This window comes from Polypterus senegalus, chromosome 1 (assembly GCF_016835505.1).
Source record: "Polypterus senegalus isolate Bchr_013 chromosome 1, ASM1683550v1, whole genome shotgun sequence".
In the NCBI taxonomy this organism is placed as follows: domain Eukaryota; kingdom Metazoa; phylum Chordata; class Cladistia; order Polypteriformes; family Polypteridae; genus Polypterus; species Polypterus senegalus.
Window position 1 is genome coordinate 84,829,913 of NC_053154.1, and position 68,999 is coordinate 84,898,911.

General features: G+C 38.2%; 1 protein-coding gene across 1 annotated transcript; it reads left to right on the forward strand.

The window, feature by feature from the left end:
* The first annotated feature begins 11,774 nt into the window (after positions 1 to 11,774).
* On the forward strand, positions 11,775 to 60,460 carry LOC120525128 (butyrophilin-like protein 8). The gene is made up of 8 exons (XM_039747214.1): positions 11,775 to 11,994; positions 18,452 to 18,796; positions 30,858 to 31,208; positions 32,178 to 32,279; positions 35,970 to 36,065; positions 42,273 to 42,380; positions 46,101 to 46,175; positions 60,225 to 60,460. Exons 1-8 carry the CDS (start codon positions 11,937 to 11,939, stop codon positions 60,458 to 60,460), a joined length of 1,371 nt encoding a protein of 456 aa, XP_039603148.1. The 5' UTR covers positions 11,775 to 11,936.
* Positions 60,461 to 68,999: the final 8,539 nt, after the last annotated feature.

Below are 68,999 nucleotides of genomic sequence, written 5' to 3' on the forward strand. Positions count from 1 at the left end.
CTCCATAATTCATAAATGGAAGACGTTTGGGACGACCAGAACCCTTCCTAGAGCTGGCCTCCTTGGTGAGAGAGGTAAAGAAGAACCCAAAGATCACTTTGGCTGAGCTCCAGAGATGCAGTCAGGAGATGGGAGAAAGTTGTAGAAAGTCAACCATCACTGCAGCCCTCCACCAGTCAGGGCTTTATGGCAGAGTGGCCTGTCGGAAGCCTCTCCTCAGTGCAAGACACATGACAGCCCGCATGGAGTTTGCTAAAAGACACCTGAAGATTCTCTGGTCTGATGAAACCAAGAACTTTTTTGCCTTAATTCTAAGCGGTATGTGTGGAGACAACCAGGCACTGCTCATCACTTGTCCAATACAGTCCCCACAGTGAAGCATGGTGGTGGCAGCATCATGCTGTGGGGGTGTTTTTCAGCTGCAGGGACTGGACGACTGGTTGCAGTCGAGGGAAAGATGAATGCAGTCAAGTACATGGATATCCTGGACAAAAACCTTCTCCAGAGTGCTAAGGACCTCATACTGGGCCGAAGGTTTACCTTCCAACAAGACAATGACCTTCAGCACACAGCTAAAATAATGAAGGAGTGGCTTCACAACAACTCTGTGACTGTTCTTGAATGGCCCAACCAGAGCCCTGACTTAAACCCAATTGAACATCTCTGGAGAGACCTAAAAATGGCTGTCCACCAACGTTTACCATCCAACCTGACAGAACTGGAGAGGATCTGCAAAGAGGAATGGCAGAGGACCCCCAAATCCAGGTGTGAAAAACTTGTTGCATCTTTCCCAAGAAGACTCGTGGCTGTATTAGCTCAAAAGGGTGCTTCTACTAAATACTGAACAAAGGGTCTGAATACTTAGGACCATGTGATATTTCAGTTGTTCTTTTTTAATAAATCTGCAACAATTTCAAAAATTTTTTTTTGTCTGTCAATATGGGGTGCTGTGTGTACATTAATGAGGAAAAAAATTAATTTAAATGATTTTAGCAAATGGCTGCAATATAACAAAGAGTGAAAAATTGAAGGGGGTCTGAATAATTTCCATACCCACTGTATATATGTATGTATATATATATGTAAACTCAAACCGATTGTAACAGCAGCAATCCAAGCTGTGAGAAAACACTAAAAAGGAGGCTTGTCAGACGTTGTGGTACATTTTCTGATGCAGCTAGATGAAAACAACTTTGTGACGCTGCAGCCAAATACACAAAACAATTACTTTGACAATCATGTTACGTTATTTTTAAAATATTTCCTTTTCTTTTTCATAACTTCTTTAACACACGACTTAAGCTGCTGCCGGTATTTTACTATATATATATATATATATATATATATATATATATATATATATATATATATGACAGCAACACTCATAACAGTGACAAAACAATTACATTGACAATCATGTTATGTTATTTTTAAAATGTTTCCTTTTCTTTTTCATAACTTCTTTAACACATTACTTCTCTGCTGCGAAGTGCGGGTATGAATATATGAATATAACTGAATATATATATATTCATTTTTCTTCCTCGATCGATTCTGGCACCCCCAGCAACAGCTGCTCGCACCCCAAAGGATATATCTATACTAATAAAAGGCAAAGCCCTCACTGACTCACTGACTCACTGACTCACTCACTGACTCATTTATCACTAATTCTCCAACTTCCCGTGTAGGTAGAAGGCTGAAATTTGGTAGGCTCATTCCTTACAGCTTCCTTACAAAAGTTGGGCAGGTTTCATTTCGAAATTCTACGTGTAATGGTCATAACTGGAAGGTATTTTTCTCCATTTACTGTAATGAAGTTGAGCTCGAAAGCCGTGGGGGGCGGAGTTTCATGTGACATCATCACGGCTCCCACGTAATCACGTGAACTGACTGTCAACGCAGTACGTAGAAAACCAGGAAGACCTCCAAAAAGCGCTGAAGAAAACATGCATCATATAATTAAGAAGGCAGCGAAACAATAAGAAGCAAGTGAGTGACATATACTACCATATTCATGAGTGCTGCTACTTTGGAAAGAAAGCACGGTGTAAACCTAAACTTTAAATTAAGTTCATAGACAGGCTTCCGCTGGCATTTCTCATGCCCACGGGTAATGCGGGATACAAGTTTATTGAGAGGACGCAGGATATAAACGAGAGTTTTGATCACTTTGTAACTAAGTTAAAATTGCAGGTGAGGGGGTGTGCTTATGCAAATTCCAAGAGACTGTGTTTGTGGAGGATTGACAGTTAAGGCAGGTGGGGGAGTCACGTCATCATCTCCCTTCCCATTCACCTCATTTGGTGAAGGACTGTGCTTATGCAGACGAAGATGAGATGGTCAGGGTGGTGTTTGGCACAAACTCAGCGAAACTGCGAGAGAAACTTTTAAGTGCCGGGTCTTAGCAGACATTACATAGAGCCATGCGCACTTCACGATTCATTTTAACCTCGCATCTCCTTGGTTTGGGACGTATGAAAAAATATGCGGTTAACGCAGAATCATGTTACGTTATTTTTAAAATCTTTCCTTTTCTTAGCACAAGCACAGCGGAGAAGCTTCGATGCATGTACTCCATAACAAAAAATAACGCATTTAATCACACTTTCAATTCCAAGCAAAGGGGAACTTTTGTCAATGCATGATTTCCTGGTACATCGATTACATTGATGCACACATCACAGCTACAAAAATGTTAGAGTCGGAATGAAGCGCGTTTCTACGACTGATCGGAGGAAAATTTCATTACAAAAAACTACCTGACGGAAGCCTTGATAAAAGCATGGTTTTGTGCACACTGAAAAGCAAGCAAAATTAGATGCATTACAGAAAGCGGACTTTGTGGCTCTTACTGGGGATCATTGGACTTCCGTGACCGTTAGTAATTCTAATTACATCTAATTACAAAATGTTCAATGATCACACTGTTTTAGCCTAATGTACAAAATAGGTTACTCAGAGTTTAAAGATTAAGTTAGTCAAATTACCTTTTATGTTTCTGACTTATTTTTTTAAGAAGAAAAACTGCACTTTATGGTGAAATTTTGGTTATTATTATTTAAAGACAATACTATTCTGAAAATGTACTTAAATTACTTAAACTACCACTTTATTTTTAAGTCTGCCCAATTTTAGCCAGGGATGATATTTTTGTTTCTATTTTGAATTCAAATGCAGTTTAAAAGCATTTTTTTTTCAGAAATTAAAACAGCTTGAGTTTACAATATTCATGTCCATGTCTATTATTTGATTCTGTCACCCACTAAAGCCCTTTTAAATTTAAAAAAAAAAAACATTTCCGATTTGGGGCAAATTTACGTGTGCGATTACATACGATTAATCAAGATTAATTATTACACAGCCTCCAATTAATTGGATTAATTTTTTTAATCGAGTCCCACCCCTAATATATATATGTAGATATATATGTAGATTTGTATATATATGTGTATATACAGTATATATGTAGATATGTATATGTATATATATATATATGTGTGTGTGTGTGTGTATATATGTTTATATATATATATATATATGCCAGCAACACTCATGACAGTGACAAAAAAATTACATTGTCAATCATGTTACGTTATTATTAAAATGTTTCCTTTTCCTTTTACTTCTCTGCTGCCACACACAGGTATTTTGCTATATATATATATATATATAGATACATAGATACGACAACAACACTCATATCAATGACAAAACAATTACATTAACAATCATCTTACGTTATTTTTAAAATATTTCCTTTTCTTTTTCATAACTTTAACACACTACTTCTCAGCTGCGAAGTGCGGGTATTCTGCTAGTAGATATATATATATGTGTATGTATATGTATGTGTGTATATATATATATATATATATATATATATGGATGTATGTATATATATATATATATATATATATATGGATGTATGTGTATATATTGTGGAGGACTGCCGGCTTCATACTCCGGTCCTCTCCCTCAGGCCGCCAGGGGGAGCTCTCCCGACAGCAGGATCGTGCCCCGACTTCCAGCAGGGCATCATGGACCTTGGAGTGTTTTTACACAGCCCTGCTGGATACCTTGGGGGCCACCGGGAGTCGCTGTAGGGAGGTTCGTGGGCTCATCTGTGCCCTATAACCCGGGAGTATGTCACGGTCACGTGACAGGAAGGAAAGACGTGCTCCCAGGTTGAAGTAAAGGACTGATTGCCCTGACCTGGAAGGAATAAGGAACTGTGAACTGATGGGACAGGAACACCTCTGGGTCAGGGGCTATAAAAGGACTATGGCTCAGTCCATATATATATATATATATGTGTGTGTGTATATGTATGTGTGTAGATATGTGTATACAGTAATCCCTCCTCGTTTGCGGGGGTTGCGTTCCAGAGCCCCCAGCGATAGATGAAAATCCGTGAAGTAGAAACCATATGTTTGTATAGTTATTTTTATATATTTTTTATAAACTCTCCCATACTGTTAACATTATTAAAGCCCTCTAGACTTGAAATAACACCCTTTAGTCAAAAGTTTAAACTGTGCTCCATGACAAGACAGAGATGACAGTTCTTTCTCACAATTAACAGAATGCCAATATATCTTCTCTTCAGGAGCAGCGAATTTCAGAGAGAGAGAGAGAGAGAGCGCTCGCAAAGAAAAGCAAACAATCAAAAAATCAATACTGTGCTTTTAAGTGTGCAGCGGCATTTTTTAGAGGAGCGTCAGTATCTTTTAAGCATACAGCTTCTGTGCAAACAGCACCTCTGCTCACAGCCCCTCCGTCAGGCGCAGAGAATGTCAGAGAGGGTGAGAGAGAGGCAGAGACAAGCAAACAATCAAGCACCGCGCGGGATGCATATCTTATAGCATTGAGGAGTTTTAGTTAATATGTAATACATGCTCTGATTGGGTAGCTTCTAAGCCATCTGCCAATAGCGTCCCTTGTATGAAATCAACTGGGCAAACAAACTGAGGAAGCATGTACCATAAATTAAAAGACCCATTGTCTGCAGAAATCCGCGAATCAGCGAAAAATCTGTGATATATATTTAGATGTGCTTACATTTAAAATCCGCGATAGAGTGAAGCCGCGAAAGTCGAAGCGCGATATAGCGAGGGATTACTGTATAGCATCAAGTCAATGAAACTTGTGGGCAATTGCTCTGGTAGGTTAAGTAGCAGAGGGGGTTGTTAATCAGTTTCAGCTGCCTTGGTGCACTAGAGGGGCGACAATTAGACGACCCCCAAAACAGGAATGAATGGTTTAACAGGTGGAGGCCACTGACATTTTTCCCTCCTCATCTTTTCTGTTTTTTCACTAGTTTTGCATTTGGCTACGGTCAGGATCACTACTGGTAGCATGAGGTGATACCTGGACCCTACAGAGGTTGCACAGTTAGTGCAACTTCTCCAGGATGGCACATCAATATGTGCCATTGCAAAATGGTTTGATCTGTCTCCCAGCACAGTCTCAAGGGCATGGAGGAGATTCCAGGAGATAGGCAGTTACTCTAGGAGAGCTGCACAGGGCCATATAAAGTCCTTAACCCATCAGCAGGACCTGTATCTGCTCCTTTGGGCAAGGAGGAACAGGATAAGCACTGCCAGAGCATTACAAAATGACCTCCAGGAGGCAGGCCGCTAGTGTGAATGTCTCTAACCAAACAATCAGAAACAGACTTCATGAGGGTGGCCTGAAGGCCGACGTCCTCTAGTAGGCCCTGTGCTCACTGCCTGGCACTGTGGAGCTCAATTAGCATTTGCCATAGAATACCAGAATTGGCAAGTCCAACACTGGTGCCCTGTGATTTTCACAAATGAGAACAAGTTCACCCTGAGCACATGTAACAGATGTGAAAGGGTCTGGAGAAGCTGTGGAGAATGTTATGCTGCCTGTAACATTGTTCAGTATGACAGGTTTGGTGGGTCAGTAATGGCTAGACAATGGCACCTTGACTGCCATTAGGTATCAGGATGAAATCCTTGGGCCCATTGTCAAACCCTATGCTGGTGCAGTTTATATATATATATATAAACACAGACTCACACTTAATGTCAAGACCTTAGAATAACAAGGTTCTAGCTATGAGTTATGGTTTTAGAATACTGAGCTTGAAAAGATTTGACTCTCAATTTATCAGGAGTATATAATCCTTTTCCTTTAATTTTGCTCCTATACAGTGCATCCGGAAAGTATTCAGAGCACATGTACATAAGTATTCACAGCCTTTGCCATGAAACTCAAAATTGAGCTCAGGTGCATCCTGTTTCCCCTGATCATCCTTGAGATGTTTCTGCAGCTTAACTGGAGTCCACCTGTGGTCAATTCAGTTGATTGGACATGATTTGGAAAGGCACACACCTGTCTATATAAGGTCCCACAGTTGACAGTTCATGTCAGAGCACAAACCAAGCATGAAGTCAAAGGAATTGTTTGTAGACCTCTAAGACAGGATTGTCTCGAGGTACAAATCTGGGGAAGGTTACAGAAAAATTTCTGCTGCTTTGAAGGTCCCAATGAGCACAGTGGCCTCCATCATCCATAAGTGGAAGAAGTTCGAAACCACCAGGACTCTTCCTAGAGCTGGCCAGCCATCTAAACTGAGCGATTGAGGCAGAAGGGCCTTAGTCAGGGAGGTGACCAAGACTCCATTGGTCACTCTGTCAGAGCTCCAGAGGTCCTCTGTGGAGAGAGGAGAACCTTCCAGAAGGACAACCATTTCCGCAGCAATCCACCAATCAGGCCTGTATGGTAGAGTGGCCAGACGGAAGCCACTCCTTAGTAAAAGGCACATGGCAGCCCGCCTGGAGTTTGACCATGAGAAACAAAATTCTCTGCTCTGATGAGACAAAGATTGAACACTTTGGTGTGAAATCCAGGCGTCATGTTTGGAGGAAACCAGGCACCGCTCATCACCAGGCCAATACCATCCTTACAGTGAAGCATGGTGGTGGCAGCATCAAGCTGTGGGGATGTTTTTCAGCGGCAGGAACTGGGAGACTAGTCAGGATAAAGGGAAAGATGACTGCAGCAATGTACAGAGACATCCTGGATGAAAACCTGCTCCAGAGCGCTCTTGACCTCAGACTAGAGCGACGGTTCATCTTTCAGCAGGACAACGACCCTAAGCACACAGCCAAGATATGAAAGGAGTGGCTTCAGGACAACTCTGTGAATGTCCTTGAGTGGCCCACCCAGAGCCCAGACTTGAATCTGATTGAACATCTCTGGAGAGATCTTAAAATGGCTGTGCACCACGCTTCCCATCCAACCTGATGGAGCTTGAGAGGTGCTGCAAAGAGGAATGGGCGAAACTGGCCAAGGATAGGTGTGCCAAGCTTGTGGCATCATATTCAAAAAGACTTGAGGCTGTAATTGCTGCCAAAGGTGCATCGACAAAGTATTGAGCAAAGGCTGTGAATACTTATGTTCATGTGATTTCTCAGTGTTTTTATTTTTAATAAATTTGCAAAAACCTCAAGTAAACTTTTTTCACGTTGTCATTATGGGGTGTTGTGTGTAGAATTCTGAGGAACAAAATGAATTTAATCCATTTTGGAATAAGGCTGTAACATAACAAAATGTGGAAAAAGTGATGCACTGTGAATACTTTCCGGATGCACTGTATATAAAAGCTGCAGTTTCAGTTAAAAAAATGCAAGTTTTATTGAAAATGTGACTCCTAAATAAAGATAAGCAAGAACCTTATTGTTTCTTGACTGCTTTTAAGTAAACAGCAAAGTGTTGATCAGGATGCTCAGTTTCCAAGCTGTTTATCTTGTGGGATTACCGTCGAGTCAAGCAACATGAGTGCCATTTGTAGACCACGTTGTTACAAGTGAAGGCTGTAGTCAAATCTATCAATTCTAGTTGTGTTAATATGTGAATTGATTGGGCCAGCACAAATTAAAACACTCTGTATTGTCAGTACCAAAAACAAAATTTTATAATTATTCAGTACAACCATTTCAAGAAATATTTACAATTAACAATAATGATGGGTCAGTTGAACTGAAAGTAAAAGTAATCGTCTTTGTGCATTCTAATAAACACACTGATCAGGGAATATACTAAAGCATGCCCACTTCTATATATTATATATAAAATAAATAAAAGAACAATATAATGGGGATAGACATGTTTGCTTGTAATGTACAAAAAAAGGAATAAAACTGTACAATGCAGTTATAAAAATTAAAGAAAAAATGCAGATGGCATGAATTGGCTAAAAACAGATACAATTTGAAATATACAGAACTTAAACAATCTTTAACATTAACAAAGTGTCCTTTATTATTTACATTAATAGTTAAATATACACAACTCTATTATGCACAGTCAGTTTAACACTCAGAAATAAAAAAGGCAAAAGACAAATGAAGAAATGGACATGTTTATTAAAGGAGGGGTTGAGATGGAATCCCAAGTTGAAATGCCTTAGTGATGTGTCTGTCCTTGTGCTTTCAGCTGTTACAATAAAAGTACAGAATGTCAAACTCATCTCTCTCACTTTGGAAGGAAAAAAAAAAGATTTACTTTCACCAATACTAAAAGTGTATTAATGCATATTTTATATTTAACTTTAAACATATATTTAGTTTATATTCTTGTCTAAATTCACTACAAGTACAATTTTACTTCTGTTTAACAGAACAATGGTGCTAAAAAGAAAAAGAAAGGACTCCCTTCCCACCAACACCCCATGGCATACCACTCACTGTCTACTGGTCCATCAATGAACAGATCTTCTGCTTCTGGTAGAGAAATCCTCTCAACTGTTTCTAGAGCTTTAATAAGAGCCGATCACAAACACAGAAAAAGAGAGGATGTTATTCATAGGGACAGTTTCTATACTCATTGGAGATTCACTGAACCCAAATGAGCCTCTGGCATCAGCACATCCTGAGACATGTGAGCTTTGTCGATCTTTTCAAAAGTGCCAACAGCTCTTGACAGCATTTCATTTAGGTAATTGTAGAGGCCATCTATCAGCTCCTCATCTTCTACTGTATATACTGTAGGTCATTACCCAGTGACCTTTAGGATCTTCATCGTTTTTAACCATTTGAATGACACCTTTTCAGATACAACAGCCAGTTGGACAAGAGTTTGCTGCTATAAAGTCATCATAGCTCCTTGCTACTAGATAGATCATTACAATAACAAAGTTTTACTTGTTATCTGAATTAAGTTACCAGCAAGTGATCATCTGCTCCATGGTCCTTTATGATGAACTCCAACAGTTCTTCATGTTGAGTCCTCCTGGAAGACCTGCTGATCTCTGCAGCCTCAAAAACCTGAGCCACTTGTTCTGGAGTCAGCTGCCCCACTGCGGCCACACAGCCAGCCTGTTCTCCTACACTTGGGACACACACACAAATAATTACATCAAATTGTCACATGAAGTATTTGTCTTGTGCAAGCTATCTGGTTTTGGTCTGAACACTCCTGTTTTGTCAGAAAAGTGGACAAAAGTTTGAAATTTGCACAGTTTTCTTCGTAATTTGAATAACTTTGTTTTGTATGTTATCATTATACCGTGAACCTTTCCGTTTGTATTAATAATCAATTTTCCATTATTTTGCATATTGCTTTTTATTGGTCGTTGTCAACGAAATTCACTCTGCCCACTGTATCCTCTGACAGCCCTCGTTTGCATAACCTTTGCGGCGCTCTCTCGCGTTCAATATTGATTTCTTTTCTTTCTCTCCATCTTTGTCTCACCCTATGTTCGAAAGCAGGACATCCGCAATACTGCTGTCTAAACGAGACATGACAATGACAATTGTCACGACGTGACTTTTATGTGCTCTGTCTAATAAAAACCCGTCCTCGTCAATAAAGTAGATGTAAGAGCAGGTTTAAGCAATATTTAATGATTAACGAGCATGTGGGGGGCACTGATATATGGAGGAATATTTCGGACAAAATTAAATAAATAAATAAAGGCGCAAATAAATAAAAGTACTGTGAAATGTGAGCACAAATAAATAAATGTGTCATGAAATGAGAGCCTAAATAAATAAGTTTGCTATGAAATGAGAGCATAAATAAATAAATGTGTAACGAAATGTTTTTTTGTTGCTTATTTATTTATTTATTTAATTTTGTCCGTAACATTCCTGCAAACCATCATGAAATACGACGAAATAAAACTGTCACTTTCACTCGTCAAAGTTGTGAGGGTGGGCTCTAACACGCCCTAGTTACTGATTCGTGAATCGATAGCACAAGAATTAATTAGAAAAATGCTTACTACTGCCGATGAAATGGATTCTGCCGAAGATATTACGTATTACAGAGAGAGATCCGAAGATTTATCGGAAGAAACTACAATGTTGGCAACCCTTTTAGACTCCGATATAGATGAAACTATTTTTGAAATTATCGAAGAACAGGTGGAAGGGACTCGACCACACTCCAGTTCAGGTGACGCAGTTTCCTGCTCTGGACGTCCATCTTTTGACATTTCAGATGAATCAATAGAACACTTTACAGCTCTGATCAGTGGCAAAATTGTTTGAAAAAGTAGCTGCGAATATGCGCCTGACTTTGTACACGTAAAACAAGGGTCAAATACTCAGTTCAAAATATTAGTTGGCGCTGCTTTGGGCATTCCATGTCAAAGTACCTAAACTAATACAGCCGTATATCAAACTGGCTCATTCCCTTGTGATCGTCTTCTCCGATACACAATATACATCTGGAATCTGTCTGTTCTATTGTCTCAGCTGGAATGTCAAAGGATGGACGTCCAGAGCAGGGAACTGCGTCTCCCGAACTGGAGTGCATTCGGGTCTGTTCCACCTGTTCTTCGGCAATTTCAAAAATAGTTTAATCTATACCGGAGTCTAAAAGGGCCGCCAACATTGTAATTTCTTCCGATAAATCTTCAATTCTCTCTCTGAAATACGTAATATCTTAGGCAGAATCCATTTCATCGTCAGTAGTAAGCATTTTTCTAATTAATTCTTGTGCTATCGATTCACCAATCAGTAATTAAAGGACGTGTTAGAGCCCACTCTCTCAACTTTGACGAGTGAAAGTGACAGTTTTATTTCAAGTCGTATTTCATGATGGTTTGGAGGAATGTTACGGACAAAATTAAATAAATAAATAAATAAATAAAAAGCAACAAAAAACATATTTCGTGACACATGTATTTATTTATGCTCTCATTTCATGACCTGTTTATTTATTTAGGCTCTCATATCATGACACATTTATTTATTTATGCTCACATTTCACAGTACTTTTATTTATTTGCGCATTTATTTATTTATTTATTTAATTTTGTCCGAAATATTCCTCAATAACTGCTATGGATATAAACTGTTACTTTAGTTACGATAGGTTTTGGTAAATACATGTAAATTGAAGGCCGATCTCAAGACTTAGTTTATGAAGTTATTTGCGTTACAGTGATTTCGGCAACCCCCCATCAAATTGTTGCCAATAACTTAAACCTTGGGTAGGAAAGTGTGACAATAAAATCTGATACATTTACAGCTTGTCACTGTTGAAAAAGCGTTTAAATCATGGCTCCTATATGCCATTTTAAAGTTGTCATTACGTATATTAATTCTACTAAGACTTCAAATAGTTTTTCCTTTAACCATAACCCTCGTTTGTCTTTTAACTTCTGGACTCACACATTTTCTATTTCAGTCTGTGAAGGCAGTAAATTCTAATAAGCAGCGTGACTTGGCCAGCCTGTCTTTTGCTTTCTTTGCTTTTGACACACCTACAGAACTTAAACGTGATTGGGCAGATAAATACGGTAGAAGAAATCGAAAGTAAAAGTGTACAGGGTGCATTCTGTTTATCTTCGTGACTCGTTTTGCATGGGGCCTAAAAAGAAAAAAATATGTAATTTGTTGGTGTAGTGTTTCCCGATATATAAATTCATTTTTTAACGTCTTGATATTTCAGTCGAAATGACAATTATTATTGTCCACTCTCTTCTAATGCTGCAGGCACTTTCGGTTACACAAGGTAAGTCTTTTTACATTGTTGTTTTAGAGTTTTGATCTAGTTGGTTTGGATTCATTTAAAACGGCCAGCATTTATACCAGGAGATTAAAAAAATATTTGCTGTCGTGTAACTGAGAAATGCTTAACTTAGTATTTCCTCCTTTAAGAAGTATGTAGCGATGTTTTTGGATAAGAAATTAAATATTATTAAATAATCCAAAAGGATATGATAGTTCCTATATTCAATGCAATAGAAAACGTTTTCAGATTATTCAGACCTTTGAGAGGGCAGATATTGTGGCAAACAGGATGTATAGAGGACCTGAAAACCACACTTGAGTAAAGATATCTTACCAGAAAATGACTTTGGTAAAAGTTAAAGTCTCTTATTAGTACTGTATATTACTTGAGTGAAAGTCTTAATGTATTTCATACTGTACTTAAGTATCAAAAGTATTTTTCTGATATTAAATGATACTTTCGTATTGAAAGTGAAAGTAAATATTGTTAATAAAAAGGCAAGCGAATTTTGAAGAATTAAATTTATTCTTCTGAGCAATTTAAAATGGAGCCTGTTTTACATGGAGGAAAACTAGGCCTTCAAAACTTCCTTCCATTCATTACTCCTCCCCTCCTCTCTTCCCTCCCTCCTTTAATCTATCTCTCCATCCTTTCTTCTCTACATTCCTGAAAAATGTGCTCTTCATTTTTAAAAACAGAGCCCCCTTCCCCTCCCCTCCCTACAGTAATAATAGTGATCATTACTTGAAACTGAAAATTTTGGTGTTCAACTTTAAAATAATTTGGCTTTGAATACTCTGAGAACTCAGTCTCACTCTTCTAGGGCTGAAGACAAGTCCAGCATTGCTAATTAACCTTTCACGGGCTGCTGAGGCAGGTAGAGGTTTATTCAGCTTCAGAGATAGCTTGCACACAGCTGGGAAGGATTTTAGCAAGTCTGTGATCTGCTGAACAGGACAAGGATTCGTCCAGTCTTGCACTGCAGGGCAGAAATGAAGTTGTCTTCATCAGATGAACTGAACCTGGTGGGATCACCCCAGACGGAGACAATGGTTCTTCCACGTGTTGTTTGATGTAGTCAATTCCTGAAATACAAGCAGGATGAAAATTTAAATAATAGAATTAATACAACTTTCAAACATGGCATGACAACCTGATGCTTTGCATTGTAGTTTGTTTTGATTTGTGGCTTAGAAACTATACAAAATGTACACATATACAAATATTGTCTTACCCATTCTGATTATGGCATCATCCTTAGTCCAAATTGTTTAGAATTTTGAAATGAGAATAGCAGCTTTAATCAACTAAGGTTCTCCTAACATGTGGCCAAAACGGTTCTTAATTCCCTCCTGTAAGGCATCCACCAGAGGCTTGTAATACTTCAATGTCATGCCATCATAAGAAGAAGTCTTTCATGCCAGCAAAAGAAAACATTTTTCACAAATTTAGCCATGGCTTTACATCCTCATTGTCACCACTGTTGTTTGTCACTGAAGATTCAGATTTCTGCTTCCATCGTGAAATCAGTGTCCTTGGGCAGAATTCTACAGCTGTGCTCACTTGCATCAGACATATCTGAGCTTGACTGGAAATATAAAAAGTCAAGTAAAGTACAAATACTTCCAAAAAATTACTTAAGTATTGTAACAAAGTATTATTACTTTGTTACATTACAACACTGAAACAGAAACACTCGATTTATCAAGAAAACCCTTTTTTTAACTCTTTTTCTTAATACTAGTAGGGTTGTACAATCATGTAATGCAGACAACCACCACAAACAGCAATATTCAAATTAAGCCTACCTCCTTTAGTCCCGATACCAGGACACATACATTGGGTAGCATCAGTTAGTGATGGTAGGCAAACTCAAAAACACAAATAGAACACTCTAATTGACAAAACAAAGTAAACACAACAAACTGTTTAAAACTCAGCATCAAAGAAATTATAATTAAAGGTGTAATTTTAGGTGAGAGAGCCTCCTGTGATGTCAAAGCTGTTCATTGCTACAATATCTTTCCATAGCAGGCACATTCAATTTGATCACTGCTGTACATGCATTAACTATCAACGCTTTGAATACTACTGTAGCATATTAACACAACTGTTCTGCAACTGTTTTTGTCTCTTCCTTTCCAACTATATTCTTTTCCCAATCTATTTTATCATCTTTTGGCTCTTCATTTTCCTGCAACCACAAAAGTATCTGTGCATATAAAAAATGACAAAAGTTAGATATGATGTGTAGGCTGTTACTCTCTTCTCATCTTGCTAGTGTAATGCTGTAGGCATTAGTAAACTACAATACTGTGCTGTCATGACAAATACATTTTTCTTTAGGAAAGTGTAGTTTCCTTTTCTTTGTCAAGTATCCATCATTTTGACTTTGAAAAATAGGTGTCAGATTTTGTGCTTCTTTATACACTTTAGATTAATTGGTTATTAAATTCTGATGTCATGTTTTCTTCATATTACTGTCATTTTAAATAATTTACGTATTACCAACCATTTTCAGTTTTCTTGTTAAGTGACAACTGCAAGGTTAAAAGACAATCATTTTGTACTCACCTATAAAATACCCAATTAAGAGGTTTCATAAAGTTGTTCATTAATCTCTAAGATTCAAAATTGTTTTGGGGACGAGATACTCGTCCACAAACAGTATCTAGCAATTCCAACAAAGAAATAAAATAAAATGCACAAAATAGAACTTTATGCATACCAAATTCTGTAAGGTTCAATAATGGAAATTAGTGAAAGAATATTGAATATTGTTGTAACTAAATACGAGACAGCTTGAAAAAGTTATAAATACAATATACAGAATTGGAAACACTCAAAATGGCAACTTGCATGTAGCAGATTTCTTTGCAGAATAGAAAATTAGTAAGTAAACACATTAGAAATAATGTATAAATTCCATGTGTTCTACTCTCAAAATGAACACTGAAACAGAAAATGAAATTAAAAGGTACAAACTGAGTGTGCATAAGTGTGTTGCGCACTCCAGTAAGAAAACACGTAAATGAAGGGAAAATACTGTACAAGTATAGGATTATTTGATGTGGAGAGAAATGCGTGAGTGACAGCTGCCTGTTCAGCAGATACAGAGGGATGTTCATTCAATAAGTCTTGTGAAGACTAGAGCAGGAGGGCATTGTAGACTTTGAGAAGAAAGGATGAATAGGAGTCATATGCATTAAAGGGGAAACAAGAGAAGGGGAGGGAAGGAGAGAGAGAGAGAGAGAGAAAGAGATCAGAGACCTGAGATCTAAGGAGCAGCCAGAGACTAGTGTGTCTTGTAAATTGTTCATGCTTGTTTTTTTAATGTACTTCTGGTGGTCCATAACATTGGAAAAGTTTAACTAGGGACATCAGGCCTGCGAAAAACAGTGTTTCTTGTTATACAATGCAAAGGACTGTCCCTTGCTTGTGTGTGTGTCATTTTTAAAACTGGTCTTACTTTAGTGATAGTAAATACCTAGCACGCCATTTACACCAGCACCAGTGAATGGTGTGTTGAGCACATTTACTTTGTCTTATGTGGTAATCCAAGTCCTGTGGGGAAATGATATGAAAACTAAAAATTTTGTACAGTGATTCTGTTTTTCTATGCATGATCTTGTAGTACATGTTGTAAGTAATAAAGGTAATGTGTAAGTATAATTGTGCAAGAGATGTTTACTGTAAATTGACAAGTAGTGACATCAGAAATTTTCTGTCAATTTTATGTCAGCAGCACCAATTTCATAAACATGTACATGTTAAGCACCTTCAGATGATGTTTATTAAAGAAGAGCACCATATTAAATTAAAGACAAGAAAAAAAAAATTGTTTAGTAAGTAGTTAGGCATTGAGACTAGGGCACTGAACAGTAAATTATGATTTTGTGATTTTAGTATAACACTGAGCAAGTCACTTTATCTGGTTTTGGTCCAACTATAAAAAATGTGTGTAAACATTCTGCTGTATCCTAATCTTGTAAGTCGCCCCATGAGTCATCAGCCAAATATACAATAATAACATCTTAATGAAAGTAAATTTACCTTAAGCCTAGAGTTGTTATTATTATTGTTAACTAGCCAACCCGCTCAGGCCGGTTTTTTAATGATTTTTAAGCACAGGGAGAAGATTAACATTTGAAAAATCGGTAATGTAATAAATCAGCAAGAAAAGCAACATTGTAACAATGCACGGAACGAACCAACACACAATCGTCTGCGGCGCCAGGCTGAGGGTGGAACGGGAGGAGAGGAGAAGGACGTCCACTCTGCTCCCTCCGTCATGCTAGTCTGCTGATTTCTCATCCAGTATGCACTGCCTGCTCATGTGCCCACCTCCAACTCGTCACTCGAGTCGTTATCATCTTTGCACAGTCCAGATGCACCAGTGACTCACGTAGACTTTTCATTGCTCTGTGCGGTTTTGGCTGCCTTTCTATATATAATCAACCAAGACACCCGACCACGGTAGTAGCGAGGTGGGAGGGGGGTGTGTACAAAGTGCAGGAGCATCTAAGAAGATGCATGTTTGTCGCGGATGCGAATTGCTGTATGTAGCGTGTAAAACAGTTTGCCATGGTGCACACGGTCGTACGTCGTAAACGAAAACTTGGTTTTTAAAGACTGCTTACTTCATTGTGTATACGACTGTAGGTGTATGAAAAGATGTAACTCAGGAGAGGGCAACATACAATACAGTGTTTTACATGCTGCATACAGCCATTCACATTTGCGACAAATTGTTTTACACGCTGCATTCAGCTATTCACATCCGCGACAAATATGAATCTTCTTAAATGGTGTTGTCGTGTCCACCCACACTCTCGAAGCACACACACTGCCTGGTCATGTGCCCGCTTGCAAGAGCAACTAACAGAGACCCATCCACCAACTGTAAGACCATGGGATACCCTTCGCAAACTGCTCTACACGCCGCATACAGCGATTCACATCTGCGACAAACAAACTGTTTTACACACTGCATACAGAGATTCACATCCGCGACATGATTTTTCTTAGATGGTCCTGTCGCGTCCACCCTCGCACTCGAAGCATACACACTGCCTGGTCATGTGCCCGGTCGCAAGAGCAACTTACAGAGACCCGGCCACCAAGTCTAAAACAATGGGAAACCCCTCGGAAACTGTTTAACACGCTGCATACAACGATTCACATCCACGACAAACTGTTTTACACGCCAAATACAGCGATTTACATCCGTGACAAACATGCCTCTTCTTAGATAGTCCTGCCGCGTCCACCCTCGTTCTCGAAGCATACACACCGCCTGGTCATGTGGTGCCTCTGTGTGAACCGGTCAGATACAGAGAAGGTCAGCTGCTGAGAGAGCGTCTTGACTGTTGCAGGGCCTGCATTGGTGAAGCAGGTGAGACGGTAATGAAACAGAGGCACAGGGCTTATTGGTTTTTAAAGACTGCTTCCTTCATTGTGTTTTAACCTCAGTTTTAAAAGATTGTTTTAAGGATCCCATGGGATACCCCTCACAAAATGTTTTACACGCTGCATATAGCGATTCACTTCCATGAGAAACATGCCTCTATGAACAGTCAACGTGGCTCAGAGGTGCATGTGGACTCTACGACAGACGAACATAAATGACACCGCTTTTCCTGTGTCGTCGTATCCAATGGTCTTAGAGTTGGTGGGCGTGGCTCCTTCCTGCGCGCCATGGGCGTCTTACTTGTCGGCGGCTTAATGAATCCACGCCCCTTCCGGCGTGCTTTCCATGGATGTCTTGCCTCAGTGAATTATATATATAGATTGATAAAATTTTATTTTCTTATATGGGTAATAAAGATAAACGATTTAAAAGATTCAGTCATAAATAAGAAGCATAGTCATTGAATGGTTTTCATTTTTTCATTAATATGATGCACAAAAGCTGCTTGGTTGACTCATGCCTGAACTTAAAGCTGTTGGGATAGACTCCAGCCCTCTGCCACCCTGAGCTACCTTGGGTGGGTTTGAGAATGTTATGTTGATTGAGAAAAATTATATTGTAATTACATCAGACTCCTGATGAAATTATACATGTATATCTTTTATTTAGTTTAACATTACCTAAAGCCTCATTCCTTGCTTTTTTTTCTATCAGAGTTCTCATATTTTAATTTTTTCAGCTTTTAGCTTGGACGATTTCTTCACACTGGTGTAGATTCCAATATGTTGAAGCAACTTTAATATCTGAATTATGCATTTGCTATTACATCATAGCATGTTTAGTGTCTGAAAAGACAGGATGACTTGCCACATGAATAATGCTGGGTAGTATTGACCTAGTTTTGTTGTTGTTTTTTGTTTTTTTGCACTGTAGGAAAGATACTTCTGCATGTTTTCTGTTTACTTTTTGATGTTTTTTGTATCTCACATTCTGAAAAATATGAACACATAGTAAATCATTGTGCTAATGGTATGATTTTGCTTTTAGGTTTCTCTGTGTTTGGATCTGATGAACCTTTAGTGGCTGCTTTGGGTGAGGATATTATTTTGCCTTGCAATGTGGATACCCCAGTTCCTTTAGAAGAACTGGAGTTGGAGTGGATTAAGAAAGACACATCTTCTCTGGTGCATTTGTCTATTGCTGGAGAAGACCAACCTGAATCTCAGCACAAGAGTTACAGGAACCGAACTCAGATTTTTCATGAGAACCTTTTAATTGGGGATTACTCACTGAAGCTAAAGAAGACAGAAGTGCAGGATGAAGGCAAATATAGATGTGTGGTTCATTCCAGAACTCAGTCTGAAGAAGTTGTAGTGGAGCTGAAGTCAGTAGGTGAGATTGTTTTTATATGATGCAAAATTACCAGTCTCATAAAATCATGTTATGTTACATAAGGTTATATTAAGTGGCTTTCGAAACACATCCAATCCAAGAAAACAGTAGCAAGAAAAGAGTATCAAGCACTTGGTGACAAAAGGTCCCTTTTCACTGATCTTTTTTAGATTTACAAATGGAAGCTTAAAAGAAAAGAAGTGAAAAACATGTAAAATTTACATGTCCTAAAATACACAACTATTTAAATATACCATGATAAAATAATAAATGTATAAAACTTGAAAAATACAACAATCATATCCATAAATCACGACTGACAATTCTGTTGATGGTGGGTACTTCTAGAGAGTTTGGTCATTAAAACAGTCATGTAAATAATGTCCCATTAAGCTTATGGTTATGTAAGCAAATTCTGGGTCAACTCACTTGCTCATTTTGATGGTTGCAAGGTTTTGAATAAGTGATCTTGGTGAGTGAGAGGGGATTAAATATTCAGATGTAACTAAACAGAGCTTCAGCAAAGGAAATATTTCTTCAAGATGTTTAATTAGGAACAGCTTCCAAGGTAATGTTAACATGGAATTCAGAAGGAAAAAACATTTTCTGGTAAGTAAAACTGTGGAGACAAATTCAAACATCATGGCGGTGATGACCGTGCTTTTAGTTGAGATAAACACTGTCAAACTAATATGACCTTCCTAGCTGTCTTCTTCCTCTAAACTAAGAATACATTTCTAAGGTAAGTGATATAATTTTTCACTTAAATAGTATAGATTGAATTAATTATGATACATTTCAATGTCATTTTATCATCTTATCATTTCTTGGTAATACCAGTATGCCCATTATCATTAGTACAAACCTCATGTATACTGGTAGAAAGTATGTACATGCTACAGAAAACTTGAGGTAAATAAGAATGTAAAGTTTGAATTTAAATTAAGTTGGAAACTGAGTAGGCACGGCTCATGATATAGCACCATAGATAGTTAGATATTTGTATAATGTTCATCCTTGTGGCACATATACTATACTGCCCTGGTACATTTATTGTCTGAAAAATTGCAAGGGAAATGACAGTGAAATGTTTGGAGATCACCTCACCTCCTCATTGTGGCAGGAAAAGATCTTAATCAGGACCCAGACTTCAATGTCACCATAATTCAATAAAGAGTACAATGGGCAATTTTATAATTGTTACTTAGACTATTACAGTTGATTGTAACTGTTTGTACAGTTGTTAAGAGGTTGCCAGGGGCAGGAAAGGAATAGGACTGGCATAGCTGGGTCTTGATATGACTCCTGTTTAGTGCCAACTAATAAGCCTTAAATTGCCATGAGGTAGTATATATTATTTCTTAACATGGTTTCTTGAATATAATTATTCTGTGATTTCCTAGGAGTGAGAGGAACAGAAAGAGAGATCATTGTGGAGCGGCAGAAATTCAGTGAATTCCCCCAGACCTATTAACAGTATCAAGGTAGGGGATTTTCTGCATATCTGAGGACAGACAACCAGCAACCCTCCAAGGGTTTCAGGTTTATTAATTAAAAGGAGTATTCAGGCATGCAGAAATACATATGGCAATCAGACTGAAAGTCTTGTGGCCAGTCCTCCAAATTCTGGGGGAATTTCAGATGCTGATCCTAGTGATTCACATTTAAATGCTTATCATTTGTGCAGCAATTGCTAAATAAAGATATGTAGCTGATGTTGCATACTTTGTCTCTCATAACTTCAGAGAGAAAGCCTATTTTTTTCTGTTCATCAGATTTTTGCCATTCATTTTAAAACTAACACTCTGTAGTAGTGTTTTACTTTACTGTGTGTGACTCTGAAACCTTGAAGGTGATGTGTTTAGCACTCATAATTTTTGGTGCGGGTAGGGTCCCAAAAATGCCTCTAGCCTAGGGGACCCCACCATTCTTAATCTGGCTCTGCTGACACACCAAATAGTTATTGTGGTACTTGACTACTTGGCCACACCCTAATCAGAATGGGAATTATCACCTCCAAATCTGATAACAAGACCAGAAAAGAGTTTCCAGTTTTAAAGCAATTGAAAATGATTTGGTCATTCAATGACACTCCGCTAATATCGGCCTTTCAGAATGAATGAATAATTCTCTGATGTCCAGAAATTAGTTTAAAACTTTTGGAACATTTTTAAGTCATAATGTATTGTTTAGGGCGGCACGGTGGCGCAGTGGTAGCACTGCTGCATTGTAGTAAGGAGACCTGGGTTCGCTTCCCGGGTCTCACCTGCGTGGAGTTTGCACGTTCTCCCCGTGTCTGCATGGGGTTCCTCTGGGTACTCCAGTTTCCTCCCACAGTCCATAGACATGCAGATTAGGTGCATTGGCGATCCTAAATTGTCCCTAGTGTGTGCTTGATGTGTGTGTGTCCTGCGGTGGGCTGGCGTCCTGCCCGGGGTTTGTTTCCTGCCTTGCGCCCTGTGTTGGCTGAGATTGGTTCCAGCAGACCCCCGTGACTCTGTAGTTACGATATAGGGGGTTGGATAATGGATGGATGGATGGATGTACTCTATTGTTCATACCAAAATTCACGTTAAAATATTTCTGGATTGCTGTTATTATTGAATTTACTTCAATATGAGACTTACTACAATTAAATATTAATTGTACAACAGAAAAAACAGAAAGTAATTTCTAAGATTTATCAGTGTTTTATCCAAGGTTCAAGTAAATTTCTATTTGATGTGATATTTTTACTTTATATTAATTTTTTTTTTACATTTTATGATATTGTTTTGTTGGAAGGTTGCCGGTTCGAATCCCGTAAATGCCAAAAGGGGCTCTGCTCTGTCTGGCCCTTTAGCAAGGCCCTTAATCTGCAATTGCTGAGCGCTCTGAGTAGTGAGAAAAGCGCTATATAAATGCAAAAAATTTTTATCATTTTTATTGTATAGTGTAACAGGTGACCCTATTTTTCTCTTTTATACTCTTTATTATGTAGACTTTACCAGAATATCTTAAATCTCATATTCTTACCACATTGTCAGGTACTTTAATTCAGCACTTCTTCCCCACTTCCCTTTTACATCTATAAACTCAGGAAATTAGAGTAAAAGAACAGGCAGTTACTGTACACAGTTAATTATTGTATTATTGATAATATGCCCAAATTATAAGAAATCAGAGTACAATGTGAGTGTTGGTTACAACAAAAACTGTACAACCTGATAATGCTAGATGTGTAGTTTAAGGTGACACATAAATGTGTAGTTTCTCTCTCTTCTTTCTGATGAGCTAATTTCTGGTCAGCTCTCTTCAGGTTGTCACCTGGTTTGCTGTCTTCAGGATGGATTGATGTCAGAGACAGCCACGCCTCACTCTTTGTTGTACTTCTGCACCATCTGACACACACACATACACAACACCTTCCTCAGCCATTCATCAATAAAACAGCTCTGTCAAACTCAAACCCTACAGGCCAACTTTTCTAACCATAAGGGGATGCCACTGAGCCCCACACCTCAGTCACAAAGTTACCAAACACAATTCCAGGTTTAAATAAAATGTTTTTTATTTTTCACCAGTACCTTTCATCACCAACACCTATCAAACTACTCCAAATTAAATACATTTTTTCCTCCTTCTGCTTCCAGTTGAGTGTTGCCTGCTGCCTTCTGACTCTGACTCTGCCATGTTAGGCAGTAGGCTCCTTTTCAAGCCGGACCTGGGAATGCTTCTGGTGCGCTTGAAAGCACTTACAGTTCACATAGAAAATAAGAAGATCCTCACCTGACAGCACATTCTACCAGCACCCAGGGACCCTGAGAGGGTTTTACATCTGGACCCCAACACCCAAGCACCTCTGCAGGTGTTTAAACTGAGACACCACAAGATGACCACTACCTCCTTCCATATGGGGGATTGAACTGCACCTGTCTTCCAGCTTTTGCTGGTTCATCAATTATCTTACTTCGGCCAGGCACAAAGTTGTTTCCTCATTTAGCTGGCAAGCTCATCTGTCCTTCCATTCTGGACTCCCTTCTTGGCAAAAAATTGTCCTCCATCCGAGCCGGGATGCCCGTCTTTCCTTGTGGGCACTTACACCATGTAGGTGAAGCCCACTTAATGTTTGGAGAAAAGCCATTTTCAACACTAGGTCTAAGTAAAGCCTGGACCTAGAAATAGGTGACAGTGTCTAATTTTTGCTATTTGTGGCAGAAATCTCAACAGTAATTTGTAGTGTAGTCTAAAAACATAATTTTTCAAAAGTTACGCTAGAAAATAATATCGTACTACAATATGTTTCAGTAGTTTTAACAGAGTGGGTATAGCGTTGCCACTGACCCTGTGCTTGAATCCTGTACACAGATGTTTTCAGTGTAGTGTATGTTTTCCTCTTTGTGAGTTTTTCCGCCACATTACCAAGGACTTATTGGTTATGTTTGTTGGAAATTCCAAATTGACACACTATGTTTATATGAATGTGCATGATTGAACCCTTTGATATATTCGCACCATGTATAGAACTGTTTCCTTCTCTGATAGTGTCAGTCTCCCATGACTCTGAGCTGGATTAAGGGCACATTAACACTTCTTTGTTTCCACAAACATATAAAGCAGGAAATCTACAGCACACCAATAAAATCAATGATACTTTATATAATAAGACTCCACATCCAAGGATTATTGTGAAAACAGAAAAATAACCAAGAAGTGATCACTTGAACTTAAAAACATTTAAAGAGAGCAAACAGATCAGTACCAAAAGAGACAAAACAATCAGGGAAACAAAACACAAGGGCAAAATAAGAAGTGAATTTGATGGTAGAAAGGACTTCAATAAATCAAAACAAAATCTAATACTAGGGTCTTCTTGTTTGAAAGCTAACACTAGAATTGATTTAGCAGAATTTTGTCCATCTGAGGGATAAGACATGTTGAAATCACTGTCATATTAACATAGTCACATCCCATGATGTAACTGGTGAAACAATCAAGGTTACATGATGGCTCCTAATGTATCACATAAACAAAGAATGAGACGGGGAATACAAATTTAAAAATTTCTCAAAATAATTTGAAATTAAAAGAAAACATTTAAAACAGAATCTTCAAAATACAAAAACGATAAAATAAATCAAAATTTACATATATACATTATTAATTCTATTCATATCATTATGGAGGAAAATAGTATGCTTTTAAAAACAGCTATGACATTTTGCATATTTTTTACATCTAGACACACCAAAATGCACCATTGTACACATTGGTGTGTTTGCTCTGCATGGAAATGTACATCATAGGGAGCCTGCACAGTGCCACTCCCTTAAAAAACACTAAACCACCCTTTTCTCTAGTTGATGCTACACACATGCATACTGTAAGCACCATGGCCCAATGTACCTAATAACATCTCTGTCTCCACATCTTTTGGATGTTGCCATCAAAACTGGCAAAGCGAGGATTGTACTAACAGAACACCACAATACATTTAACACAGCCCATCAAAATATCTGCATGTGACAGGACACGACACCAATATAAATATGTGTTTTTTTCCACAACAGATCTTTTAACACAAAATGACAGATGCGTGAAAAATTACCACTTGAAAACATATACACCTTTCCATGGGAACATGCATTAAAAAAATGCATGTTATCATACAAAAAACATGTTAACGGGCTTCTTTGCTTACATATAACATGACTAAACTACATTTGAAATTAACATTAAACAAATTTGTACTAATATTTACTTTGTAAAAGTATGAAGGTGTGAATAAGGATTTAGATTTATTTACATTAATAGTGTTTTAATTTTAGTAAAGTGCATAGGGTCAAAAACATTTCCATGTGTTTTTGTTCTATTGAATATTTGTACACATTTTACGCACGTGTAAATATAGTGCTTTTTAAGTTACATTGGCTCTGGTTAACATCTTGTAACTTTCTCACTTTCTTTGAAACTAATTTTACTTTTACAGCTTTTACTTCCTTGTAAATGAAAGTTTGGTGATTTTGTCAAGAATTTACTATCAACTTAAGTTCAGATTCTATGATGTTCCAAATGTTGAGAAAATTAGCATGGAATCTCTAAGTGTGCCTGTGTGTGGAAAATCGGAGAAATTTAGGATTTTCACATCCTAAAATTACAACTTTCATTGAAAAATGACGTGTTTTTTGTGTTATATAGAACTTCTCGATGACTACATCCTATCAAAGGGTGAACATATTAGAACAAATACCTTCAGGGATATTTGACCTGAACACCAATACCTATGTACAACGATAACTTCAGAAGAAAATCTTCAAAGAAGTTGCATCATGTTTGTCTTATTACAGGCTGTATGTCTGTTTTTGGTCCAATTTTGAACAGTATTTATCCCTATAATCTTCAAAAATGGTTTGAAATTGAAATGAAATGAAATGAAAATTGCAGTAGAAATTGTTTAACTGGTATTTTTGCATTGTGCTCTGTTTAGTCATAGGGTTAGGGCTATTCATTTATAACATTTTTGTATGAGTAGTTTTTGAGATAAATACTGTACATTTTTTAATATACATGAACACGCACACAGAAGCATTCACAAGCATGTGCATGTACAAATGCATGTACACAAACACACTCAAATATATAAGCGAAGATAGCTAACAGCTTGCCTGACCCATAGCACATCCTAGATGAGGAAGAGAAAGAAATTAATACATAAACACACACATAACTAGATCTGTAAGGGTCCATAAGGAGAGAGGCATTAAGCCATATCTATACCAAGCTGTCTGACTATGCAGCTTGTTTAGTTATATGACCCAAAGTGTGTAATTTCTTTTCTTTTTTTTTTACATTTTATTAATTTTAATCATTATATACAAATAGTTCAGTTTTTACAAAAAATAGGATTGAAAACAGATTGACCCCCACCCCTGAGAAAGAAAGCATGGCCAATGGGGTAAACCTTAAAACTTGTAAATATACCTAAATTGATTAGTTTAATAGGGCAATAGAGATGAATGGAGAAGAAAAAAAAATGTGGAGAGAATTGTTTCCTCGGTGCTTTAAGAGCTTATTCTAAAATATTATTGATTAGATCCTGCCAAGTTTTGAAAAAGTTCTGTACAGATCCTGTAACTGATAATTAGATTTTTTCCAGTTTCAAATAGTATAAAACATTGGTTTCCCACTGACTTAAAAGAGGAGAATTAGGATTCTTCCAGTTTAGCAAAATAAGTCTGTGAGCCAAAAGTGTAGTGAATGCAATCACAGTTTGTGTGCCCTTCTACATTTTAAACCCATCTGGAAGAACACCAAACACAACTGTTAATGGGTTAGGAGGGATTGTGACATGAAGGCTGTCTGAGAGGCACTTAAATAGTTTGGTCCAAAATGATGTTAATTTGGTGCAGGTCCAAAACATGTGACCCAGTGAGGCTGGGACTTGATTGCAGCGTTCACAGGTTGGATCTTGCCCTGGAAACATTTTGGACAGTTTTAAGCGAGACAGATGTGCTCGGTATATAATTTTGAATTGGATAGTTGTATGCTTTACACATATGGAGCTCGAGTGAATTCTCTGTATTGCTACTTTCCACTCCTTTTCTGATATATTGATTAAGAGATCTTTTTCCCATTGTCTTCTTGGATCTTTGAAAGGGAGGGACTGTAAAATAATTTTATATGTTGCAGAGATGGTGTTTAAGTCCTCAAAATTGAGCAATATTTTTTCCGGCATGGAGGAGGGTGCAAGATAAGGAAAATCGGGCAGGTTTTGTTTAACAAAGTTTCTAATTTGAAGATAGTGAAAGAAATGTGTAGCTGTAAAGTTAAATTTGGAATGTAATGGTACATAGGATGCAAAGATGTTGTCTATATAAAGATCTCTAAGCAATTTAATCCCAAATCTTTCCCAGAAATTAAAAACTGCATATGTTTGCAAGGGTTGAAAGAGGTGGCTCTCTTGCAGGGGTGCCACAGATAAAAGATTCTCCATCTTAAAATGCTTTCTACATTGGTTCCATGTCCCGAGTGAGTGAAGCACAATAGGGTTATTAGTATATTGGCGATAGTTTGCATTTATTGGGGCACAAAGCAGGGAATATAAAGAAGTACTGCAGGATTTTACTTCTATTGTGGACCAAGCCTGTGTATGTTCATCTATTTGTGTCCAGGTTTTTATAGCTTACATGTTTGCTGCCCAGTAATAAAACTGAAAGTTGGGTAGAGCCATGCCACCTTCTGCCTTAGGTCTTTGTAGGGTCGCTCTTTGGATACATGGATGTTTTGAGTTCCAAATAAATGAGGTTAAGGTTGAATCTAATTGCTTAAAAAATGATTTATTGAAAAGACACTTAGGAAGAATATTCATCTTAACAACGTTAATTCGTCCAGCTAGAGTGAGATGAAGAGTTGACCATCTATGCGAGTCTTGCTTAATTTTTTCCATACAGACGGCGAAATTTTGTTGATAAAGAGTTTTGTGTTTACTTGTGATGTTTATCCCTAGGTATTTAAACTGATCTGCAATGATAAAAGGTAGGGTGTCTAATCTAATATTATATGCTTGAGAATTCACTGGAAAGAGTACACTTTTATTCAGATTAATTCTGAGACCAGAGATCTTTTGAAATTCTGTAAGTGCTGTTAAGACTGCAGGCACAGAATTTTGTGGGTCTGATATATACAGTACCATATCATCTGCATATAGAGAAATTTTCTGTTCCAGTCCTTCTCTGATAAACCCCTTTATCTGATATGCATTTTGACAGTAAACTACCAGTGGTTCAATGGCGATTGCAAATAGTAGTGGTGACAAATGGCATCCTTGTCTGGTACCACGTTCTAGTTTAAAGTAGTCTGAACAAATGTTGTTAATACAAACTGAAGCTTCTGGATTGGTATACAGTAGTTTGATCCATGCACAAATGTTTGGGCCAAACCCAAATTTCTCTAATGTAGTGAAAAGGTATTTCCATTCAATCATGTCAAATGCTTTTTCTGCATCCAATGATAATAATATTTCTGGGCTGTTTGACTTTGTTGGTGAGTATATTACATTAAACAGGTGTCGAAGATTGGAAGATAAGTGTCGACCCTTGATAAATCCAGTTTGATCTTGTGATATTACCGAAGGCAGCACTTTCTCCATCCTTCTAGCTATGATTTTTGAGAGTATCTTAACATCATTATTCAGAAGTGAAATTGGTCTGTATGATGCACATTGTAATAAGTCCTTATTTTGTTTAGGAAAGACAGTGATTAATGCTTGGCAAAAAGTTTGAGGTGGAATTTGATTGTCTCTCACTTCTGTAAATGTTGCTAATAGGAGGGGAGCTAGCTGTGTGGAGAATTTCTTATAAAATTCTGCAGGGTAGCCATCAGGGCCTGCTGCTTTCACGCCTTGAAGTGACTTTATAGCATCTAGTAATTCTGATAGCGCCAGAGGTTTATCCAGTTCCTCCTCACTAAAAGTATCTATTTGTGGTATCTGTAATGTATCCAGAAATGCATTAGACTGTGTGTTGTCTTCTTTAAACTCAGTAGTATATAAGGATTTATAGTAGTCTCTAAATGTGTGCATTATATTTTTATGGTCAATGATTTCATCTTCGTTTGTGTTGGTGATTACTGGGATTGCATTGCGAACTTCTTGCTTGTGGATTTGTTGAGCTAAACGCTTATTAACTTTTTCTCCATGTTCATAGTAACGATGTTTTGATTTATAAATTAGTTGTTCAGTTTCTTTAGTTGTCAAAGGGTTGAGTTCTGAATGCAGAGTCTGCCTTTTCCTATGCAGAGCCTTGCTTGGATGCCTGGCATGTTCTTCATCTATTCTAGTAATTTCGCTTCTTAGCTCTAATACTTTCTTGGTTTCTAATTTATTCCTGTGTGAAAGATATGAAATAATCTGTCCTCTTAAGAAGGCCTTTAGAGTTTCCCAGAGTATTCCTGCAGAAACCTCTGAAGATGTATTTGTCTCTAGGAAGAAACTGATTTGTTTGGATATAAATTCTGTACAGTTCTCGTCTGCTAATAGAAGCGGGTTAAGACGCCATCTGCGAGGTGAGTGTGTGGGGCATAATGACTTTAGCTCCAAGATCAGAGGTACATGGTTGGAAATAACAATAGCGTCGTATTTGCAAGATTTAATCGTAGGCAAGAAATTATTATCTATAAAGAAATAGTCAGTTCTTGAGTAGCAATAATGTACTGGTGAGTAGAACGAATATGTTCTTGAGTTTGGGTTTAGAAACCTCCAGGGGTCTGATTAGTTGTGGTCAGTTACAAACTGTGTAATTGTCTTTGCAGTTTTATATGTCATCCCCCCTGTGACAGGAGTCTTATCTAAGAGTGAATTTAAAACACAATTAAAGTCCCAGGCCATTATAATTTTATGAGTATTCACATTGGGAATGGATGCAAATACATTTTGCATGAATTCCTTATCATCGACATTAGGTGCATAAACATTTATCAAAATCATCTTACAGTTAAATAAGTTGCCCATGACAATCACATATCTCTCTTCAGGATCAGATACTACATCTATCTAAATGAGACTGTTCTATGTATGAGAATTCCCACACCTCTAGTTTTCTTTGTAAAGCTAGAATGGAACATTTGGCCAGTCCAGTCTTTTTGCAGCCGGAACTGATCCTTGCTTAGTAAGTGGGTCTCCTGTAAAAATACTATTTTAGCGTTTAAACCGAAAGTGTTTAGTTTCAAATTAAATATTATTTAAGTTGTTCATTTGATTCCATTCCGAGTTAATTTTACTCTACTTTATTTGTGTACCTAATAAATATTATATAAGTTGATATACTGTACTTTATTCTATATTATTATGTAGTACAGCTCTTATGTGTGATTTCCAGCTGTATCACTAAAGTTTAATTTACATGGAAGTACTGTAAATCTTTGATTTAATAACAACACACAATAGTATGACAAAGAAAACCTTTAGTTGACTGACACTATCAATCTCAGAACACCATTGCACATGTTGAAATCTACAAAAATCCCACTCTCCACAGGAGAGAATACATTAACATATTTGAATGTAAACATTTAACATATGCATAATAAGAAACATAACAAAATTATAATTAATGTGCCAACAGTATGAACCATTTCATGCCGACTTTCTTTGCCTGCTTAAAATATTTTTCTGGTGACTATGGGTATTATAAAAGAGTCAGAACCAAACACACTGAAAAGATTTTAAGTAACTATGTGACCAAATGGTGTTTTAGATACAAACTCCTTTCAAGTATATTTTAAATCTGTTTGATTTATTTCTACTCACGTTGGACGAATGAAAGCCAGAATTAAGCATTGTGCAACATTTGTTGTGTCTACAGAGTACAGTGACGTTCTTGTATTTCCAGCCAATATGCAACATGTTGCCACTCTACGGTCTTGTGATAAACAAAAATGTTATAAAACGCATAAAAGAAAAGGCAAATTACCTTGGTTTGTTTGGTGATTACGAGTTGGCATTGCCCTCAGTCAAAGATGTACAGGTTTGTAATTTGCTATACAGATTCTTGTTGCTGTAAGACTGTTTTCTGTACATTACTATCCATTCATTTGACCAACATTATTAGTATTACAAGTCATGTCTTTCATTTGACGATACCAGTGCCCAGACAAATTTGTGAAAATACAAACCTTCTTCTAAGGATTATTGCTAGTATTTAGAAATGGACTCTTCACTTCTACTGGCAATTTGTTAATGAGCCCAAAACTCTGCTCATGTGATTGCTTCATTGGTGTACTTTATCTGTGTATTGATTCTGTGTCCCACTGCTGGCAGACTCGCATGTTTTAGTACACAATTTTTACAACACTGCTGGCAGCTTTTGTTCCCTGTATGAAATAATCACATGTTCATTGAATGTTCAACTGTGGGGGTAAAATGAAAGTGAAACAGAGTGGAAATGGCAAGCAGCAATGAAACCCAAAAGGGTTAGTTCAACATTTCAGAATTTTATAGATTAAGGTTTAGTTATATAAAGAGGAAATATTTCCTTTATAAAAGTGATTTTAATAAAGCCTTCCTCTTTTTTTTCACTTTTTCTAGAGCGACTTTTTGTAACAGGTACAAATGGCCCTCTTTTTGTTTATGCTGGTGGTGAGATAGTTTTGAACTGTTTTGTGGATACACACATCCCTATTGAGAAGCTTGAAGTTCAGTGGGTAAAGACTGAAGATGGTTCTGAAACACTGGTGCATCTCTTTGTCGAAGGGGAGGATCAACCGGAATCTCAAAATCAGCTCTATAAGGGCCGAACTGAGCTGTCCAATGAATCACTTGCAGATGGAAATTTCTCTTTAAAATTGAAGAGTGTGGGCATAAAAGACAAAGGAATTTATAAATGTAAAGTGCACACTAATACAGAATCAGCAGAGACAACTATTGAGCTTGATGTCGGTAAGAGCAAATCTTTAACTACACAGTAATACTTTAATTTTCATGTTTTTGATATTCCATACAATGCAATTCTATGTTTCTGTGTGTTGTTTTGATAGATTTGAACACTCTTCATATAAATTCAGACTGAAACTTTGGTAGATATCTCAAAAGACAATTAATTTGTTATACTTAATTTGACAAATTTGTGATTCATGTTGCTTTAATAAATCTTTCATAATTATTTAAAAAATGTAATGCTCTGATCTGTAATTTTTTTATACACCTTTTTTTTTTTGCTTACAACTAGCTTGCTTGTTTCTATAGAATCCATAGTAAATTACTGATCTTTCAGATTCTTTTAAAGAAGCAGATTATAACACCCACCTGGACCAAGTTTTGATTTTAATCAGAATACCCTGGAAGCTGGCAGTACAGTGCACTACTGCGCTGTCAAGCCTGACTCAAAATCTCTTTCTCAGAAGAGGGTTTTTATAACAGAATGTGAATTTGACTAAATAATCAGGTTGTTATCTACATTTGTACATCAAACAGAATTATATTGCTGCCACATTCCTGAAATTGTGCAATGACTCTTTGAATAAACATTGACACATCAAAGGATTGATACATCCTAATAGAGACAGTTCCATACATCAAATGGTTAAATTAAATTACTGTTTCACAGGAGACTTCTAAAGCCAATGTTTCTTGCAAAATCCTTTTCCTTTTATACATTTATACACTAAGAGTTCAATAATATTGTTTCATTACCACAGTGGTAATGGTGACACTTTGGGGTAGGTGGAGGTGTTCTTGTGAGGATTTGTTTATATATATATATATATATATATATATATATATATATATATATATATATATATATATATATATATATATATATATTTACATGCATGGTTTATTTCAAAATCTTGATTCTGTTAAATAAATAAGTAAATTATAAACAACAATAACACTTTTGTTTCGCAGGGCCTTCTGTGCTGCATATCTTCTTATATGTTTTCTCTATTGGCTCTCTTCTGATTGGACTGGGAACTGTGATCCAAGCAGGTTGTTATTTATTTAGTAAAAGTAAGTAATTCATTTAGAGTTGTGTGTATTTATAATGTTACATATAGTAAAATATCTTCTATAATATTATATAAAATTAACACTGCATGAACCACTTGATTTTTTTTCAGTCTAAATAATATCTCAACAGTTTATTTAGACAATTCTCCATATCCAGTAGAAGGACTATAAATACTGTATGAGGAGTGCAGCACATGTAACTAATAACTATTACTGTATAACTAATTCAGCAAGTAAATAATCTTAAGATGTATTAGATAATGAGTATTATTTATCTTGCTGATATTGCCAGAAGGTGCTGAGGTATCAAAAAGCTGCTAATATAAGGGACAACTTTAAGTTGCCACAGGGCAGTATTAAACCCCAGAGAAAGCCTTCACAGTAGGTAGAAAGGCTAAACTGGCAAGAGGAGAGGTTCTCTGCCTGCTAGTGTGAAAACACAGGGGCTGCCTGCAAGTGGTGTTCTTTGTATGTGTATAGCATGCTACATACGGGTAACAGGCAGAGTCGCCAGCACAAGTAAGAAGAGCTGGAACCTGGCTGTGTCATGGAGAAAAGTTCTCCATATTGAAAAAAGGCAGTCTTGGAGCTCAGATGGAAGTGCAGTAAAATCTTTAGTACAAATGTAACAAAGAGACTTGGCCATAGCGCAAGTGCTTAAAGTAGGAAGTGCATTGGTTTATATTTAATTTCTTTTCATATATGCAAAATACTCTTCTCCTTCCAGTCCTTCCCACCATTACCTAAAGGTCCATGACTTGACCAAAACTGGCCATCATTACTTCATACCATGTGCAGCTTTGAAACTAAACGTATTTAGGATGAATTGCACGATTTAAGTCAAAGCCAGGAAGACTCGTATATGGGATACTGGGCAGATCAAAAGAAAGTTACTTGATGTACATTGTGGTGGATGGCTGGAGCCCTTACCCGGCCAGGATACGTTGACAATGGAAGGACCCGGGGAGAGAGCTTTTTCAGGACATTCTCTCCAATCGGACCATTAGAGGGCAGCCCCCTTGACTTGCAGAGGGGCCACGGGTTTGGAGCATGAAACTCAACTCTGCTGGAGCCCGTGGCCACCACCAGGGGGCACCTGGATGTTAACTGAGCGCTGTTTGGCAGCACATCTGCCACACCTGGAAAGACAAAGAGAGGAAGAGAAAGAAGAGAAGAGAAAGTGTGATTGGTGCTTTACTGTGCTGTGTTGTGGGGAGCGAGGAAAAGCATTGCCCAACATAAATGAAACACGTGTGCTGGACTGAAACTTGTGTCTTCCTGTCTGTCTCTGGCTGGAGCAGCAGGTGCACCCCCTGGTGCTCCACAACATGCATCTCTCAATGTTAAAGTTTTAAGCAGCTGCATTTGACTTTTCATTACATCATGTTGGTGTTCACCCAAAGTTAATCACCTTTTCATTATGCTTAATAACAATAGCTATATTTTTACTAATTACTGTGCAAAAATAATTTTATATTAATTAAAAAATACCATAGTTGGAAGAATGTACTGTAAGAAGCTGTAGGTCAAGCAGGCAGCACATAGTACCAAGTTGGAATATACAGTGTAGGACAGTGCTGTCCTTTAAAGTCAACATGTGGCCTAGGAACACCTTGAACTTTCCCCTCTGAGGGTAACAAAAGGTTTAGGTTTGCAGACATACAAGGAAACGCAAAAACAAAATAGTACTAGCATGATGTCTGTAAAGAAAAAATATTATTTCCCTTGACTCCTGAAATTCCAGGGAATTACACCACAATACTTAATGTTTGCAATTAATCAGGATCCAACTGAAAATAAATAAATAAATAAACAATAAAGAGTGTTACAGCAGCCTACTACGGAGACAACCTAACTTAAGTTAAAAGCAGAATGTTGTTTAGTTTAAAGACAACTGCAGAAGCTTTTTCCTGCCACTCACAAAATATATTATTTTGCAGTAATTATTGATTGTGTTACTTTACAATAGTACACTATTTGTACTACTAGAATTGTGTTATAAGAAATATCTGAGAGATACATTTTCAGGATATGGCAAATAGATGAAAGTGTTGGAGTTATCAAATGAACAAGAATAAATATAACAGATGTGATTATATTTTACATGAATATTACAATAAACAGTACACCATCCATTTTCAAGTACAAATTTATTGTCATATATGGGTAAACATGCAATAAAAAGATCATTAACTGATTAATGATTACAGTGTGGCTGATGGTGACTGGCGCTGTTGCCACACGAAACCAGACTCCTAGGTTCATCATTATTTTTATTACATTTGCATTTTCTCCCCATTTTTATGTGGGTTTTCACAGATTACCTACATCCAATGTCATGCCCTCCATCAACATACAGTACATTTCAGGAATTATATGTAAGCAAACTCCATTAAACCAGGCTGCATAACTGCATAATGTTATTGGTTGGTTGTGATTTTTTTTTACATTATTAGAAATACATAAACATAACTGATCACCTGTAACACTGTCACTGTAATGAATTACATATTTTTAATATGTTTTCTTTCTCTATGTGCTCCAAAAATGCTTTAGTCAGGTTGCAACAGTATGGACATTGCCCACTGGAAGCATTTAATTTGTCTGAAAAACATACTGATAAAATGAAAGAGAGAAAAAAAACAGCCCACAAAATAAAAACAAAAAATGGATAACCATATACATTACAAGAGAAAGCTTTGATCGAAAGGCTTCACTTCTGTCTAAGCAATGAAAAAATGGGCAGGAAATGTAGCAATTAGCTAGCCTAAAAAATTGCGCATTCATCTTGCCAGAAGTTTCTTTTTGTTATTCTCCTAAAAGCACTGGAGAATTCCTCTCTAGAAACATGTGATGGCGAGACATTGGTCCATGAGGCGCAGGCAACTGGCTCATGAAGGGGATGGACGTAAGGGAAGGGGTTGGGGACAGACCTGTGAATGTGTGACACTGGCCAATGAGAGTCACATGTAACAGTAAAGTACACTCAGTGCTCCAACTCCTGTTGGTTACTGTCCATTTTAAAATTCCTTCATTTTGCACCTGTTAATTTGACTAATTTTTACCTATTCTATTATATTTTTTTGAGGTACTCTCACAGGCATAATTCAATACTTCATACTCAAAAACGGCCCAATTCTAGCAATGAAGAGTGTGCTGAAAACAAAGGGAATTTTCATTTTTAGGTAAAGCAGAAAGTTCTGGCACATCACATAACTTCACCTCTTAGAATTTGCAAGTGTTTATTATTTTGGAATAAAAAGAAGTGAGGAATTGTAATGACTATTGACAAGACCTCTTCCATTTAGTTTAGTTCCTTTTCTTTACTTCTACTTACCTGGGTGTATTTCTGGCAGCATTATATATAAACAAGGAGACCTCTAGAACAAACAATGTCAGTCTTTTTTTGGGTCAGTTACAAACTTGTCCACACACAAACTCATACAAAGGCAAATTAGTTTCCTGTCAGCTTGACATATAATTTGAGGCAGAAAAGGAAACCATATTCCTGCATAGAAACTAATGTGAACAGGTAAAAATGAACAAGCTTCTCACAGTTTATTGCAGCCCAGATGTGAACCAGGAAAATCTGTACAGCCAGCAAAGTTATTTATGTTACGAAGTGTTGTAATTCTTGGCAAGCAAATTAAAAAATATATCTTAATTATTTTTATTTATGATTATTTGCAGCACAAAGTAAGATGGGCTACTACTGTTTCTATGTAAACATTTCCATTCCCAATGTACTCTTGGCTTTTGCCTTTGTCCTATGGGGCATTCTAGAAGGTAAGTCTTATTGTCAGAATTTTCTTTACAAGATGTAAATGTAAATGCTAGATTTCCAGGTGCTTATTAATAATTGTAGAACTTGACTGCTCTTATTTGACTTTTTAGAGTCTAGAGCAGTGTTCCTTAAATCTCTTTATCTGTCTTTAAGACTCAAAATCACCACCATAAGTCATCCCTGAGTAAAAGCTTGAAGTGGATTGTGAGGCATTTGAGCTTCTACTAGAAAAACAGCAGGCTTAAATCTTGAACAAGAATCAAGGACAATCTTTTTCCATCTATTGAATTAAATTTGTACACTTCTTACAATCACTTTTATTTATTTTAAATTATTATACTCTGGTTTGTGAATGTCATGTGTTTTTCTGGCATACATCCACATGGCAAAACTCTATTTGGTAGTCAGAAAAATAAATAAATAAATAATAATAATAATAATGCTAATAATGCAAATAATTTTATTATTCTTATCAAGACACTCAAGACGTGAAACTTATTCCTGTGGCTTAAAAAATTATTTCTCAAAAGTGCTGTGTTATTACATGCGCGCATCTAGTAACAACTAATTGAAGGGATGTGAGAGAAAATCAGCATGTATTTGGTACACAAAAATGACAACAACTGAACAGATGTTACATGTTTACTCCAACATGTTCTGAGGATTAACCTTAGCTTACCCAGTTTAGTAGTACAAGCTATGATTATTTCAGTAACACTACGTGAAAGGCAGTAAGCAATCATGTTTGATGCTGAACTGTCCTTTGCAGGACACATCTGAATACCCAAGGACAAAAAAGCATGTGCAGCATGCAATCCACTAACAGAAACCCACAAATAAACAAAAAAATCACTTCATTTTTAATACAGTTATTTACCATAGATACCGCTTTGAAACAGGGTGATCTGGTAGCGCAGCAGATAGTGTTTTTATCTGAAATCTTTGGTGGCACAAATTAAATTCCTAGACATTTGATGTGTTTTCATGAGTTGAATGCAATAATGTGTCCAGTAAAAAAGGATACCGCTGCTTCCTGTACCGCTTATGTAGGAGAGTATTTGAACTGATCACAAAGTTAAGTAATAATCAGTTTATTTTCCTTACCTTTCTGTGTAAGAGCAGATTTCTGGCCATAAGTATATCAAGGTAACTGAAGCACACTCATTTTAAGAAACAGGATAATGCAATTTTTTAATAAATATAATGATTCTAGAGCTATGATAACTGTATATGTATCAACATGGAAGGCAGGACGCAAAACTGATGAGACAAACATACAACACAAAAGAAGCTGGCTGTTAACTGGTTATTTAGAGTTCTAATTTATCTTGGCACAGAAAAACAGTTTTACAATATCAAGTCTTTAAGGATGTTGTGTGGAGTTACGTGTTGTTTCTCCAGGTTCAAATGGAGGACTCTTTTTGCGTTGGAGTGTACTCTTTCTCTTTACTACGTGGTCCTTTGTCCTTGGTGTTCTGTGATGTTGCCTTACTCAGACTGCTGTTAAACTGTTTGCTGTGTCTTCTGCAACTTCATAGGAAAAAGTGTTACTCTTTCAGGAACAAGAGTGTAGGTGCTGAAGTTCCCTTCTTGAATAACAACTGTTTCTCTGTGTTCTCAGACTGGGCTCAGTCACTGGCACAAAGCTTGATTGGCAGAGTAGACCTTAGAGCTAGTTCAGGGCATCCAGCCCCAAGGCTCTATTAGAGTGTAGCTTCCAGGCCAAAGAAAGTTTTTGAGCTCTTTTGCTGTGCAGAATGTGGATGGTTTCTCACCTCCAAAAAGAGTGGCTTGTACGCTTTCAGGTCTCCAAAAAGAGCAGATTGTTAGCTTTCAGCTCCTCAAGAGAACACAAGACGTGACTGCAACTAGTTCTAAAGGAAGGTGTAACCTCTACTATTGGATTAAGGTCACTTCCGGCTACAGATCCTGTGCCTTGTTATAGGAATGTTATTTTGTCCATCACACCTAGACACAGCTAAGTTTTTGGTTACATGCCTAAGATGAGTGTCAATTTGGGCATCTTATGCAAAGGTGTCAGCTCAACTCCATTTTATACCTTTGTTTTCAGATGAACTATAGGGCTGACCAGAGTATTGGTATAAGCTGAAGTTCTTGAAAGTTGATTTGTTCATCTCGGCATAGTTTTTTTCCAATACGTTTCATCACTCATCCAAGTGACTTCCTCAGTCTCAGTTGACTGCAGGTTTCTCCAACCTTATAAACAGTACCTTGGCCTAATGATCGAACTAGCACCATTGACTAACAATGGGCCGTGTGATCAATGATATGCAAATTGTCCATTGATCAATGGCCATGAATACCATTCACAGAGAGTTGGGGAATGGCTGCAATCACCGCATTGTAAGACATATACAGGACAGTGGTTACTCTTTCAGTGATGAAGATGTGCACATCCTGGACAGGGAGCAACGCTGGTTTGAGTGATGAGTCAAGGAGGCCATTTACGTGAAAAACGAACGACCACTTCTGAACCGAGGAGGGGGCCTAAGGGTACTTCTTTCACCATCTTACAATGCGGAGATTGCAGCCATTCCCCAGTACCTCGGAGTACTGCATCCTCCAACCATCCTTCTGCTGATACCAGCATAGGTGAGACATCCCCACCCACAATTACAGCAGCCCATGTGAGCAGAGAGCTGAGAAGACTTCGTGCCAGCAAAGCAGCGGGTCCAGATGGTGTATCGCCACGACTGCTGAAGGCCTGTCCGTTGGAACTGGGGAGTCCTCTACAGCGCATCTTCAACCTGAGCCTGGAACAGGGGAGAGTCCCAAGGCTTTGGAAAACATCTTGTATCACCCCAGTCCCAAAGATATCATGTCCTAGTGAGCTGAATGACTTCCAGCCTGTTGCTCTGAGGTCACATCTGATGAAGACCATGGAGCGGCTGCTGCTTCACCACCTGAGGTCACAGGTCCACCACGCCCTCGACCCTCTGCAGTTCGCATACCAGGAGAAGGTGGGAGCGGAGGATGCCATCATCTATATGCTACAACGATCCCTCTCCCACTTGGACAGAGGCAGTGGTGCTGTAAGAATTATGTTTTTGGACTTCTCTAGCGCCTTCAACACCATCCAACCTCTGCTCCTTAGAGACAAGATGACTGAGATGGGAGTAGACTCACAACTGGTGGCATGGATCGTGGACTATCTTACAGACAGACCTCAATATGTGTGTCTTGGGAACTGCAGGTCTGACATTGTGGTCAGCAACACGGGGGCGCCGCAGGGGACTGTACTTTCTCCGGTCCTGTTCAATCTATATACATCAGACTTCCGATATGACTCAGAGTCCTGCCATGTGCAAAAGTTCGCTGATTACACTGCTATAGTGGGCTGCATCAGGAGTGGGCAGGAGGAGGAGTACAGGAAGCTAATAAAAGACTTTGTTAAATGGTGCGACTCAAACCACTTACACCTTAACACCAGCAAGACCAAGGAGCTGGTGGTGGATTTTAGGAGGCCCAGGCTCCTCATGGACCCTGTGATCATCAGAGGTGACTGTGTGCAGAGGGTGCAGACCTATAAATACCTGGGAGTGCAGCTGGATGACAAATTGGACTGGACTGCCAATACTGATGCTCTATGTAAGAAAGGTCAGAGCCGACTATACCTTCTTAGAAGGTTGGCGTCCTTCAACATCTGCAATAAGATGCTGCAGATGTTCTACCAGACAGTTGTGGCGAGTGCCCTCTTCTATGCGGTGGTGTTCTGGGGAGGCAGCATAAAGATGAAAGACACCTCACGCCTGGACAAACTTGTTAAGAAGGTAGGCTCTATTGTAGGAGTAAAGTTGGACAGTTTAACATCTGTGGCAGAGCGACGGGCATTAAGCAAACTCCTGTGAATCATGAATAATCCACTGCATCCAGTGAACAGTGTCATCTCCAGGCAAAGGAGTAGCTTCAGTGACAGACTGAGGAGATCGTTCCTCCCCCACACTATGCGACTCTTCAACTCCATCCGAGGATGCTAACATTATTTAAAGCTATTGTCTGCTTTTACATGTATTTTTATTACTATTTAATTTAATATTGTTTTTTGTATCAGTATACTGCTGCTGGATTATGTGAATTTCCCCTTGGGATTAATAAAGTATCTATCTATCTATCTATCTATCTATCTATCTATCTATCTATCTATCTATCTATCTATCTATCTATCTATCTATCTATCTATCTATCTATCTATCTATCTATCTATCTAAAGAAAACTTTCAACAAGACCTTGAATTAAAACTGGTGTTTAAGCACAATTTATGTAAGGATTATCAAAAAATATAAAACTCTGAAACAAAATCACTTACATTTGATAACCTTAAAGTATAATAAAAATTCTAAATGTGTTAAAAGCTGGAAAGAGGGTGGATGCTGTTTAATTCACAGCATATAGACTAAATGTGTTTTGCTACTGACAACGATCTTCCTCAGTTAATCACACTCACTGAATCCAATCATTCCAAAAGTTCACATGGAGGATGTGCAGACTCCATGCAGACCCTGACTAAACTAGCAATCAAACTTGTGCTCCTGGTGTTTTGCCCTCCACTCCAACAATGTTAAAACAACTATACTAAACTTTGAAAACTTTGACCTGAATAAAACTAATAACTATTATAATTACTATACTGCCTATAACATCTGATCAGTTCTTGTTACTTGACAGTACGCAGCATGCATACTGAGTTTCTGTCATTAGCTGTTACTAAATGACAGCATATGCATAGTAATACTGTGCACATATGTTTGCAAAATAATACAATCATTTCTTTTTGAGTGACAGGAAATAAACTTCCTAACTCAAAAACACATTACAAGATAAAACCATTAACTATGTTACTATACATGGTAGCAATAATGTAGCTATATACTCCATGAAAGGTATATTATTATTTATTTTTTGTTTTTTCTGTCCTCCCTGGCCATTGGACCTTACTTTTATTCTATGTTAATTAATGTTCCTTAATTTAATTCTTATTTATTTTGTCTTTTTTCTCTTTCTTCATCATGTAAAGTACTTTGAGCTACATTATTTTTATGAAAATGTGCTATATAAATAAGTGTTGTTGTTCTTGTTGTTAACACCCAGAGAGCTTCTTTCAGTGTTTTAGAAGTTAAATAATCTAAAGGTTCTAATAGTGAATTTTTGATAGTGAGACTCATGGGTCTAATTTTATTTCTAAGTTCAAGGCAAGGTAATAATACTCACTGAGCATGATGCTGGAGAAAGGTGATATGTGTTGATTAGCACATGCAGGTAAGAATTTGATTGTACTCTGTGCATGTAACATCATTAACTCTTTGAAGCTATTAACTGATATAACAGAGTGCACCCAGGTGGATCAAAGGCTAATTAACTAATTTCATTTGTTTTCTTTCATGCATAACTGCGTAGGAATAAGTTTAGTATTTTTCAAGTCATTTTATTTCTTCACAAACATGGTATATATGCATTTGCCATCCAAAATTGTGCTCTAAAGTTAAGCATTTTGTATATATTTAAAAAAATACATAGTCACTCCTGGTTTTAAAGAGGAACCTTATGGCATAAATTGGCCTAAACCATAACACCATTAGCATATTACTAAGATGAATAAAGGGTTAACACATTTTACGAGTACACCCACAGTGGCATGAAAAAACATTACGGTCAATTTCTTTTATTATGTTTTCTTTATTGATGGATATTTTCAACATAGTATTTATTACGTTTTCAGGTTTGATTTGTGGTCAGTTATATTTTTTTTACACTCCTCTTACAAATTCTTGTTATCTCATAAGCTCCATGCATCCTATTTCATGGTAGAAACTAGTGCTCAACTAGATTAAGAAATTTATTAGTAATACTTTTATTTTGTTTACATAATGAAAAACAGTTGTTTCATAAATGTTGCTTCTATAGGGTTTGTATTGTGTTTCCACATGCTTTCGTTGATTTAAATGCACAAGACTATAGAATTAGTGTGCATGCAATCCTGCTAGACAGTTAAAGATTATAAGAATAAAATAATTTTTATATTGTTTTAAGGACAATTTTAGTCTGATGTACTTTTCACCAATTTACTTATATCCAGTCATTGCTGCTAAATCTAGGCATGAAATAATGTAAGCAGCACTTAGTTTCATTTAGATCTTGTGGAATTTTCACAAAATGAATTTTATTTTTTTTTTAATTTTCTAATTTTCAGCAGGTAATTGGACTGAGACCGTGACATGTATAGCTACAAATCTGCTGAGAGTTCTGGTCCTTTTCTTAATTGTATCAGATAAACTGAGAGTACTGGAACTGTGTCAAGGTAAACTTATTTAGAAATCTTAATATAACACTGATTTATTGATTAGTTCAATGACTTGTTTTATGCTTTTAAAATACAATATTCTGTGAATAATATAGCGTAGTTGCCATGATTGAGGTGGCCAACAGGAGGAGAATATTTGATCAGGTCATTCCAAAAATAAAATAAACTTAAAAAAAAATAATAATTGTATGTTTGCAATTTAATCAAACTTGTTTTCTTCAAAGTATTCCCCTTCTCTGCTCATACACTGCTTCCAATGATTTTTCCATTTCTGGAACACATCTTGGAACTCATTTTGTGGAATGCCACGTAGGTCCTATAGCAATTTTTTTTGTGTCTCTTCTATTGTTTGAAATTGGAGACTTTTCAGGCTGCATTTTAACTTCAGGAATGAAAAAATGTCCTCAGGGGCCAATTCTGGAGAGTAGGGTCAGAGTTGAGAGTAGGCTGTGGGACTAGAGTTATCTCATGCTTTGCCAAATATTCACGGATAAGGAATGATGAGTGAAAGACAATCAACGTTTGATCATACCTAACTTTTTTTTTGGTCATGGCAATGATTTTCCCACTGATTTTAATGATCTGACAACTTCTAACTTAATATGACAGTTCACTTTTTGCTCATCTGTCAAGAGACATTACACAAATTTTGCAGTGATCTTTTAGATAGATAGATAGATAGATAGATAGATAGATAGATAGATAGATAGATAGATAGATAGATAGATAGATAGATAGATAGATAGATAGATAGATACTTTATTAATCCCAAGAGGAAATTCACATAATCCAGCAACAGTATACTGATAGCTGCTGGAATTACTGATTCCTACTTGTTCAAAAACCTGTATAATGGGTTTTGGTTCCATGCTTATACACTTACTTACCATAATATAATAATATATGCATTCACCAACTTTTGGTAAAGTTGTAAATCTGCTGTTCCAAATGGAACAGAAGGACTTTTGTTATAATCACAAAGTTATACTCCAAAGGTCATTTGGGGTTTTGGTGGTTGGGTTTGGAATCTGTTTCCTACATTAGATGTGAGCTTTTTTTCAGTGCATTAACCATAAAGGCTACACCAATCAGTGTCAGAATCTTTTTGTTCTCACTAATAGCTCTGTATCCTGTTAGTGCATCCATAATTTCCTATCCTCTAAAACCATAGATGGCATGAAACAGGACCTGCTTCAGTATTTATTAGTATTAATAAGTGAAAAGCAAAACAACACATTTCAATCACCTGGGCATATAAAACGACATGAATTGAATGAACTGGAAACTCTTTTTTTGCTGAAATAGAAAAATTTACAACTATTCCCACATATTTTTTTTGATGTGTAAATATTTGGAAATAGCAAGAAGCATAAAGGCTTATTACAAAACAGTCCACATCAGCAGTAAGAATATTTTTCCTTGTAGCTGTAAAAAGTTACAGCCCATCCATCCATCCATCCATTCTCTTCCGCTTATCCGAGATCGGGTCACGAGGGCAGCATCTTGAGCAGAGATGCCCTGACTTCCCTCTCCCCAGCCATTTCTACCTGTACTTCTTTTGGGGGAATCCCAAGGTGGTCCCAGGCCAGCTCAGAGACATAGTCCCTCCAGTGTGTCCTGGGTTTTCCCCGGGGCCTCCTCACGGTTAGACGTGCCCGGAACACCTCACCAGGGAGGCGTCCAGGAGGTATCCTGATCAGATGCCTGAGCCACCTCATCTGACTCCTCTCGATGCGGAGGAGCAGCGGCTCTACTCTGAGCACCTCCCGGATGACTGAGCTTCTCACCCTATATTTAAGGGATATCCCAGACACCCTGTGGAAGAAACTCATTTCAGCCACTTGTATTCGTGATCTCGTTCTTTCAGTCACTACCCATAGCTCATGACCATAGATGAGGGTAGGAATGTAGATAGACCGGTAAATTGGGAGCCTTGCCTTACGGCTCAGCTACTTTTTCGCCACGACATACCGATGCAGAGCCCGCATCACTGCAGACACCACACCGATCCGCCTGTCGATCTCATGCTCCATTCTTCCCTCACTCGTGAACAAGACCCCGAGATACTTGAACTCCTCCACTTGGGGCAGGATCTCGCTCCCAACCCTGAGAGGGCACTCCACCCTTTTCTGGCTGAGGACCATGGTCTCGGATTTGGAGGTGCTGATTCCCATCCCAGCTGCTTCACACTCGGCTGTGAACCAATCCAGTGAGAGCTGAAGATCACGGTCTGATGAAGCAAACAGGACATCATCTGCAAAAAGCAGTGACCTAATCCTGAGCCTACCAAACCGTACCCCCTCAACGCCCTGGCTGCACCTAGAAATTCTGTCCATAAAAGTTATGAACAGAATCATTGACAAAGGGCAGCCCTGGTGGAGTCCAACTCTCACTGGAAACGGGTTCGACTTACTGCCAGCAATACGGAACAAGCTCTGACACCGGTTGTACAGGAACTGAACAGCCCTTATCAGCGGGTCCAGTACCCCATACTCTTGGAGCACCCACCCACAGGATTCCCAGAGGGACACGGTCGAATGCCTTTTCCACGTCCACAAAACATATGTAGACTGGTTGGGCAAACTCCCATGCACCCTCCAGGACCCTGTTAAGGGTGAAGAGCTGGTCCTCTGTTCTGCGACTAGGACGAAAACCACACTGTTCCTCCTGAATCCGAGGTTCGACTATCTGATGGACCCTCCTCTCCAGAACCCCCGAATAGACTTTTCCAGGGAGGCTGAGGAGTGTGATCCCTCTGTAGCTGGAATACAATAATAATTTATTAATTATTAATTTATTTTTAGCATTGAAGTAAACAGTTTTAGACCATTCTCTAATTGCATTCTCTGTTGTCCTGCACTGCTGCTGATGCAGCAGCTAATGCATCAGTAGTGTGCTCTGCCTTCTGCTTGAAAATAATGTTATGAGATGAGTCACACACATTTCTGGCCAGTGTGCATGTTTGAAATAACTGGCTCTCACATTTTATTTTCAAACGAACGTACAGAGCATCTCATTTCTTCACCTTGGTATGCTAACCATAGGTACAGAAATTGGCATCTTGTTTGAGTCACGTTTACATTTTTACTTGTTGTGACTGTTTGGGACAGTACAGGTTCACTTCCAGATACTTTGATGGTCCTACCATAACTCTATGACGTGCAGGCCTTTCTTTTTTATTGATGTTAGTGACTTTCTCATAATCTAAAATTAATAAAAAAATTTTTTACAATTTTATTTCTTGGTCTGTTTGCAGTGTTCACTCAGCAGATGTTATTTATAGGATGAACAATTTTGATACATTTTCTTTTTCTTAATGTGCTGTTTTTGGTTGTAAGTGGTAAACCTTTTTAAAACATCCATTGGTCCATTATCAAACCCTCTCAATCCAAATCACACAGCCTGTTCTAGTTTATTCTGAAACCAAATTTAGATTGGATATCAGTTGAATACAAAGCACTCTTGCACACATTTAACATGAATATCTTTCGGATGTTGGGAAATCTTTTGTAGGTATTTACTGTAAGTATGAATATATCATTATAAAATGATAATGATTTTGCCAGTAGATTCTAAGATATGAATTTCCTGAAATAAATTGACTAGTATCTGATAAAATAACAGACTATACATTTATGCTACTACACATACAGTATCATAATATGCTTAATAACTGATTTGAAGCAGATAACATGGTAAATTGTTTGTTTCTTTCAGGAATTTGTTTCCAAAGACTTATCAGTGCTGTATTTGGCATTAATATAATCATTATTGAAACAGTAATGACGGCAAGTAAGTATTGTGTGCTTTCTTTTATTGAATATTGTTAATGTTATGTTATACAGTGCATTCGAAAAGTATTCACAGCGTATCACTTTTTCCACATTTTGTTATGTTACTGCCTTATTCCAAAATGGATTAAATTCATTTTTTTCCTCAGAATTCTACACACAGCACCCCATAATGACAATGTGAAAAAAGTTTACTTGAGGTTTTTGCAAATTTATTAAAAATAAAAAAACTGAGAAAGCACATGTACATAATTATTCACATCCTTTGCTCAATACTTTGTCAATGCACCTTTGGCAACAATTACAGCCTCCAGTCTTTTTGAATATGATGCCACAAGCTTGGCACACATATCCTTGGCCGGTTTCGCCCATTCCTCTTTGCAGCACCTCTCAAGCTCCATCAGGTTGGATGGGAAGCATCAGTGCACAGCCATTTTAAGATCTCTCCAGAGATATTCAATCGGATTCAAGTCTGGGCTCTGGCTGGGCCACTCAATGACATTCACAGAGTTGTCCTGAAGCCACTCCTTTGCTATCTTGGCTGTGTGCTTAGGGTCGTTGTCCTGCTGAAAGATGAACCGTCGCCCCAGTCTGAGGTCAAGAGCGCTCTGGAGCAGGTTTTCATCCAGGATGTCTCTGTACATTGCTGCAGTCATCTTTCCCTTTATCCTGACTAGTCTCCCAGTTCCTGCCGCTGAAAACCATCCCCACAGTATGATGCTGCCACCACCATGCTTCACTTCAGATTTGTGCCTAGAGACAATCCTGTCTCGGAGGTCTACAGACAATTCCTTTGACTTCGTGCTTGGTTTGTGCTCTGACATGTACTGTCAACTGTGGGACCTTATATAGACAGATGTGTGCCTTTACAAATCATGTCCAATCAACTGAATTTACCACAGGTGGACTCCAATTAAGCTGCAGAAACATCTCAAGGATGATCAGGGGAAACAGGATGCACCTGAGCTCAATTTTGAGCTTCATGGCAAAGGCTGTGAATATTTATGTACATGTGCTTTTTTTATTTTTAATAAATTTGCAAAAATCTCAAGTAAACTTTTTTCACATTGTCATTATGGGGTGTTGTGTGTAGAATTCTAAGGAAAAAAATGAATTTAATCAATTTTGGAATAAGGCTGTAAAATAACAAAATGTGGAAAAAGTTGTGGAAAATCATTGTGAATACTTTCCAGATGCACTGCATAATGTTAATGTTATGTAATAATATATCCCTGTTCATCCCATCTACTCCAGTTCAGGGTTAAAGAGGACAGAAGCCATAAATTACCCCTGTGTGGTTTAATATACAGCATTTAATGGTATAGCTATCAGCATTCCATCACTTAAAAACATTATTCAGTATTTATTCATACAGGTAACATATATAATTCTGCAGGCATCCGTCATGAAGGAATTGATTGAATAACTTTATCTTCAAAACCACTTATATATTTTTAACATTTATCATGGGAATTGAGCATGATGTTTTTTTAAATTAGAATGGATATGTTTATATAACAAAGTGACTCTAACTAGAAATACAAGTAGCAAAGTTGATAAAAGCTTTATGTTATAACATTATGGTAATGGATATGAACTCAAATTTTGTTTTTTTCTCACTGTCTACTGCATATTTGTTTTTTTCTTTTGTAACAGTTTATTTAAATTTTGGCATATGAGTTTAAGTGAATAATAACAGTAATTATTGTTAAAGGAGCATGCAGTGATACTCTTATGTTTGTTGGCTGTAGATGGCTGTACAGTAGAAAGAAATTAACATACAGTAAGTTTGCACCAATTTCACATTTAGTGTGGCTCTGCTTTATATTTATAGCGTACGTTCTTAAAAGGCTGGTTAATTTTATATAACTGGATACAGTTGGAAATATTATGTTCAGCAGAATTATACTATCAGTGCTAGCTTTTGCTGTGGTTATTTGAAATAATCTTCAAACTCATATTTATGATAGAACTAGGTTGTTTTTTGTACCAGTCATTGTGCGAACTAAACTTCCAAGTAATCTGCCTTATAAATTAATATTAAACAAGGAAATAAAGTACAATGTATATCACAGCAGTACAATTCCCGGTATGTATACTTAGGTGTACTTAAGATGACCCGAAGTTGTTGAACATCATACGTAGCCAGTACAAGTACATTCACAATGGAATTCTTACACACAGGCAATCTCATTAAATAAAGACAAGTTGTGCTCTATACAGATTACAGTAAACCTTATATAAAGTGCAAAAGACAAATCCCAAACGCAGAAAGATAATTAATATTGCAATTCATAGGAAAAGTAATGCAGGAACAAGACAACAAGACAACACCACTTGCAAAAATAACGCAGGTAGGGCATGGGTTTGCATAGTAACCTGGAATGTGGTAGATGAGCATACAAACATAAGTCAATATATTGTCATGTTCATGTCAGAGGGCTAGTATGTTCACCAAGTATACCTTTTTTGGGTAAAGAACGTTGTTCAATCAGGTGATGTGTTTCAGAAGGCAGGGTGAATTAAGAACACACAAGGAGGGTGGTGAATCTGGCGACCTTCTACCGTAGAAATGGCATAATTAATGAAAACTATAACTGAAATGACTAAAAAACATTTCTTTAATCTATACTAATAAAAGGCAAAGCCCTCAATGACTGACTAACTCACTCACTCACTCACTCACTCACTCATCACTAATTCTCCAACTTCTCGTGTAGGTAGAAGGCTGAAATTTGGCAGGCTCATTCCTTACAGCTTACTTACAAAAGTTGGGCAGGTTTAATTTCGAAATTCTACACGTAATGGTCATAACTGGAACCTATTTTTTCGTCCATATACTATAATAGACTTCTGCTTGATGCCCGTGGGAGGCAGAGTTACGTCTCCCACGTAATTTAGTGCCTGCCCATATAAGGCCGTCTGTCAGCGGCAATAGAAACACTGCCGCTAAATATTCACGGGTGAAGGACTGTGCTTATGCAGAGGAAGATGAGCTGGTCAGGGTGGTGTTTGGCACAAACTTGGCGAAACTGCGAGAGAAACTTTTAAGTGCCGGGTCTTAGCTAACATTAAATACAGCCGTGGACATCGCATGAGATGGCACCAGCACAGCTGGAAACCCTCAATGTATGTACACTGAGCGGCTCACGTGAAATGACGCAGTGCACAGACAAAAAGCAACAGTTCCAAAGAATGCTGAACAAAAACCGAATTACACAATTGAGAAGGCAGCAAAAAAATATGAAGCGTGTGACAAGCACATGGTGGATAAAGTCAATGTCCCGCTAAAGGAACACAGTGTAAAAAAAAACCTGTGCATGCAGTGTGTCACCTCTCAGATAAAGAGGAAGACGAGCTGTTTATTGATGCAGTAAGAAATGAATCGATGAAAGAAACCTGTCATCTTTACAACGATTGACAAACACGGAATGTAACTTGAACACAACACATCGTACAAATACAAACCTGATTGAAAGAAATAATGATAATCATATCCTTGATGACAGCAACACTCCTAACACTCACAAAACAATTACTGTATATTGACAGTCATGTTGCGTTATTTTTAAAATGTTCCCTTTTCTTTTTCATAACTTCTTTAACACACTACTTCTCCGCTGTGAAACGCGGGTATATATATATATATATGTATATATATACCCCGATCTACATACGCTCAAAGAGATAAACCACACGCCGTGGCGCAATGGTAGAGACTTCGCCTCTAGCTCCGAGGTTCGATTCCCGAGAGGGGGTGCACTGAGTATGTACACGCTCTTCCCGATTCATTTTAGCCTCGCATCCCCTTGGTTTGAGGCGTATGAAAAAATATGCGGTTAATGCAGAAAGACAGATCACCAGGTTTTATGAATAATGGATACTTTATTCTCCATCAATGATTGTTTTGGTAAAACCATACTCAGTGTATTCATTAGATGAATGGTAAAAAAGTAAGAGCGAGGGGAGGGTGACTTATTGAGGCACGCAGGCAAAACCACAATAGCACACGGGCTTGATGTACTGTAGTGCGCATCAACTCGATCTCAATTGCGGGATCACATTCGAAAAAATATATCTTTTCAAGTTCTATTTAGTCCATATGTGTCAAACTCACGGCCCGCAAGATCATTTTATTTACTGTATTATTGTTATTAATGGCCCAGGGATATGAAGAGCTGGTAACACAATAAACTACATATCCCATAATGCAGCGCTTCAGCTGCCTTGCCGAACACTTACCGCGTTAATCAAGTCTAGCTTATGATGCTGCAAGTTATTGCAAAGCTAGCCCACATGATGCCGAAGAGAAAAGTTGATTCTGAAAATAGAGCCTTTAAAAACTGATGGGAGGCTGAGTATATGTTTACTGACATTGCCGGTAAACCCGTGTGTCTCATTTGTGGAGCTAATGTAACTGTAATTACAGAATTTAATCTAAGACGGCACTATGAGGCAAAACATCAAGATAACCTGAAAGACCTGAATGCAATGCAGAACATACAGAAAGCAGAAGAGTTAAATAAGAATCTGACACTTCAGCAGACGTTTTTACCCATGCACAATCACAAAGTGATTTCAAGTGAAGCTACTTTTATGGGAGACACAAATGCACCAGTGCAACTTGCCCCACTTTCCCTGTTGCCAAGTAATGTTGAACCAAATCGGCATAACCGTGTTCCCAAATACGCACTTTGCTGATAAACTGAGCGCACTGCTCACTGAGTTCGCACGGCGCTTTGGTGACTTTGAAGAGCAAAATAAGAATTTGGAGTTGTTTCTCAACCCATTTGCCGTCAATGTGGAAACTGCACCTGTGCAGATTCAGATGGAGGTGATTGAGCTGCAGTGTAATGGCACACTGAAGGCAAAGTACGATACTGCAGGGCCCGCACTGTTTATTCACTCCATTCCCGCAGAAATGCTCCAGCTCCGTCTGCATGCGGCTCGAACCTTGTGCATGTTTGGTAGCACATATCTGTGTGAGAAGCTCTTCTCAGTGATAAAGACTAACAAAACAGCACACAGGTGTCGCCTCACTGATGAGCACCTGCAATCCATCCTGAGAATCTCCACAACACAGAACCTCACACCAAACAGAAACGAACTTGTGGCCAAAAAAAGATGCCAGGCGTCCAGCTCTAAAATGACATATGAGCAAAGACAACTGAATGATTTGATTTGCTATTGCTGAAAAGAACAAATTTTATTTATATTTCCAGGTTTTCTTATGCAGCATGTTCATGTTTGAATTTGTATCATTTTGACAGGATATATTTTTATGAAAAGCAAAATCTTTTCGAATATTTAAAATTTAAGTTTATTTTTTATAAAAAATTACATAAGAGTAAAGAAATTTGAATGTTTGTTCTTACTTTACTTTGTTTTTACTTTATTTCTAACTTGTATAATTTAGACAGGATATATTTTTATGGAGAGTAAAATATTATAAGTTATTTAAGGTTTGAGTCGATTTATTTTTAGTTTTTTGCTGTAGCCTTACTTAAATGGTGAAAATAAAAATTCTTCAAGCACTCATATTTTTTTCAGAAAAACTGCTGCTATATGTTACAAAATTACCAATCCACATAACACTTGTTTAACACTAGAATTACCAGAGCCTACGAAAAAACTCATAAATCCGTCCCACCTTAAATTCTTAAAACCGTTCTCACCTCTCCGCCAGCGTCTTTTGTTAATCTAAATGTGCTGATAAAAGAAAAGCTGCAAGTAGCCGGCTATTCCATCCCCCCACGACTTAGAACGTGCACAAACTTCTCCCAGCTCATGCCTTGATTGATTATCTGGCAGTGGAGTTTTAGAGTGGAAATAATAGATTGTTGTTTGGAACACACGCATTTCATGTCTGTTCCGTTTCTACAGTAAACTGTGTAAAGACATTGTTAAAACAGAAACGTTTTTTATATTCTAGTAGTAGATGACAAAATGTAGGCATAAACTATATAATGTATGAAGCCTGAAGTCCAAATATCAAAGAAATATTTTCACAGAAGGTACAAATCTAACACAACAATTGCGCTTTTATTCAAAAATATAACTGCAGAAACAAAAAGCCGCCTTAACATGTGACATTGACACTTGTTTATTATGACTGCCTCCGTGGTGCCTCTGTGTAGCCGTGAGTCGAGGTAATTCTTGGTAGCGAGAACCAATCGGATCGCTCTCCGCTACTAAGATTCTACCAAGAATTGAAAGCACGGGCCAATTGCGGCCCGTATCGGCTACCAAGAATTGACCAATCGCGACCTGTTTCGGCTACCAAGAATTGGCCAATGACGGCTCGCTCTGCTACCAAGAATTGACGAATCACGACTACCAAAACTCGGAGAGGGCGGGCCAACCTCTTGTCAGTTAATGTATTCTGCAAAAGCTTGTTCGAGTCGGCACACTCCGACTCACTTTGCAATTTGCGTTGCTTTTTGAACTGTCTAAAAATGTTACCAGTGTCGGTTTGTGCAGATATATTTACGTTCACCTACACATGTTCTGAATGATTTTTTTAAACATTCTTGGTTAAGTTTATAACATTTACTAAATATTTGTGCAACACGTGTAAAGACAGATATAATAATGTATAAATACAGTATAATAAACATTGAATTGTATAATCATAGTTTAATTTTACAGAGTGAGCTTTAAAAATAATAATATGAAATGCTCATTAATTATAAAAATACAAATCATAGAGAAAATCAACTATGTGTACATATTTCCTACAAAAGACCCTTGGGAAGTCTTTCTGGTATATAAAGACCAATAATTGTTCATGAATTACTGCAGTAAATATTATGTATATATACTGTGTATATATATGCACCTGTAAAAACAAGAGACTGGTATGCTTTTTTTTTTAATACTTAACACTAAATTATTCTTATAAAGCAGACCTACACCTTTAATACTCAGATGATTCTACTCATGCTGTAGAATTGCATATATATTATATATATATATAGTTAATTATATATAATGCCGTAGAATAGCATACATATCTATATATATATAGTTTATTATATATCATGCTGTAGAATAGCATATATATTATAAATATATATATAGTTAATTATATATATAGTTAATTATATATATATTTATATATATAATTAACTATATATATATCTATAATATATATGCTATTCTACAGCATGATATATAATTAACTATATATATGCTTGTTTACTAGAACACATATAGCTATTTTGCACTAAGTATATAAACATTTCCCTTTGCAATATTGCAATATTTCCAAATATTTATTTTTACCTACTTCAAGAATGTCAGTTTGTGCAGATATATTTACATTTACCTGCACATTTTTTGAATGATTTTTTAAACATTCTTGGTTTAAAGTTTATTACATTTATTAAATATTTGTGCAACACGTGTAAAGACAGATATAATAATCTATAAATATAATAAACATTGAATTGTATAATCAGTTCAATTTTACAGAGTGAGCTTTAAAAATAATATGAAGTGCTCTATAATTATAAAAATACAAATCATAGAAAGTGAAAAGTTTTTTTTCTTGACTTTATCTTTGCCAATTTAAAAACTTCAAACTGAATTGTTTGGGCGAGTTCATTTTTATCTGAAAATGATAAATTAACTATGTGTACATATTTCCTACAAAAGACCCTTGGAAAGTCTTTCTGGTATATAAAGACCAATGAATTACTGCAGTAAAAATTATATATATACTGTGTATATATATGTACCTGTAAAAACAAGAGACTGGTATGCTTTTTTTTAATACTTAACACTAATTTCACAAATCGTTCATATCAAGGCCAATATAAAATAATAATAATAATACTCTATATTAACATTGATGTTATAAATTATGCTTATAAAGTAGACCTACACCTTTAATACTCAGACAATGCTATATATATAAGTGGTGTGTATACTGTTTACTAGAACACATAGTTATTTTGCGCTAAGTATATAAACATTTCCCTTTGTAATATTTCCAAATATTTATTTTTACCTACTTCAAATCAATTGTCAGCATCAACTAGAATATATGAATTCCCAAATGTTATAAATACATACAAACACAAAGCTGTGCACTATTATTTATTAAATCTTATTGTGCTTTCATTTTTATTTTATCCTTCTTGATTATCTGTGCAGCCGTCTCAAACCATAGTAGAGGGACTATATAAGGAAGTGAAATGCATTATTATTTGTTATAATTATGATTCAATAGAATGGGCAGGCAGTTTGTTTAAGTGTGATTTTTAACTTTGCTTGTTGTCTGTGTGTTCCTTGACAAATCATACACTAAACAGTTTTCGTTTAATCAAAAAAGAAAAATAAACAAACTACAACTGCAATGTAGGATTCAAAGCACCGTTCGTTGAAGAGAAAGTTTTTTTTTTCCATTCGGCAATGTGCCTTGAGCAGGATTTGAACTCACGTCCCTGCAATAATTTCTGGTAGATCGTCTCTTAAGAATTGCAGCCGTACCTTGACTAATGCACGATATCCTTGGCGCAATAGACTCAGCTCCTGACTGTGAATCAAAAGGTTGCGAGTTCGATCCTGCACCTCTCCGTTTTGAGAAGTAAACTACTCTTAGTCTTACTATTTTAGAATAAAAACATACATTTGATTTCAGTCTGTAACAGCCAGTGTAATTTATGATACTTGTAAAGGTTAGCTTTGTTTTTTTTTTTTTTAGTCAGTTTTATTATCTCAGCCGCGTTCACGAGCCCAAACACACCCCACCCCCGCATCTGACGCTGCTGTTTTCACATAGACGCGCTGTAACAGTGGTAAACTCAGCTCCCTTCTACATCGGAACAAGAATGCACATACCATTGCTTGCACACTAAAGTTTCAGCTTGAGCCCGGCCGGGTACCACACGGGATATTTCGGCACTGGGGCGCGGCCACGGGTCCCTACAGGGCTGGGCTTCCAAGCCCTTTACCCGATGCCCCCAACATAACCAGGACGGACACCCCCTCACAGTCTGGAGGAGGCACAAGCCCTCCTCCGGTCCTCCTGGGCGTCCTGGCTGGGCTCCAGCCCCGGCCAGGGACCACAATATATATATATATATATATATATATGTGTGTGTGTGTATACTTGTGTGTAATATATATATATATATATATATATATATATATATATATACTGTATGTATATATATATATATATATAAGGGTAAGTAAACCTGTTTCTATAATGTATTGCAACTACAGTAGAGAGCACACCATGTTTCACCATAGTCCCCTTGATTTTCAATGCACTTCGTCCAGCATTCCTTTGGTTTGTTTATGCCCTTGTAAAGGTTTTTGGTTGGCCTCTCAGCATGGTAGTCTACGTGAAATCAATGACCAATTAAGGTATCTCGTATCTTTAAGTAGATCAAACAGTTGGTAATCTGAGACAGCAAGGTCAAGGTTATTCAGAGAATGGTCCAAGACCTCAAATCACAGATTTTGAAGTGTTTCATCAGTATTGACAGTAGTATGTGGGCATTCATTGTGCAGTAATAAAACACCTTTTGACAATAAGCCTTGATGTTTGCATTGAATTTAGATTGGTGCACTGAAATGTCCATTGTTCACAGTTGAACTCCTCTTCCTATAATGTTCCAGTACTAGCCCTTGTGAGGCCCAAAATAAAATGAACATAATATTTTCAGAAGTGGACTGACTTCTGAATATTTCATCCTGACTGGTGATTCTGTTTCCATTTCATACTCTGCCATTTACTCTCCAGTTGGAAGTGATGAATTCATGTTTCATCTTAAGTGATTATTTTATTTAAAAATGCAACACCTTCATTTCCATAGTAGGAAAAAAATATATATTTAAGGAATCTGTTTCTAACTATTTATGCATTATTTTTCTTTTCTGATTTTAACTAGTTGATGATGTCTTATAGAGAACCAGGACTAATTTGATTATGATTTGCCACTTCATTGATAGTCACTTGTTGGTTCATCAGAACCATGGTACTAACTTGCTTAGTGTTGCTGTCGATAGTGGATATAGATGGGCATCTCACTCCTTCGTCATGATTAAGCACTGTGCAGTAGTAAATGTGGATAATTATGGAATTTTTGAATATGTAACAATGAGTGTACGTGCGTGTGTGTGTTTGTATGTTTGTATATGTATATACTGTGAAATAGACGCTTCACCAGCGCCAACCCGAACACAGACTGACACCGAAGGCACGTGTATAAATAAAAGAAATGGTTTATTTTTCTTCACCTGTGGGTGCACGTCTTCGTTGTGTCCCATAGGCAGTACGCAGTCCCAAGCACAGCACACACCAAAACACCAATAAATTAAGGTATTATCCTCCACTCCTCCTAGGCAGCTTCGTCCTCTTCCTCCCCACTCTGGCTCCTTAGTGGTTGTCACTGGCTCCTTTTATTAGGCACCCAGAAGTGCTCCAGGTGCTTGATTGCCGACACCCGGCTGCACTTCCAGGTGTGACGAAACTACTGCCCAGAAGGGACCCGCAGCTCCTGCTGCAGCACCCTCTGGCAGCGCCTGGGTACCCAACAGGGCTGCACCAAAGTCCAACTCTCATGAAACCCTGCGGGAGTCTGAGGCACGGCTGCAACCCAGGGAGGCTGCCATCTAGTATCCAGGGGAAGGTATTGGGTCTCCCGTGCTTGCTCCCCCGGAACATATGCTGCAGGGGCGTCTCGGCTGTCTGCTACAATACTTATATATATGTGCTCCCTCTGACAAAGACGATGTAGACAGAACGAGACAAAACTTGAATCCAATACACAGTAATGCAGGACAACATGTAATATCCACACAGACAAAATGGTGACAGTGCTGACAAATAAACAACGGTGCTCCTTGCTCTGTCTAGCTGGCTCCCTTTTTGTCCCCAGTAGCCCCTGCACCCTCTGCAGACATCCAATCAGGGCAATACCCTGAGGACAGCTGGGAAATGGAGTCCATTAAGTTGTAGCACTACTACATTCCCCACCCCCAGGCCATTGTCTACAGCCGACCCAAGGCTTGAGGTTAGCGATGTTAACAGTGTCTCTTTTCTTGGTCCCTGGCAATCTCCACTCTACTGAACAGGTCACCAGACCCTTATGTTGGACTACCATTGCAGGGCCAAACCATCATCCACTCCTTTACCCTTTGTGAAATATGGTGTAGTCTCTTCAGATGTTCATGAACAGATGTGCCTGGTTTAGGTAGGTCATGAGCAAGTACCCTTTTTAAGTGGACCGATAAGCTGCCTGCCTAAAGCTAACAATGCAAGGTGAGGGTAGGGGATATCAGCTATAACAATGCAGGGCTTTCACCCGTGATCTCATGTACCGCCAAATTCAATGCAAACCGAACCTCAGCCAGCCACCTCGTCCATTCCTGATGGTTGTCTCTGATGAAGGACACAATCATCATCTTCAGGGTCCAGTTCATCCATTCGGTGCGATTTGATTGGGGGTGGTACCCTGTTGTCTTCAGGTGGATCACCCCCCATTGCTTCCAAAATTCTGTATCCTCCGAGCTGGTAAACTGCGGACACCTATCACTGACAATGCCTTTTGGCACCCCCATCAGGTGAATTATTTTGTCTTTCAGAGTGAAGCATATTTTCTTTGCGGTGGTATTAGCCAGAGGGAATAGCTGCACTCACCTAGGCACTCCCCTAAAGTGGTGATGGTCACTGGTTGAAGCCTTTCCAGAGGGGAGGCCAGGTGAGGTTTTGTATTGCTGACAGGTGGTATAAGTTTGGACATGGGACCAGACGTCTTTGCGTATCATCGGCCACCATGACACCTCCAGAGTCTTAAATAGTGTTTTTGTGCATCCAAGGTGGCCACTGATCAGGCTGTCATGGTAGTATTGTAGGAACTGGGGCACATAGGTCTCGGGCACTACCAACTGATAATGGTAACTCCGATCCTTGGTTGGAACACAGCGATAAACGGCCCCTTGAAGTTCCCTATAATGTATGTGGTCAGGCCTCTTCCCTGAACCTCTCTCAGTCCCTGACATACAGGGCTAGCAGAAGATCAGGGCAAAGGTTGGAGACCAATACCACACATACTACGGGTGCCAGCTCATGCACCCGGGACAGTGCTTGGGGTACTATGTTAGCACAGCCCTTATGATAGCATACCTTGAATGTAAACTGTTGGAGGTGCAACACCCACCTGGTTAACCTAGATGTGGTCTTCGGGCAATTGAAAGCCCATGTCAGAGCCCGGTGGTCCTCAGCAGCTGGAACAATGGGGTGGCGATGTCAGCAAGGCCTTGCACAAATTTGTGGAAGCACCCGACCATCATCAGGAAGCACTGGAGACTTTTTACCTGCTGAGGTGCCGGGTAGTTCAGGATGAGTTTAATTTTCTTCGGGTCAACCATGAACCTGTCTGCTTACACCACATGGCCGAGGAAGGAAAGCTGATTTTTTTTAAATCTCCACTTCTTGTTATTGAGTGAAAGATGAGCCATGTGTAGTTACTGGAAGATTATATTGAGGTACTTCAGATGTTGTTGGACAGATGGGGAGAACACAATTGTGTTGTCAATATTTTTGAACCAGATCTTCCCAATGAGTCCCTGGAGACCTGCTCCATTAGTCGTTAGAATGATAAATGATACCCCTGCGTTTTTTAATTCAAAGGGCCTAAAACTGGAATTACCCCTCCAGAGTGATGACAGCTGCCTTCTTGATGCTGTTAATCCACATCCTCACTTGCCAATACCTGGACTTCAAATCCAGGGAGCTGAATACTGTCGCTTTCTACAATGCTTCCAGGATGTTGAAAGAACGGCATGGAGTAGGCATCATGCAAGTAGGTCCCATCGGGCTTTTGAACAAGCACTGCAGGACTAGCCCACAGTGATGTGGAAGGCTCAATGACTCCATCCGCCTGCATCTCGTCGATGTACTCCTTGATTATTCCTCTTTTCAGAGGTGACACTCTGTAGGATCTGTGCCATTCAGGGAGTGGTTGACCCAGTCTGACCCAGTTTGCCCATCCTCACCGAGTGCCACCTCCTTAGCAGTGGCTGAATGAGCTTTGGCTGACCAAGAATTGCATTCTATAATGGGCTGGGCTTGACAGCCATCTGCGCAAAGTAATAATGCAAGTTAGGCCAAACCAGATTACTCTTAACCTTCCTCCAAAAAATGATAGACGTCCTCCCCTCCCAGTAGCTCGTACTCCAGCCTCGATAGGTAGGTGGTAAACCCTACCGACATTAGCAAGTCCATTCCGAATAATAGTGGCATTGACAGGTGGCCATCTTCCGGGACATATACCACTGTCTCATGCAAGAAAAGCCTCAGCGGAACCTTGCCCTTTGCCCATTACTCCCTTCCATTTTACTTTCGCACTTTCCCTTAGTTGCTCATGAGGCACTTTAAGCTTTTCCCACAAGCCGTATTTCATAAAGGTATAAATGCTGCCTGTATCTACGACTGCCTCTCCCAATGACACCTCGCACTTGTATGGGCACCACTAAGAGGGGCAAGGTGGCTTGCGCCAATGTGATATCAGCATGAGGTTCTGCTGGGGCTTTCCCTCGTGGTTTGGGACAGGGGGCTTCCCAAGGCGTGAGACCCTTATGAGACCCACCAACCCCAATGGCTGCCCAGTCCTTTTCCACTCAGGACCCCAACTTTACCAACTCGTCCACCGACTTCACAGAGTAGCTGCCACCGGAGGGTTACATGCTTCAAGGACCCATTGAAATATCTCTTCCTCGCGCATGTCAGAACACAACTTAAGGCACAGAATTCAAAGACAAAGTCCCTGAGAGGAAAGTGTCTAGAAAAGCAGTGCGAAACTCCGCCCCTAGTTGTTACATTTGTGCTGCTCCGCAAACAACCAAGTGCGGACTGGACCACTGAGTGCAATGTTCAGGAGTCCCTGCAGCTCAGCCCCACTCAGAGGATGCAGCTTCACGAACCTCTCAACTATTCTTGTGGGTGCACACTGAGGGGCCAGCTTAGGGAACTCCATCCACACCACCACAAATGACAAAGACAACTGTCCCCAGTCATTCCCCACCCCCACTACAGGAGTCGACTGCCTTAGTGGCTGTGAGACGGCATGCCAGCTCTTGCGCCTGTCTCCTGATCTCCTCTCTTATGTTCACTTCCAGGTGCTGCATGCACCGTGCATAGGACTGTTCAAGATGCTTCACCATCACAGCCGCCTCACCAGATACTCTGGCAGCTGTGGCATTGATGAGGTCATGGACAGTCTCATCTTAATTGATGAAGGTGCAGGCAATGTCATCAACCTGTACTTCTAACTGTTCTATGTGCTATGCCAGGTTTACTAAAACCCATCCCTCACTGGTCTCAGGCTGCTCTGAACTGGAAACATACAGGGTATCAAGCAGGCTCAACTCTTCTTCTTCGAGGGGGTCTGATATGACGTGACTTAGGCATCAGACATATCTCAATCAGCGGCACACTTGGTTTAAGCTCCTCACCCTGCACTAAAACTTCGACAATCATGACTTTTGTGTAATGTGAGAAATGTGCGTGGAACTAGAAGGGTACATATAAAAAACCTGGCTTACCAAAATCTGTAGCGGTCATGTGCCACTCAGATTCACACCGCCGAAGGGATGGTTATTTATTTATTTTTTGATGGGGATTCCAGGAACATACCCAGCCTTGGCCAAACCCACACTCACTCACAGACAGAGACACAAAATCCAATAGATCAAATAAATTAATGAATAATAATATATTAAATGAAAAGTAAATATATACTACAAATAATCAGATCTCGTCGAGGGTTAACAAATACAATACACAACAATAAACACTTACGACAATGTCCATGAATCAGTGACATGTAACAGATACAAATGAAGCCTGGGGGTGGGGGTGGCAGATCCTGTTTGTCCTACCATTTCAGAAGTGTTTCGGAATGAGATGCATGGGGGCACTCTCTCTGAAGAAGATGATGCAGACAGGCACAAGACAAAACCTGAATCAAATACGACAGTAATGCAGGACAAACATGTAATATCCACACAGGAAAAATAGTGATAGTGCTAACAAAGAAACAATGGTGCTCCTCGGCAACAAGTAGGGCTGGTTTGCCCCTCTGGTGGCTAGATCAAATATTTGTAGCAATGCATTCAAGATATTTTATTACTGATTTACCTATTTACAGAATTATGTTCCAGACTTTTGAATAAAATTACAGTAAAGCAATATTACTGTACTGTAAATCACTACAAATAATTCAAGCTAAAATGAACCTTTAGTTTGTACAGTATGTTGACCTTATGCTTAGACATCCTACAGTTTTTGATAATGATACAGAGTATAGCTGAAAAGATCATAATGATGGCATAAAAAGCCACAACTAACTAACAATTGGTCCTTCATCAGAGATGTACTGTCTTTGCTGAGAGATTGCTGAATGAAATCTCTTCTCCCCAGCAGCAATATTCCCTTAGACAGTATGATATGACTGGGACACACATTAAAGACTCTGGGAATTAAAAGGAGCAGCATCAGGCATGGCACTAAATAGCCAGGTTCTGATTGAACTGATTATCTGTGGCAGAGCTTTTTGAATGGCTAAGTGTCACCACCCTCTCCTAGTAGCTGTACACTTTGAGCTGATATGAGCTGCAACACGTACTTAGGATGGTTGTAATTATAAATAAATGTTTGTACTGCTCAGTTAAATGGCCATCTGCCAATCTTGATGATTACTAGTGACAGAAATAATTAAATATGTGATGACATGCACAAAAATGATTGAAAATGGTGACAAAGGCCATAGTGTGCTCTACTATTCCACACTATTAGTGACAGCTGCTACATATTTATCCACATCAAAACAAGTATGCTTTGTTAATAAGCAAAAGTGGTGCTAGCTAAATGGAACTTAACTGAAATTTAGAAGAAAATAAAAAAATTGGATTTTTATGAAGTCATGCAAAATTGTTTTTTTTTTCTGTATATACAGTAGGTCATATTCACATCCAGGAATGACTATCAAAAAAAATCTCTAATTGTAAAAAAATGTTCAAATTAATCAAACTCAACTTTGATTTTTAAAATCAATTTATGAATCAATTTGAATTTTATTAACTGAATGAGCAACATAATATGGGAATGAGTTTCAAATAAGAGCAGCTAAAATACAGAAATGTAAGAATAATGCTAATAACACTGTCACTTTCATAGTTTTTGAAACAAGAAAAAGTATAATGAGCAATTTGGGTAATCTGAGATTGGAATAATTTAGCATCAGAGCAGGTTCAGCCAATTAAGTTCACTGGAACATTGCCCCAGTCAGGGCTGATTGTTAGTGGATTTTAATACTAATGTTACTGAGTGTTTTGAATTCAAATTTAACATTTTAATAAAATACTTAGATTATAATGTGTGAAGGAAAATCAGACTTGAGGCAGGTGGAGGATGGAATTTTCTTAGGAACATCCAGGAGCCTAGTGAAATGCAAGTGGGACTGGCTGAGAGTGGCACTGAAAATACAGTACCGTGCAGACCTCTAACTTAGTACACATAAATGAAGTTAGATTATTTCCCTTGAATTCTCTGGCATAGCAGAATAGGCTGGATAGCAGTTTGTTAATTATTTTAGAACAGTTTAAACATCTAAGAATAATTATTACAAGGAAGCAAATATATTTTTAAACAAAACATTTGTTGCACAATCTCACAAAATATTGGATTATTCCTATTTGGTATAGTGTAATGTATAAACTAACATTTTGTGTAAAATCTAGAAGTTTAAATGAATTATGAATTGGTTTACTCTATATATTTATATTCCTGAATGCATTTTATGTGGATTATAGGCATACATTTATTTTAATTAATTTTACAATTTTTGTTAAATGATGATGAACAAAACTAGTGGTTTGCAAAATGTTTAAATAGAAATGTAATAAAATACTGTATAAACAGTACTTTCACTTTACCAGTTAAAAAAGTGAATAAAAATAATAATAATAATAATTATAACAATAATAATAATAATACATTTTATTTGAAGGTGCCTTTCTAAATACCCAAGGACACCGTACAATTGATAAAATGATAAAACCAACAGTAAGCAAACATGCATGTAAACATACACATATATCATATATATACAAATATCTATGGAACTGAAAATGAACAAAGCAAATAAGAATATAGTCTAAGGTCATGTACTACAAACTAATCTAAATAGGTGAGTCTTAAGATGGGATTTGAAAATGGGTAAGGAATCAATTTCCCAAATGTTTTGTGGTAGTGAGTTCCAGAGTCAAGGAGCAGTATGACTAAATGCCCTGGAACCCATGAAAGTTGGGGTGATGATGAGACCAGATATGGAGGACCCAATTATACGGTTGGGGGTATAAACATGTATGAGGTCAGAGAGGAATAATAGAACAAGGTTACGAAGTGCTTTGAAGTTAAGTAAAAAGATTTTAATATCAATACGAAATGTAACTGGAAGACTATGAAGCTGCTTAAGATATGGAGTAATGTGTTGTATGGAAGAGAGCTGAATTCTGAACAAACTGGAGTTCATGGATAAGCTTATGCAGGAGACCAAACATAAAAGAATTACAATAATCAATGCGGAAAGTGACCATTGCGTGAGTAAGGTTGGCAGTACTATTTAGTGTGAGGATATGTCACGGGAGAGTAATGCTAAAGAGATGAAAAAAGATTGTCTGTGCAAATATGGGATTCAAAAGACAGTAGTAGTTATAGACGGGGGGTATGTTTCAAAATCGCAATTAGAGCTGTCAATCAAAATGATTAATTACTTTTAAGCCCCGCCCCCGCTGACGTCATAACGGAAGTCTCGCCCCAATGACGCAAGACCGACCGTTGCCTCCTGATGACGTCACGTCGGAATTCCCCGGCAGCTGATTTGTTCAGGGTCCCCTGTCCCCGCCCAGACTCCTCCTTGAGCCCCCACCCGATTGGTTCAATAAACTGTCAAGTGGCCGTTTGATGGATGTCTGCCCCCTGGTTGAACCCGCCCCGAACCTGCTGGGTGAAATAAACTGTCAAGGGCCGTTTGATGGATGTCTGTCCCCTGTTTGAACTCACCACGAAACCCCCCCCCCTCCCGAAAGACAAGCCCGGGCGTGTTACAGCCTTTACCTCGACAAGCTCAGACATGCCCGGGGCCTGCCTCGGCCCCCGCCCTTTCTCTAGCACAAACCCAGACATGCCCGTGGTGTGTCCTGACCAGATCAGACAAGCCCAAAGTCGTCCCGCACGGGTTCGAGGACGTTCCCATCCGTACCCTGCCGGCCTGAAGGGCCTGCCTTGGGCACCTGATGGTCGGCCTCCCCACACTGCCCGGTCACCCACACTTCCCCGTCCCCCACACTTCCCTGCCGAAAGCCTAAAAAGCGAAGCATTTTGTTCTCATCTTTGCTTCAAACTAAGTCATGCTGCTTTTTTTCCATCTCACACACAGATAACAAACTGTGAGATCAAAGACACGGTCTGAGTCAGGCCGCAGCACCTGACGGTCAGCCTCCCCACACTTCCCGGTCCCCCACACCTCCCAGTCCCCCACACTTCCCTGCCGAAAGCCTAAAAAGCTAAGCATTTTGTTCTATCTACGATTTTAAGATGAGCACACCATTAAAACATCTCATCTTTGCTTCAAACTAAGTCAAGCTGCTTTTTTTTTCCATCTCACACACAGATAACAAACTGTCAGATCAAAGACACAGTCTGAGTCAGTCAGGGTGATCGCACCCTGTTTCTGGGCTCCCCGGGGTCAGGCCCCACCACTTCCCAGCCACTTCTGAAAGTGCTGTATAAAAAAGTGAAGCATTTTCTTCGGTTCTATCTATGATTTTAATATGAACACGCAATTAAAATATCTATCTCATCTTTGCTTTATCACTTACAGGTCCATCCTTTTCCATCTCACAGAAATTCCTCAACCAGCATTGAATCAGGTTTCCCAGTGACAGACTCTGCAGTAAAAACATTCTTAGCAATGAAGCAGCCCCGCTTTTAGCAGACCCCCTTGCAAGCAGGCCTGTGTGCTCTGTCTCTCTCTCTCTCTCAGAGCGCAGACACGGGCTGAGACAGCCCCTGCTGCAGCCCCTGCGAGATCGCCCGCTTGTCAGCAGCTGTCTGTAAACTCCCCTACCCCCATAATTTCAGCGGGCTCGAGACCGCGCAGACCCTCTGTCGATGGATCTTTTAAAGTTAAGGGATTTTTAAAGATTAGCTTGTAAAGTTTAAGATAACTGCTAGTTCAGCCCTTTAAAAATCACACATAGTTAAATAATATGCTGCAGTTCCCTTTTAAATCACGTTTGAGACGTCTAAAAAATCTAGCCTGGGCTGATTGATGGCTGATATCAAAAATGTTCACATATATACAGAGCTTCACCATAGGGCTTATTTTCCGGGGTCTGTCTAAAATCAGACAAAATACACTTGTGCATTTCAACAGATATTTATAGGAAAGCAGGTTTTCTACCTTATCCCAGTTTTGTACGTGCATGTAAAAGCACTTACTGTTACACTAGCGCAAAATTTTGATATTTTCTGTCTATTCAAAAAACTGTAATTATTTCTATTTACACAGGTGATAATTAGAAATCATTTTACTATTTTTAATTAAAAAGTTAAAAACAGAAAAGCCCAATTATGATTTTTGTTTTGTCATGGCAGGGCCCTAGGGTGACACTTTTCTCCTTTATACTCTTACTTGTGTAGACCTTAAAACATATTCTTACCAAAATAGTTCATCACTTCCCAATTCCTGTAACATCAGGTAATTAGACAGAGCTCCATGACAGGCAAGAGAAGATTATAGGTCAAATACACAGTGTCATAAAATAATATAAAGTGTGAACAATCGGGGGAAGGACTCTGCGAGTTCGCTTGCAAACAACTGAGCCAGCCCGTTTTCGAGCACCCACCCCCCACTGCGTGACCCTCAGAGAGCTCACCGGCTTGTAGTCTCAGGAATTTGTTAGGATTATGTCATGTACAAACCTAAACTTTGATTTATCACCTTTAAAGACATGGAGCAGTCTCGTGCTACAAACGCCTTGGGTCTCTTTTTAACACTTCTGCCTGTAAAAGCTCTCTATTCCTTCCGTGGCCTCAGGTTTAATAGGGGCTTGCACCCAGGCTAATGAACAAGGTCGTGTACATGTCGAGATGCCGGCCCATGCCTGCCGTCCCTTACACTATATAACATGTTTGGTTATTCATTTTGTATGTATAATATAATGAAGTTATTTTTAAAAGTAACCCCACACCGCACAAGAGAGACAGATTCCACGTGTGTTTTAGGATTTGCTGCGATCAGTGATTTTTAGTGTTTTGCTTAGCTCATTTCTATCACCTAGGAGCCTTTGGACAAAGGAAAACTCTGTAAATACACTTGTGCGTTTAAACGGAGATTTATAAGAATGCACAGGAGGCCATAGTGAGGTGTGCTGGTTTAACTATAGTCAGGGGATGTAAGTAGCACTTTTTGCACCTCTGAAGTTCATAGAACTAAAATCATGTTTTTTTTTTAAATCAGCAGCTTTAGCTCATGCTAGCGACCTCATAAATGGGAGCCAACAGCTCAGCACGCTTGTATAGCTCACAAAATAGCAGAGCTAACTACTCTTTCTTCTTAAACTAATGGTCAGATATTCGGGTAATTCTTAATGAAACACTAAAGTGCTAGTGAACAAAAATACATGTTCATTAGCCAAGTAAAACGACCAGTTCTTTTAACATGAAAATAAAGCATCTTTAGAAAATAAAGCATCTAAAAGCATCTTTGTAAAGGTCCGATTTTTAAAAATTATAAGAAAAATCCTAGTTTCCAAAAGAGTTCTGCCCATTTTTCCAACAGTTTTCCTGATTGATCTTTGGAAGCATCAGTGCCTTTCTGATCACATCCACCCCAAACAAAGCATAGAACTTAATTTCTGTGCTCCTTTTAAATGATAATAGCCAGTATAAAGTCCCTAAAGGAACTGGAGACATCTGATATCTTCTGTCATATATATTTTCTTGCCAGCCCAAGTCATTTAGATTCTGCTTACAACACAAATGTATGATTATTTTTTCTCAAATGGCCAGTTCTTTGGCCTGCTAATCATGAAAAAATCAGATTTTATTCTCATGACACTTTATTTGCATATTTTATTATACCTACTTAACTTGTATCGACATTTATCTATCTCTATATTTATTTTTGTGTATCAGAATGTAATTTAAGTTAATTTGTTTTGGGTTCAATAGATGTATTTTTCATATTTTCGGCTCTTGTTTTCTTTTTTTCACATCTTCGAGTCCCCTTTTTGTTACTTCGCGCCCCCTAGCGTGGTCCGCCCAGAGTTTGAGAACCACTGTTGTAGGGTTTTATTTGTAAAACACTCTGCGGCATTTCAAGCTAAATTCGATTCCCTTGTTTATTCAGCCGTCCATCGGTGTTCCATTTTTGTTATAAATTTTATTTAGCCTCTCTTTATTTACTAAGCATTTTATATGATGATTAGAAAACAGTTATCCTGTTCAGGCTTTAATTTAAAACAGCATTTTCATCAACAGGTTATAAACACTTTGGTATTCAGGGGGCTTTGTATAATACAATGTTTTAGAAATTCTGTGAATGCTTGGTAATATCCTTCCATTTTACATCAGTTATGAACCCCTGAAAATAAGAACGGTTATAGTAGGTTATAAGAGCCTATACACTAAAGGGCTAATGCTTAGGCTTTGGACACATTAGGCCAATCAGGATGGAAAATGTTTTTAGTGAATAATTACATCATACCTATTATATGTATTAGCACAAGGATTACAATTTTACTAAAACTGTGAGGTTTATTCTTTCTTTTAGGTAGTCCAGGATACATAGGACAGCTGTCATTGAAAACTGCTTTCCCCTCTGTTTGTGAAAAAGCGCCTTTGGTTTTAGTAGCATTCAGGGTCAAGGGGACGTAAGTTTAAACTGTGATTCCAAGAGTCAACAAGTGTCTGCAAACCTCTTGAATACGAGTCCAAGGACCAGGGTTTGTGCAGGGATCATAGTCAGGGGCAGAGTTACGCTAGACATTATTATTCCAGAATGAAACATTGACTCGCCCCTATCACAAAGATAAGACAGTAAAAACTAAAATGTACAAATGCTAAGTTGCAGAGGAGATTTAAAAACATCTTAAGACCAGATCACATCAAGCTCACCGCACACTAGCTAAACTGTCATCTATGTAGGCAGTTCCACGGGATTGCAAAGAGTTGGGGAAAACATTATTTAACATCTTCTAGTATGAGGCTGATTAACATTAGCCGGTTATTGTTAGAATCTTATCTGGCACTAAAAGTCAGGGTTGTGTTCCTCCTGATTCAGGAAGAACATTAAATATTGGAGTTTAGAATATGAACTAGACTGATAAGGACATTTGTGCAAAAATTAATAAATAAAGTAAATAACCACATGAAAAGTGGAGTGATTACAATTTGAAAAACTGCCGTGATGTATAAAAACATTTGAAATAAATAATAAGCTTTTTTGACATGCGCAGTCTGGAATAGTCTGAATGTGTCTTAAACAGTTCATCTATCTATACTAATAAAAGGCAAAGCCCACACTCACTCACTCACTGACTCATCATTAATTCTCCAACTTCCCGTGTGGGTGGAAAGCTGAAATTTGGCAGGTTCATTCCTTACAGCTTCCTTACAAAAGTTGGGCAGGTTTTATATCGAAATTCTACGCGTAATGGTCATAACTGGAAGCTGTTTTTCTCCATTTACTGTAATGGAGATGAGCTTGAACGCCGTGGGGGGAGTTTCGTGTGACATCATCAC

Coding starts and splice junctions, on each gene's coding strand:
- LOC120525128 (XM_039747214.1), top strand. CDS start 11,937: ATGACAATTATTATTGTCCACTCTCTTCTAATGCTGCAGGCACTTTCG. Junction 32,280..35,969: donor TTGTTATTTATTTAGTAAAA/GTAAGTAATTCA, acceptor GATTATTTGCAG/CACAAAGTAAGATGGGCTAC. Junction 42,381..46,100: donor AGTACTGGAACTGTGTCAAG/GTAAACTTATTT, acceptor TGTTTCTTTCAG/GAATTTGTTTCCAAAGACTT.